At 37.5% G+C, this 72089-nt stretch overlaps 3 non-coding genes across 3 annotated transcripts; 1 reads left to right on the forward strand and 2 right to left on the reverse strand.

Moving 5' to 3' along the window:
- Positions 1-1580: 1580 nt before the first annotated feature.
- Positions 1581-1688, reverse strand: LOC130958595 (small nucleolar RNA R71). The gene has a single exon (XR_009077708.1). It is a non-coding gene; the product is annotated as a small nucleolar RNA R71 (small nucleolar RNA).
- A 23203-nt stretch (positions 1689-24891) lies between these two features.
- On the forward strand, positions 24892-24999 carry LOC130958330 (small nucleolar RNA R71). The gene has a single exon (XR_009077458.1). It is a non-coding gene; the product is annotated as a small nucleolar RNA R71 (small nucleolar RNA).
- A 20064-nt stretch (positions 25000-45063) lies between these two features.
- Positions 45064-45167, reverse strand: LOC130958898 (small nucleolar RNA R71). The gene has a single exon (XR_009078000.1). It is a non-coding gene; the product is annotated as a small nucleolar RNA R71 (small nucleolar RNA).
- Positions 45168-72089: the final 26922 nt, after the last annotated feature.

Raw genomic sequence — 72089 nt, forward strand, 5'->3', positions numbered from 1 at the left:
CTTGCTTGAGTCTAGTGTCTCATCTTAAGTTTGGTGTCTTGCATGCATTGTTATTTGATTTTTGTTGCATTTTGATTATTAAAAAATCCAAAAATATTTTTAATTTGTGTCTTTTCAAGTCAATAATACAAAGAATTGAAGATTCAGAACATACTGCAGAGGAATTATACAGAAAAAGCTGGGCGTACAAAACGCCCAGTGAAGAAGGACAGACTGGCGTTTAAACGCCAGCCAGGGTACCTGGTTGGGCGTTTAACGCCCAAAAAGGTAGCATTTTGGGCGTTAAACGCCAGAATGGATACCATTCTGGGCGTTTAACGCCAGGATGGCACAAGGGGGAAGATTTTGTTTTCAAATCAAATTTTTTTCAAGTTTTCAAAGTTTTTCAAAATCAAATCTTTTTCAAATCAAATCTTTTCAATCAAATGTTTTCAAAATCAATTTCTTTCCTTTTTCAAAGATACTTACTAACAATTAATGATTTGATTGAACATTTCAAGTATATTGCCTTTTCTGTTGAGAAAGGTTTAATGTTTGAATCATATCTTTTCTTGTTAGGCAAGTCATTAATTTTTAAAATCATATCTTTTAAAATTGTTTTCAAATCAAATCTTTTAAAAATGTTTTTCAAATCATATCTTCTCAATCACATTTTTTTTTAAAACCAATCATATCTTCTTAACCACATCTTTTTTCAAAATAAGTTTTCAATCAAATCTTTTTAATTTCTAATTTCAAAATCTTTTTCAAAAATCACTTGATTTCTTTTCCACTTTGAATTTTCGAAAATTATCAATCAATTTTTCAAAATGTTTTTGACATCTTTTTAATTAATTTTCGAAAATTCTCTTCCCTTCCTCCCACATCCTTCTATTTATGGAGTACTACTCCTTCTTAATGCACAATTCGAACTCTATCTAATCAAGTTCGAATTCTTCTACCTCCTTCTTCTATTTTTCTTTACCTCTGACACCTCAAGGAATCTCTATAACTGTGACATAGAGGATTCCACATTTTCTTGTTCTCTTCTCTTTCATATGAGCAGGAGCAGAGACAAAGGCATTCTTGTTGAAGCTGACCCTGAACCTGAAAGGACCTTGAAGCGAAAGCTAAGAGAAGCTAAGGCACAACTCTCTGTAGAGGACCTAACCGAATTCTTCAAAGAAGAAGAACCCATGGCAGCCGAAAACAACAACAATGCCAACAATGCAAGGAAGGTGCTGGGTGACTTTACTGCACCTACTCCCAATTTCTATGGGAGAAGCATCTCTATCCCTGCCATTGGAGCAAACAACTTTGAGCTTAAGCCTCAATTAGTTTCTCTAATGCAACAGAATTACAAGTTCCATGGACTTCCAATGGAAGATCCTCATCAGTTTTTAGCTGAGTTCTTGCAAATCTGTGACACAGTCAAGACTAATGGGGTTGACCCTGAGGTCTACAGACTGATGCTATTCCCTTTTGCTGTAAGAGACAGAGCTAGAATATGGTTGGACTCACAACCTAAAGATAGCCTGGACTCTTGGGAAAAGCTAGTCAATGCCTTCTTGGCAAAGTTCTTTCCACCTCAAAAATGGAGTAAGCTTAGAGTGGAAGTCCAAACCTTCAGACAGAAGGATGGTGAATCCCTCTATGAAGCTTGGGAAAGATACAAACAATTAATCAGAAAGTGTCCCTCAGACATGCTTTCTGAATGGAGCATCATAGGTATTTTCTATGATGGTCTCTCTGAACTATCCAAGATGTCTTTGGATAGCTCTGCTGGAGGATCTCTTCATCTGAAGAAGACGCCTACAGAAGCTCAAGAGCTCATTGAAATGGTTGCAAATAACCAATTCATGTACACTTATGAAAGAAATCCTGTGAACAATGGGACAAGTCAGAAGAAAGGAGTTCTTGAGATTGATACTCTGAATGCCATTTTGGCTCAGAACAAGATATTGACTCAACAAGTCAATTTGATTTCTCAAAGTCTATTTGGAATGCAAAATACACCTGGCAGTACTAAGGATGCTTCATCTGAGGAAGAAGCTTATGATCCTGAGAATCCTTCAATGGAAGAGGTGAATTACCTAGGAGAACCCTATGGAAACACCTATAATTCTTCATGGAGAAATCACCCAAATTTCTCATGGAAGAATCAAGAGAGACCTCAACAAGGTTTCAACAACAACAATGGTGGAAGAAACAGGTTTAGCAATAGCAAACCTTTTCCATAATCTTCTCAGCAACAGACAGAGAATTCTAAGCAGAACCCCTCTGACTTAGCAACCATGGTCTCTGATCTAATCAAAACCACTCAAAGTTTCATGACTGAAACAAGGTCTTCCATTAGGAATTTGGAAGCACAAGTGGGACAGCTGAGCAAGAAAGTTACTGAACTCCCTCCTAGTACTCTCCCAAGTAATACAGAAGAAAATCCAAAAGGAGAGTGCAAAGCCATAACCATGGCCGAATCTAGAGAGGGAAGAGAGGAAGTGGACGCCACTGAGGAAGGCCTCAATGGGCGTGCACTGACCTCCAATGAGTTCCCTAGTGAGGAACCATGGGAATCTGAGGCTCAAAATGAGACCATAGAGATTCCATTGGACTTACTTCTGCCTTTCATGAGCTCTGATGAGTATTCCTCCTCTGAAGAGGATGAGTATGTCACTGAAGAGCAAGTTGCTAAATACCTTGGAGCAATCATGAAGCTAAATGACAAGTTATTTGGAAATGAGACTTGGGAGGATGAACCCCCTTTGCTCACCAAAGAACTGGATAACTTGTCTAGGCAGAAATTACCTCAAAAGAGACAAGATCCTGGGAAGTTTTCAATACCTTGTACCATAGGCACCATGACCTTCAAGAAGGCCCTGTGTGACTTAGGGTCAAGTGTGAACCTCATGCCTCTCTCTGTAATGGAGAAGCTAGGGATCTTTGAGGTACAAGCTGCAAGAATCTCACTAGAGATGGCAGACAACTCAAGAAAACAAGCTTATGGACTTGTAGAGGATGTTTTGGTGAAAATTGAAAACCATTACATCTCTGCTGATTTCATAGTCCTAGAGACTGGGAAGTGCATGGATGAATCCATCATCCTTGGCAGACCCTTCCTAGCCACAGCAAAGGCTGTGATTGATGTTGATGGAGGTGAACTGATCATTCAAGTGAATGAAAAATCCTATGTGTTTAAGGCTCAAGGATATCCCTCTATCACCATGGAGAAGAAGCATGAAGAGCTTCTCTCAAATCAGAGACAAAAAGAGCCCCCACAGTCAAACTCTAAGTTTGGTGTTGGGAGGCCACAACCAAACTCTAAGTTTGGTGTTGAACCCCCACATTCAAACTCTAAGTTTGGTGTTGGGAGGTTCCAACATTGCTCTGAGTATCTGTGAGGCTCCATGAGAGCCCTCTGTCAAGCTACTGACATTAAAGAAGCGCTTGTTGGGAGGCAACCCAATGATTATATTTTATATATTTCTCTGTTATTTTATGTTTTTTGTAGGTTGATGATCATAAGAAGTCACAAAATCCATTAAAAAAGCAAAAACAGAATGAAAAACAGGAAGAAAAACAGCACACCCTGGAGGAAGAATTCACTGGCGTTTAAACGCCAGTGAGGCTAGCAGTTGGGCGTTTAACGCCCAGTCTGGCACCATTCTGGGTGTTTAACGCCAGAAAGAGGCACCAGACTGGCGTTAAACGCCAGAAAAGGGCAAGAACCTGGCGTTAAACGCCAGGAATGGGCACCAGCCCGGTGTTTAACGCCAGAAAAGGCTCAAAACGTGATTTTGAGCAACATTTGGTGCAGGGATGACTTTTCCTTGACACCACAGGATCTGTGGACCCCACAGGATCCCCACCTACCCCACCACCACTCTCTCTCTTCTTCCCCCATTCACCAATCACCTCATTACCTCTTCCCCAAAAACCCTCACCTATCAAATCCCATCTTTCTCTTCACCATTCACATCCATCCTTCATAAAACCCCACCAACCTCACCCTTCAAATTCAAACCACTTTCCCTCCCAAACCCACCCATAATGGCCGAACCCCATCTCCCCTCTCCTATATAAACCCTTCTTCACCCCTTCATTTTCACACAACCTAAACACCACTTCTCCCCCTCTTTGGCCGAACACATAAGCCATCTCCTTCTTCCTCATTTCTTCTTCTTCTACTCTCTTCTTTCTTCTTTTGCTCGAGGACGAGCAAACCTTTTAAGTTTGGTGTGGTAAAAGCGTTGCTTTTTCGTTTTCCATAACCATTTATGGCATCCAAGGCCGGAGAAACCTCTAGAAAGAGGAAAGGGAAGGCAAAAGCTTCCACCTCCGAGTCATGGGAGATGGAGAGATTCATCTCAAGGGTGCATCAAGACCACTTCCATGAAGTTGTGGCCATGAAGAAAGGTCAACTTTGATCAAAGGTTGGACCAAGTCCTCACAGATATTTGTGAAGAGGACACCCAATGGAAGAGAAATTCAAGAGGGAAGCTGGTTCAACTGAGAAGGCATGACCTCAAGCCTATCACCAAGAAAAGGATGGAGCAAACAAGAGACCCCTCTCATCATGAGATCCCTGAGATACCTCAAGGGATGCACTTTCCTCCACAAGACTATTGGGAGCAAGTAAATACCTCCCTAGGAGAATTGAGTTCCAACATGGGACAACTAAGGGTGGAGCACCAAGAACATTCCATCCTTCTCCATGAAATTAGAGAAGATCAAAGAATCATGAGAGAGGAGCAACAAAGACAAGGAAGAGACATTGAGGAGCTCAAGCACTCCATAAGACCTTCAAGAGGAAGAACAAGCCGCCATCACTAAGGTGGACCCGTTCTTTAATCTCCTTGTTCTTTAAATTTCTGTTTTTCGAATTCTATGCTTATGGTTATCTATGTTTGTGTCTTGTGATCATTAGTGTCTTAGTGTCTATGTCTTAAAGTTATGAATGTCCTATGAATCCATCACCTTTCTTAAGAATTGTTCTTAATTGAAAAAGATGAGAATTGCATGAATTTTGAATTTTATAACAGTTTAATTACTTTGATGTGGTGGCAACACTTTTGTCTTCTGAATGTATGCTTGAACAGTGCATATGTCTTTTGAATTTGTGGTTCATGAATGTTGGCTCTTGAAAGAATGATGAAAAAGGAGACATGTTACTGAGGATCTGAAAAATCATAAAAATGATTCTTGAAGCAAGAAAAAGCAGTGAATACAAAAAAAAAAAAGAGAAGAGGCGAAAAAAAAAATTTCGAAAAAAAGAAAGAAAAAAAGAAAGAAAAAGAAAGAAATAAAGTTGTGATCCAAGGCAATAAGAGTGTGCTTAAGAACCCTGGACACCTCTAATTGGGGACTTTAGCAAAGCTGAGTCACAATCTGAAAAGGTTCACCCAATTATGTGTCTGTGGCATGTATGTATCCGGTGGTAATACTGGAAGACAGAGTGTTTTGGGCCACAGCCAAGACTCAATAAGTAGCTGTGTTCAAGAATCATCATACTTAACTAGGAGAATCAATAACACTATCTGGATTCTGAGTTCCTAAAGAAGCCAATCATTCTGAATTCCAAAGGATAAAGTGAGATGCCAAAACTATTCAGAGGCAAAAAGCTAAAAGCCCCGCTCATCTAATTAATACTGATCTTCATAGATGTTTTTGGAGTTCATTGCATATTCTCTTCTTTTTATCCTATTTGATCTTCAGTTGCTTGGGGCCAAGCAACAATTTAAGTTTGGTGTTGTGATGAGCGGATAATTTGTACGCTTTTTGGCATTGTTTTTAGTATGTTTTTAGTATGATCTAGTTAGTTTTTAGTATATTTTTATTAGTTTTTAATTAAAATTCACTTTTCTGGACTTTACTATGAGTTTGTGTGTTTTTCTGTGATTTCAGGTATTTTCTGGCTGAAATTGAGGGATCTGAGCAAAAATCTGATCCAGAGACTCAAAAGGACTGCAGATGCTGTTGGATTCTGACCTCCCTGCACTCGAAGTGGATTTTCGGGAGCTACAGAAGCCCCATTGGCGCGCTCTCAACGGCGTTGGAAAGTAGACATCCTGGGCTTTCCGGCAATATATGATAGTCCATACTTTGCCCAAGATTTGATGGCCCAAACCGGCGTTCAAAGTCACCTCAAGAAATTCCAGCGTTAAACGCCGGAACTGGCACCAAAATGGGAGTTAAACGCCCAAACTGGCACCAAAGCTGGCGTTTAACTCCAAGAGGAGTCTCTACACGAAAATGCTTCATTGCTCAGCCCAAGCACACACCAAGTGGGCCCGGAAGTGGATTTTTATGTCATTTACCCATCTTTGTACACCTTAGGCTACTAGTTTTCTATAAGTAGGACCTTTTACTATTGTATTTGACATCTTGGTAGCTATCTTTGAGTTTTATGCTATCTTAGGTCACTGGGAGGCTGGCCTCACGGCCATGCCTAGACCTTGTTCTTATGTATTTTCAACGGTGGAGTTTCTACACACCATAGATTAAGGTGTGGAGCTCTGCTGTACCTCGAGTATTAATGCAATTACTATTGTTCTTCTATTCAATTCCGCTTGTTCTTTGTCCAAGATATCACTTGTTCTTCAACTTGATGAAGGTGATGATCCGTGACACTCATCATCATTCTCACTCATGAACAAAGTGACTGACAACCACTCTTGTTCTACAAGCAATCAAAGCTCTAGTGAATATCTCTTGGATTCCTGATAACACGATGCATGGTTGATCGCCTGACAACCGAGTGCTCGCCTGAAAAACGAGCCAGCCATTCCGTGAGATCAGAGTCTTCGTGGTATAGGCAAGAACTGATGGCGGCATTCAAGAGAATCCGGAAGGTCTAACCTTGTCTGTGGTATTCTGAGTAGGATTCAATGATTGAATGACTGTGACGTGCTTCAAACTCCTAGCAGGCGGGGCGTTAGTGACAGACACAAAAGGATCGATGGATTTTATTCCGGCCTGACCGAGAACCGACAGCTGATTAGCCATATGCTGTGACAGAGCATGGGAACATTTTCACTGAGAGGATGGGAGGTAGCCACTGACAACGGTGAAACCCTACACGAGCTTGCCATGGAAAGGAGTAAGAAGGATTGGATGAAGACTGTAGGAAAGCAGAGAGACGGAAGGGAAAGCATCTTCATACGCTTATCTGAAGCTCTCACCAATGATATACATAAGTATCTCTATCTTTATCTTTATGCTTTATTCGTTTATCACTATACCCATTTGAGTCTGCCTGACTGAGATTTACAAGGTGACCATAGCTTGCTTCATACCAACAATCTCCGTGGGATCGACCCTTACTCGCGTAAGGTTTATTACTTGGACGACCCAGTGCACTTGCTGGTTAGTTGTGCGAAGTTGTGTGTATGCCATGGTATTGAGCACCAAGTCTTTGGAGCCATTACCGGGGATTGTTTTGTGTATTAAAAAGTATTGATCACAATTTCGTGCACCAATGGGTCACTAGTCTAAGTGTTCATGAATATTATATACTACATAGAAGAAACCAAAACCATACCTTGGCTGATTTCCAATATGCCTTTAACTCAAAATGAGCACCACAAAGGTAACCAACAAGCTTTCCAACACAATCCAAACTTCCAACAATCACCAACAAGCTCCAAACTCACAATAATCAAACTATATACCTATAAACCATCACAAATCAACCTAGGGCTTAATCATAAATCAAAAATTCACAAGAGTTCAAAGCCTCTTACCTTGTCTAACAGTTTTGGTAGCCAAAATTCAGTGCTAAGCAAGGATTAGAGTGAACCTAAACATCCAAAATCACAAAACTCACTTAATCCAAAACCCTAAAAACCCAAAATTTAGAGGAGAGGAACTGGGAAGATTTTAATCTTTTCTTACCAGTTTCTTACATGGGTTTTGTAGAGCTCTTCACAAGGAACGCGTAGCCGCTGACGGCACGCAAATCGGAATACCGTTGCTCAAGATATTAGCTTGTGAAGATGATGATGAATAGTGCTCAATCTCTTCTCCTCTCCCTCTTTCATATTTCTGATGTGTGTGTGTTATAAGTGTATTATGGTGAAATGGGTTCATTAAATGAACCTTATATATGTTGGGCTTGGGCCCAATTTGGGCCCGGTCCAACCCATTAGCGTTTTTAGCCTATTTGGCTCAATTTCGGGCCAAACCTTTAAAATTAATGCCCGATTTTCTATTTCTAATGTTTTTCTAAGGTTTTTGACTGTTTCAATTTTTTCTCGTGCAGTACCGGGCAGATTTGAACTAGTTCAACCGGTTCAACTGTCGGTTTGTGGTTTTTTACAGTTTTTCGCAGAAAATACATTTTCTGACTCAGAAAGACCTACTGAGTTCAAAAATCATATTTAAATCCCCAAATTCTCATCCTAACTTTTTGGAATTTAATTTAGGCATTTAAATGATTTTATCCGTGAAAAATCCGGTTCTTACATAAGCCGTATGAATAATTCATTCAACATTCATCAATATCTAAGACATTCTCAATATCATCATCATTTGTGAATCCATATATCATTTCTAAATTCATTCAAAAATCATATTTCAAAGTTAATTCTCATCATCCTTTATTCCATTCCGTTCATCAACAATCCCAATTCAAAATATAATTCTTTCTTTTCTAAATAAATCAATCTTAAAACATATAATGTTTAAAACCAAGTCTTTCCAAATAATTACTTCAAATGAAACTTCCAATTTTATAAAATTTTGGCAGCATCTCCTCTAAAATTTGGATTCTGCCACCCTTTTTGGGTCCCGTCCAAACCTTTCTCAAACCCTTTTTCAACCATTTCCAAATCTCAATCATTTTCCAAAACTCAACCAGTTCTAACATCAAGTTATTTTCAAATCCAACCATTTTCAATAATAAATCTTTTTTTCAAAATTAAACCAGCTCAAATATTAAATCATTTATAAAATCAAACTAATTCAAAATTAAACCGCTTCCAAAATTAATTCATTTTCATATCTCAAATCATTTCCAAAGCCGATTCATTTACATTATCAAAATAACTTCAAAACCAAGAAAAACCACTTTTCATAATAACCAAGCAAATAACTTTTCAAACTAATTTCTTATTAACAACCGTACACCACTCAAGCAATCAAGCAACCAATAATTCAGTCTAGCAAACAACCAGATCCACAAGGCAAACATAATCACAGAAGTATATTTTTTGCATCAATACCTATTTAAAATAACTCTGTAATACAAAATAAATTTTAAGAAAATCCCTACCTCGACTAGCTGAATTCACATAGGTTAAACATGGTAACTCCCTTCCCTTCTTGTTTTATGGCAGCGGCGGTGATTCCAACGTGACTGAAATGGTGGTAGCAGCACCAATTTTAATTTTTCAAACATACCTTGGTAGAACTAAAATAGAGACACACGTTATCAAAATTAAAAGAATATCATAGCAAAAAATAAAATGGCAGCAGAGTAAGGATAAAGGAGTTACATATTTAGAAATAGTGAAATTGGGATTGAAACTGGAAAAGGGTAGTGCTGATTGAAAGACAAGAACAGAGGAGGTTATGGTGGTTGAATGGGACCAAAGTAGTGACTAAGGTGGTTCAGTAGCAGCGGCGTTCATAACACTTCTCCAGCGGCAATCACGGTGACTCCAACGGTAGTGATAGCTAGGGTTCGATAGCGGTGGATCCTTGTGGTGGCAGCTCGGATGGTGGACGCCACCCACAGCGACGCTCTCCTCTACAGACCTTGGCAGCAGCGGCGATGGAAAGGCAGCACCGCTTCCTCTTCTCCCTCGCAAACTCATCTCTTTCCCTGTCCTCTGTTCGCAGCAGCGGTGAGGGAACGGCGGTCTCCGATGGCGAGTTCCTCAGCGACCAGGCACGACAGTGTTAGCGGCATCCTTTTCATTTGCGACGGTGACACGGGCTCGGCTCCATGGAACAGTGGCGACGGTGCAGTGGCGTTGTGGCGGCAACAACAAGGCACAACTCCTCCCTCTCTCTTTTCTTCTTTCTCCATTCGCAGCTGTCTCTTCCCTTTCTTAACCCCTTTTTGTTTCCCCCCTTTTCTTTTCTTGTTGAGGTTTTTGTGAGTGAGGCGGTAAGGGTGAGTGAGTAGTGGTGAGGAGTGGGTGTGTAGGGGTTAGTAAAATTAGGATTAGAGTTAAATTTGGGAATATTTGGGTTAATTAGGGTTTGATAATTTTTAATAAATTTGGGGCATAGAGTATTAATTTGAAATATTATTTAATTTCTTAAAATTATATTAGAAAAAATATTACTTAAGTATCGATTGCTAATCAACTTTTGATCAAGTATTCTAATTTAAAATTTGATATAATATAATTTATTTTTTGTTTATAAAAATTAAAGTATCAAAATTCTAAAATCATAATTATTTAAATTAAATCATATAAAATTCTTATTTTTTTACAACTATTAAATTGTATAATTTAAATATAAAAAATTATTCAATAATTATGAGATTAAATAAAATTTTTAATTCAATTATCAAAACTTAATTTAATTACTTTTAATAAAATAATTTCTAAAAATAAAATCTTTAATGAATAAATAAATTAAAATTAATTCATAATAATATTTTTTTTTAATTCTTAGTCTTACATCCTACCCACCTTATAAAAATTTTCTTCCTCGAAAATTGATTCAAAATAAAAGAGATTTCATTTTACTTCACTCTTGAATGCATTTAAAGAAAAGCAAAAAAGTTCTCAATATAGATATACATATAGTTTCAAATACTAGGATTTTCATATGGCATAAAGGTATAAAGGGTATAAGTGTGATGTAAAACAGAAGTTACAAGATAGGCTTGATGTACAAGATGATATATTTCAAACATGTAATGGTAAAGCAAGGCGACAAAAGGTTATAAGACAGGTTAGGGTTAAAACAACGTGCTTAACGTTCGCACTCTGATCTCACACCAACTTCAGAGATTCAATTATTCAAACTTCAACATAACTTATTTCCACCATCCTCACTCGTACTTTATCGAACAACTCATTCGAGGGTTTTCAACCTTGTCACACACTTCGCAAATCTTAATGGTCACAAACCTAACATCAACAAAACTCTTTCACGTGAAACAAGGTTCCACAGCTCCCTACAATTTCGTATACTTACAAATTTCACCTTTTGCATTCACCAAACGTGTCCTAAAGGACTAATGTGTCATTTACCAAGTCTCACAGTCGCACAATATATCAAAACTAATCTCAAGTATACTCAGAAGGATAATAGACCATAGAAAAGAAAGAAAAGCGACAAGGACCTTGTTCGCGAGAATTTGAAAGAATTGTTGAAATCACAAGTAGACAAGGATGAACAAACAATAAAAAGTGCTGGAAAGAGAATCAACTGACAACTTTAAGGGTAACTCTTGAATCGAAGGAATTCGATAAGACTAATAAGATGAAAAACAATGCAGTATTTTGAAATGAATTCAAACTGAGTCAAGTAAATATGAGGTTTATAAAAGAAGAATATCCAAAACCAAAGACAAAATTCATAGAACTCAAGAGTATGATTTAAGGATACTCTCGAATACATTGTTCATAAAGAATGAAAAATTTAAGAAAAAATCATTTTAACCTCTGAAAGAGAAAATGAGTAACAAAACATCCTTCAAAAGATTAATAAAAGCATAAATGTGGAATTATTTCAATATAAATTCAAGTGGAAATAGATTACACAGTTTGTAAAAGGAAAGATTAATTTGGCTAAGAGCAAAATTGTATTTTCTCTTCTTTTTCAAACATCCATAAAAACTGCGATCTTGTTGAAAGAAAACCTGAGATAAAGTTTTGCTCGTAAAAGAAAAAAAAGATGCATTACAATTGAATAGGTTTAAATCACATACATATATTTTTAAAGTATAAGGTAAAGGAGTGTAGGCTGAATTGAAAGCGATTTTATTAAAACTTCAATAGACAGTTATATCGCACCAAAACAAGTTCAAATCACATCAAAGAGAGGCACTGCTCAAATAAGGAAATGCAAAGTCAATGATAACTTTGCATAATTGTAAATTAAAACTTGTTTAAAAAAGGTTTAAAACAAAACTTCAATTAGGATTCATAAAGCATGTCACTCATAGAAACAAAAAGCTTACGAAGGAACTCAACAACTTAAAAAAGTTGATTCAAAACTTAAATTTCTTCAAATGAATTCAAAACTTTTTTAAAAGGGTTCAAAACAAAATTCTCAAGGTATACTTGGAACAACCACCTCACAAAAATCATTTAAGAATATTACGATGCGCTTAAAAGGAAATCAGCCCATGGAAGAAAGGATCTTTAAATCAAGGGAATTAAAACAAGAACTCAATAAGCATGTATTACTAAACGAGTTTTTAATTGGTCCAAAGGAATACAAAACGTGCCAGGAAGACAACTCAATCAGTAGATAATTCTCAAGAAAGAACCTTTGACTAAAGAAAGACAAATAAAATGACAAATGGTGCATTAGATGGAAACGAATTCAAGTTAACTCGGATGAATATGAGATTCACGAGAAATGAAAAACTAAGACTAATGGTGCCGTTCAAAAAAAGTAAGATAGTAATTAAAAATAGAATCAAATATGACATCCATAAAAATGAAAAGCTTAAAAAAAGAATTGGTCTATTCATAAGAAGAAAGACATGAGTCCAATATTTTTTTTAAAAGAACAAACAATTGCATAAACAATGTAGTATACTAAACCAAATTCAAATTAAAAATAAATTAGGTGAAGTTTACTAAACAAAAACCAACTAGAAAGAGATAAAAACCTTTCTTTGAAGGATATCTAAATACATAATCAAATAAGAATATTCGTAAAAACTGCAATAAAGTCGTTAGAGAATCAAGCTGTAATCTTAAGAAGGAATTTGAATCTAAGAACTTCGGTAGGAACAATCAAGAAGAAGGACAGTACACTCTTTTGAATCGAATCTAAGCTGTGTAACACCCTAATTTTCAACACGTCATGATCATACCAAAAGTGAGGCGTTATTGACCTGTTTTCCGTATTTACTATTTAATACTGAGCCTTTAGTTCGATTTTACGTTTCAATTTTTAAGAAAAAGCCGAAAAGTTTTGTTTCTATTAATTAAAATCATATATCAAAGATCTCCAAACAATACTAGTCACATAGTTAGTAAGAATAATAAATATTATACAAAAGAATTTAAATGAAACTCAGATACAACTCATATCCCTCTGTATAAAATAAAATCTTAACTAACAAAGGCGAGAAAATTCTAGAAAAGCGACTCAACAGATAAACTTAACTCAAATAAGACTAATAATTACCCGCAGCTTCAAACTGAGTCTTTGAACCTATGTCACTGAAAGGGTGGAAGATTTTGGGGTGAGAACAAACCACGTGTTCTCAATAGGGAATGGGAATGCCGTAAGAGTAATGAAATAAAATGCAAATAATTAACTTTATTCAATAAAACTATATTTTTATCAAACCTTTTGAAAATACTTTTTACTATTATTTTATATAATTAATTACCTTCTTTAAATTTCTGAACTTAAGTCAAATCTCAATCACAATCTCAATTCCCAGTCACCTCAATACACAAACTAATAGCACAGGAAACAGATCAACACACAAGCAAATAGCAATAAGACGAACAACACAATCACAGAGAGATAAGATAAGCAAACACAATCAAATACAAATGAGCAAACAATGATGATGCATGTCTAGTCCTATCACAGGTAATGAGCTCATTTGTCGGTTTCGACCCGCACCCGAAGCAATTCGACTCGCAAGTCAGATAAGGCATTCCAGCAGCATAACCTCTATAAGTTTTTACTTCTTGCAGGCGCTGATTTTCCAGCTGAAGTATGCCAAACATGACCTCTGCAAGTACTTGCAGGCGCTAATTCTCCAGCTGAAGCATGTGCCATTTTCTCCTAGAAGCCATTCCATACACATGGACATTCCGCACAATCATTTACACATAAAGCCCACGGCTTAACATTCTCACATCAGCACCTCAACTATTTACTTTTTGTCACCCTCTCGTGACCTTTTAGTCATTTCTTAATCACACGTGCCGCGTTCTCTTATCCCTTTTCTTTCTTATTCTTAACAAACCGAATTCATTTTATAACTTAAAACAAAATCTCTCCTCAAAAGATTGGATTTAAAACATTATACTTTTCTTAATAAATCGAATTTGAAATAGAATAAATCTTTTTTTCAACCAAATAAGTCTCAAATAATTTAACTTTCCAAAACAAATATTTTAAAATAGCATTTCAAATAAAGTCCCAAATTTTATAAAAATTTTGGCAGCACTTCGCCTAAAACTTGAGCTTAGCCACCCTTACGAGTTCCCTCTTTCTCAATAAATCACTAGCCATTTTCTCAACAATTATCAAATCAACAGAATTCTTAATAATCAACATATTTTATAGCCATATACTTTTAATAATTTCAAAATTATTTATAAATCATCAAAATTATTGTTTTAGTTAAGAAATCAATTTTTAAGAAATCAGTTTAAAATTCAAGCTCAATCTATTTTTTTATTCATAAAATCTCAATCTCCACAATTCACTTATCTTTTTCTCAACAGCAATCAAAATAGTAAGGTATTCCAACCCATTCAGTTTAGTAACCAATAATTCTCTAACAAGCTTGCAACAATATCCACCATCATCAAATAAATCTCAATTCCTCAACTAAATAAAAAAATCAGCATAACCGAAAATTTGAGTAATTAATCACTTTCAAAAAATTAAATCATTATTCACAGCCATAATTCAACCAATTTCATCACCAAATTCAATCAATTTAACAAATAACACAAAATTAATCACAATTTCATCACATTTAATTATATTCACAATCATTAACAATCTCAATTTCATCAATTTTTATCAATTAATCAAACGAGATATTTATAAATTATTTGCAGTTATTCACTAAAGTTCAATGGCATTCGTAAATTAAAATAGATAATTTTAAAATAAATCCCCTACCTCCGTACAAAATCAAAGTCAATAAAAATTTTGGAAAAACTTTTTGACTGAACTGCTGAAGAAGAAAACGTCAGAAATCGTCTGTGCCTCCTAGAATTTCAATTAGCCGAACTTAAGAAAAAAAGAAGCTACGTCACCATCAACTTCTACCGGATCAAAATAATGCCAACATGTAAAAAAAAAAGATACGAATACTTTTATCGAATTAGATTTTTTACTAGGACTACGAATTACAAGAAATAAAGCTTGGAAGCTCTAAGAAAGTTCACGGTTTCTCCTTTCTCTTTCTCTTTCTCGGTTCTTTCTCTCATTCCTTACCGAAAAATAAAGCATGCAAGATTATAGGTATTGCTAAATCATTATTTTAGGAGAAAATGTTACATATGAAGAAGTCTAGGTGTCATTAGTTATTAAATGAAATGATTAGGTGTCATGCTTAGGTTATACATATACATATAAGCATGTTTCTTTCTTTTTCTTTTATCTCTTGGTTTCGGTGGAGGAAAGAAAAGGAAATGGGATTCATATAGTAATTAAAGTGCATGTGTTCCTATTTTATATATATATATATATATATATATATATATATATATATATATATATATATATATATATAATTCAGGTTTAACTTTCTTTTTTCTTTGGTTCCATTTAATCGCTTCGGCCATTCTTTCTAATTTTCTTTTTTTTTTCTTGTAAATAATAATAATAATAATAAGAATAATAATAAATTTAGACCGTAACTATCAATATAATTTCTAATAAATAATTCAAAATAATAGAATAAGTTATAATTAAATTAAATTTTATTTTTTAAATTTAAAGTATAAAATTTAATTTTAAAAATTCGAATTGTTATAAACTGGATTGAAAAGAATACTAAAAATTAATGGTAACGTTTACAAGAAATGGATAAACTAAAAAAAAATGAATTCATTTTTTCGAAAGAAATACTAAAGGTATTGCATCAAAACAACTCAAATTAAAATAAGATATGCAAAGTTTATAAAATAGAACTTAATTAAGCTATGAGCAAAATATTTTCTCCGGAGCCTTAAAACACACTCAGGTATGAGATCACATAAGAATACGTATAAAAATTGTGATAAAATTGAAAGTAAATCGAGTTGTAATAAAAAAAGAAATCTAAGGTAGAAATTGTTTTCACATATATCTATAAAAGAATAGGTGAAACATTATAGATAAACAGATCTAAGTATATAAAGATTTTTTTCTGAATTTATGTAGGGAAGTATATGCTAAATTAAAAGGGGTCTCATCAAAAGTTCGAAGGATGATTGTGAAACAGAATTAGACAGGAAAAAAGTCAATTCTAAACTTTTTCAATCCCAAAATAAGAATTTTAAAAATAGACTGTAAAGAATGATGTATCACACCAAAACAGGTTCAAGATCAGATCAATGAGCTCAAGATTCATGAAGAAGAGTATAATTAACAATAAAGACGAATATATATATATATATATATATATATATTATTTTTTTTAAAGATGCAAGCAAACTCTTAAGAATACAATCAAGCAAGGTTATGGATGAATAATAAAATATGGTCGAAAAATGGTTAAATCATAGTTTAAAGAAGGAATCCGAGTCAAGAAACTTCAATGAGGATAGTAAAGAAAGGAACGATATGTCAACTTAAGCAACGCAGCTAAGAATCCAAGTTGAACCAAATACGAAAAGCGAACTCTAGCATTCTTTAACCATATGACTCACATTACCTATTACTTATCAACTCCAATTCGTCTATAATAACCTGTTAACATTTTCGTACACACAAACCATCAACATTAAGTTGGGCAGACTTAATATCAACAGATATGCGACAGTAAGCTAACAGCGTTAATCAATAGACAGTCATGCGCATAAAGCTCTAATTCTTATTATCCAAACAAGACCTACTACATGACAAACACTCAGAATATGCAATGAAGCATAGTCAGTCCATTTTCAAGGCTCTAATCAGGATGAACTGCTCTAATACCATAATGCAACACCCTCACTACCAGAATGTCACGCTTCCAGCTGCGCTACTCTGATAGCAAGAAGTATTATGACTACTTTATATACTTAATATTAAAATATGAGCCTTTGACTCGACACCGTATCGCTGCTTCCTTTTAAAAATAGAAATAAATACTTTATCTTAAAAAAACATGCATAGATTTATATACAAGATTTCCTACATAATAGCTTATAATGTAGTATACATATAAAATATACAACTTCTATCCCTCTTACAAAATTGTAATAACCAAGATGAGGGAAGAAAAATTATCTAATTAATGCAATATCATATAAACCAAAACGTAGTAAACTCATCATAATGCTCCTTCATCCGATTCCTGAAAAGGTAAAGTTGTAGGGGGTGAGAACCTAACCACACGGTCTCACCATGGAGTTTCAGAATTATCATAAGAAGATATTTAATAAGAAAACTGTTTTCAAGCTCAGTGATTATCATTACCTTAGGAATCTTTTAAAAACCAATAGTTAATCATTCAAAACCTTTCAAAGAAACAATATTCAATCTTTCATAAATCCAAAACCTTTATTTTCTTATAAGAAATTCTTAATCAAAAACCAACCATGCAATCAATCAATACAATCATCAATTCAGCGCCAAAGCTCATTCTCAAAAGTAGCACACCAGGACAAACACAAGCAAAATAGACAAGGAAAGCACATGTTTAGGTAGCAGTTAAGAATAGTTTAACAATTAGGCAAACCAAAACAAATTCAAAACCCAAGCAAAGCATACAAATGCATATGATGCATGCCTGTCCTATGGCTAATGAGCTCATCTATCGGTTATACAGGCAACCCGACAAGTCTGGTTTGCTAAACCATTGGACTGTCCACCGACGCACATCCCCATGTGTCTATGCATATATTTTTCTCATGTATATATCAAATCGCTCAATGGGGGTACCATTCCTGGGAATTTATAAGTGCCCGGTCACCTTTACGTCATAGGATCAACAGAGTATCGAGTCTCAACCTGGAGCAAGTGGTGGCAAGCAACTGCGTCTATCCAGGAAAACTCGTGTCTCAGATAATTCAAATTCATAAGCCGTATGAATAATTTATTCAACATTCATCAATATCTAAGACATTCTCAATATCATCATCATTCATCAATCCATGTCTCATTTCCAAATTCATTCAAAAATCATATTTCAAAGTCAATTCTCATAATCCTTCTTTCCATTCCGTTCACCAACAATCCCAATTCAAAATATAATTCTTTCTTTTCTAAATAAATCAATCTTAAAACATATAATACTTAAGACCAAATCTTTCCAAATAATTACCTCAAACGAAACTTCCAATTTTATAAAATTTCGGTAGCATCTCCTCTAAGATTCGGACTTTGCCACTCTTTTCGGATCCCATCCAAACCTTTCTCAAACCCTTTCTCAACCATTTCCAAATCTCAATCATTTTCCAAAACTCAACCAGTTCTAACATCAAGTTATTTTCAAATCCAACAATTTCCAATAATAAATCTTTTTTCAAAATTAAACCAGCTCAAATATTAAATCATTTATAAAAGTAAACAAATTCAAAATTAAACCGCTTCCAAAATTAATTTATTTTCATATCTCAAATCATTTCCAAAGCTGATTCATTTACATGATCAAAATAACTTCAAAACCAAGAAAAACTACTTTTCATAATAACCAAGTAAATAACTTTTCAAACCAATTTCTTATCAACAACTGTACACTACTCAAGCAATCAAACAACCAATAATTCAGTCTAGCAAACAACCACATCCTCGACTAGCTGAATTCACAGAGGTTAAACATGGTAACTCCCTTTCCTTTTTGTTTCATGGCAGCAGCGGCGATGATAGAGGTGTTACATATTTAGAAATAGCAGAAAAATAAAAGGGCAGCAGAGCAAGGATAGAGGAGTTACATATTTAGAAATAGCAGAATTGGGATTGAAAATGGAAAAGGGCAGTGCTGATTCGAAGACAAGAACAGAGGAGGCTGTGGTGGTTGAATGGGACTGAAGTAGTGACTAAGGTGGTTCAGTAGCAGTGGTGTTCATAACACTTCTCCAGCGGCAACCACGGTGACTCCAACGGGAGTGATAGCTAGGGTTCGGCGGCGGTGGATCCTTCAGGTGACAGCTCGGACGGTGGACGCCACCCACAGCAACGCTGTCTTCCACATACCTTGGCAGAAGCAACGATGGAAAGGCAGTGCCTTTTCCTCTTCTCCCTTGCAAACTCATCTCTTTCCCTCTCTCCTATTCGTGGTTTACGGTAGCGGTAGAAGCTTCATCAACGGTGACGCAGCAGCGGTGAGGGAACGGTGGTCTCCGACGGTGAGCTCAGCAGCGACCAGGCGCGACAGAGCTCGCGGCATCCTTTTCATTTGCGACGGCAACGCGGGCTCGACTCCATAGAACGGAGGTGACGGCGCAGTGGAGTTGTGGCTGCAACAACAGGGCACGACTCCTCCTTCTCTCTTTTTGGTGCGCGAAATTGTGAACAATACTTTTTCACAACTCTCATAATCCCTGGTCATGAACTCCAAAAACTTGGTGGCTCAATACCATGGCATTACACAACTTCGCACAACTAACCAGCACCAAGTAATAAACCTTACGTGAGTAAGGGTCGATCCCACGGAGATTGTTAGTATTGAAGCAAGCTATGGTCATCTTGTAAATCTTAGTCAGGCAAACTCAAATGTATATGATGATGAACGAAAATAACATAGAAGATAAAGATAGTGATACTTATGTATATCATTGGTGTAAGAGCTTCAGACAAGCGTATGAAGATGCCTTCCCTTCCGTCTCTCTGCTTTCCTAATGTCTTCATCCAATCCTTTCTTACTCCTTTCCATGGCAAGCTCGTGTAGGGTTTCACTGTTGTCAGCAGCTACCTCCCATCCGCGCAGTGAAAGCTAATGCACACACTCTGTCACAGTGCTGCCAATCACCGGTTTGGTTCCCTCCCCTACCGGAATAGAATCACTCTTTTGCGTCTGTCACTAACGCCCAGTAGGTTACAGGTTTGAAGCACGTCACAGTCATTCAATCATTGAATCCTACTCAGAATACCACAGACAAGGTTAGACCTTCCGGATTCTCTTGAATGCCGCCATCAGGTCCTGCCTATACCACGAAGATTCCGAGTAAAGAATCCAAGAGACATTCACTAAGCCTCAAATGCTTGTAGAACAAGAATGGTTGTCAGTCACTTTGTTCATGGGTGAGAATGGTGATGGGCGTCAATCATCACCTTCATCAAGTTGAAGAACAAGTGATATCTTGGACAAAGAACAAGCGGAATTGAATGGAAGAACAATAGTAATTGCATTAATACTCGAGGTACAGCAGAGCTCCACACCTTAATCTATGGTGTGTAGAAACTCCACCGTTGAAAATACATAAGAACAAGGTCTAGGCATGGCCGAATGGCCAGCCTCCCAATGATCTAAGATAGCATAAAACTCAAAGATAGCTACCAAGATGTAGATGTCTCTATACAATAGTAAAAGGTCCTACTTATAGAAAACTAGTACATAGATGAGTAAATGACATAAAAATCCACTTCCGGGCCCACTTGGTGTGTGCTTGGGCTGAGCAATGAAGCTTTTTTCGTGTAGAGACTCTCCTTGGAGTTAAACGCCAGCTTTGGTGCCAGTTTGGGCGTTTAACTCCCATTTGGGTGCCAGTTCCAGCGTTTAACGCTGGGATTTCTTGAGGTGACTTTGAACGCCGGTTTGGGCCATCAAATCTTGGGCAAAGTATGGACTATCATATATTGCTGGAAAGCCCAGGATGTCTACTTTCCAACGCCGTTGAGAGCGCGCCAATTGGGCTTCTGTAGCTCCAGAAAATCCACTTCGAGTGCAGGGAGGTCAGAATCCAACAGCATCTGCAGTCCTTTTGAGTCTCTGGATCAGATTTTTGCTCAGGTCCCTCAATTTCAGCCAGAAAATACCTGAAATCACAGAAAAACACACAAACTCATAGTAAAGTCCAGAAAAGTGAAATTTAACTAAAGACTAATAAAAATATAATAAAAACTAACTAGATCATATCAAAAACATACTAAAAACAATGCCAAAAAGTATACAAATCATCCGCTCATCACAACACCAAACTTAAATTGTTGCTTGTCCCCAAGCAGCTGAAAATCAAATAAGATAAAAGGAAGAGAATATGCAATGAATTCCAAAAACATCTGTGAAGATTAGCATTAATTAGATGAGCGGGGCTTTTAACTTTTTGCCTCTGAACAGTTTTGGCATCTCAATCTATCCTTTGAAATTCAGAATGGTTGGCTTCTTTAGGAACTTAGAATCCAGATAGTGTTAATGATTCTCCTAGTAAAGTATGATGATTCTTGAACATAGCTATTTATTGAGTCTTGGCTGTGGCCCAAAGCACTCTGTCTTTCCAGTATTACCACCGGATACATACATGCCACAGACACATAATTGGGTGAACCTTTTTAGATTGTGACTCAGCTTTGCTAAAGTCCCCAATTAGAGGTGTCCAGGGTTCTTAAGCACACTCTTATTTGCCTTGGATCACAACTCTTTTTTTTTTTTCGTTTTCTTTTTCTTTTTTTTTTTTTTGAATAGCAATGCTTTTTCTTGCTTCAAGAATCATTTTATTGATTTTTCAGATCCTCAATAACATGTCTCCTTTTTCATCATTCTTTCAAGAGCCAACATTCATGAACCACAAATTCAAGATACATATGCACTGTTTAAGCATACATTCAGAGAACAAAAATATTGCCACCACATCAAAATAATTAAACTATTATAAAATTCAAAATTCATGCAATTCTTCCTTTTTCAATTAAGCACATTTTTATTCAAGAAGGGTGATGGATTCATAGGACATTCATAACTTTAAGGCATAGACACTAAGACACTAATGATCATAAGACACAAGCATGGATAACATAAAGCACTAAAATTCGAAAAACAAAGGAATAAAGAACAAGGAAATCAAGGAATGGGTCCACCTCAGTGATGGCGGCTCTTCCTTGCTTTTGAAGGTCCTATGGAGTGCTTGAGCTCCTCAATGTCTCTTCCTTGCCTTTGTTGCTCCTCTCTCATGATTCTTTGTTCTTCTCTAATTTCATGGAGGAGAATGGAGTGTTCTTGGTGCTCCACCCTTAGTTGTCCCATGTTAGAACTTAATTTTCCTAGGGAGGTGTTAATTTGCTCCCAGTAGTCTTGTGGAGGAAAGTGTATCCCTTGAGGTATCTCAGGGATTTCTTGATGAGAAGGGTCTCTTGTTTGCTCCATCTTCTTCTTAGTGATGGGCTTGAGGTCATGCCTTCTCAGTTGAACCGGCTTTGGATGCCATAAATGGTTATGGAAAAACAAAAAGCAATGCTTTTACCACACCAAACTTAAAAGGTTTGCTCGTCCTCGAGCAAAAGAAGAAAGAAGAGAGTAGAAGAAGAAGAAATGAGGAAGAGGGAGATGGTGGTGTATTCGGCCAAGGAGGGGGAGAAGTGGTGTTTAGGTAGTGGGAAAATGAAGGGGTAAAGAGGGGTTTATATAGGAAAGATGGGGATGAGGGTTCGGCCATTTGAGGGTGGGTTTGGGAGGGAAAGTGGTTTGAATTTGAAGGGTGAGGTTGGTGGGGTTTTATGAAGGATGGATGTGAGTGGTGAAGAGAAAGATGGGATTTGATAGGTGAGGGGTTTTTGGGGAAGAGGTGTTGAGGTGATTGGTGAATGGGGGAAGAAGAGAGAGAGTGATGGTAGGGTCCTGTGGGGTCCACAGATCCTGTAGTGTCAAGGAAAAGGCATCCTTGCACTAAATGGCATCAAAATCCACGTTTTGAGCCATTTCTGGCGTTAAACGCCGGGCTGGTGCCCATTCCTGGCGTTTAACGCCAGGTTTTTGCCCTTTACTGGCGTTTAACGCCAGTCTGGTGCCCCTTTCTGGCGTTAAACGCCCAGAAGGGTGCCAGACTGGGCGTTAAACGCCCAACTGCTAGGCTGACTGGCGTTTGAACGCCAGCAGCATCTTCCTCCAGGGTGTGCTATTTTTCTTCCTGTTTTTCATTTTGTTTTTGCTTTTTTCATTGTTTTTGTGACTTCTTATGATCATCAACCTACAAAAAAGATAAAATAACAAAAGAAAATAATTAATTATAAAACATTGGGTTGCCTCCCAACAAGCGCTTCTTTAATGTCATTAGCTTGACAGAGGACTCTCATGGAGCCTCAGAGATGCTCAGAACCGTGTTGGAACTTCCCAACACCAAACTTAGAGTTTGATTGTGGCCTCCCAACACCAAACTTAGAGTCTGACTGTGGGGGCTCTGTTTGGCTCTGTTTTGAGAGAAGCTCTTCATGCTTCTTTTCCATGATGACAGAGGGATATCCTTGGGCCTTAAACACCAAGGATTCTTCATTCACTTGAATGATCAACTCTCCTCTATCAACATCAATCACAGCCTTTGCTGTGGCTAGGAAGGGTCTGCCAAGGATGATTGATTCATCCATGCACTTCCCAGTCTCTAGGACTATGAAGTCAGTAGGGATGTAATGGTCCTCAACCTTAACCAGAACATCCTCTACAAGTCCATGAGCTTGTTTTCTTGAATTGTCTGCCATCTCTAATGAGATTTTTGCAGCTTGCACCTCAAAGATCCCTAATTTCTCCATTACAGAGAGGGGCATGAGGTTTACACTTGACCCCAAGTCACACAAGGCCTTCTTGAAGGTCATGGTGCCTATGGTACAAGGTATAGAAAACTTCCCAGGATCTTGCCTCTTTTGAGGCAATTGCTGCCTAGACAAGTTATCCAGTTCCTTGGTGAGCAAAGGGGGTTCATCCTCCCAAGTCTCATTTCCAAATAACCTGTCATTTAGTTTCATGATTGCTCCAAGGTATTTAGCAACTTGCTCTTCAGTGACATACTCATCCTCTTCAGAGGAAGAATACTCATCAGAGCTCATGAAAGGCAGTAGTAAGTCCAAGGGAATCTCTATGGTCTCAGTTTGAGCCTCAGATTCCCAAGGTTCCTCATTGGGGAACTCATTGGAGGCCAGTGGACGTCCAGTGAGGCCTTCCTCAGTGGCGTTCACTGCCTCTTCTTCCTCCCAGAATTTGGCCATATTTATGGCTTTGCACTCTCCTTTTGGATTTTCTTCAGTGTTACTTGGGAGAGTGCTTGGGGGAAGTTCAGTAATTTTCTTGCTCAGCTGACCCACTTGTCCTTCCAAATTCCTAATGGAGGATCTAGTTTCAGTCATGAAACTTTGAGTGGTTTTGATTAGATCAGAGACCATGGTTGCTGAGTCAGAGGTATTCTGCTTAGAGCTCTCTGTCTGTTGCTGAGAAGATGATGGAAAAGGTTTACCATTGTTAAACCTGTTTCTTCCACCATTATTATTGAAACCTTGTTGAGGTCTCTCTTGATTCTTCCATGAGAGATTTGGGTGATTTCTCCATGAAGAATTATAGGTGTTACCATAGGGTTCTCCCGGGTAATTTACCTCTTCCATTGAAGGGTTCTCAGGATCATAAGCTTCTTCCTCAGATGAAGCATCCTTAGTACTGTTTGGTGCATTTTGCATTCCAGACAGACTTTGAGAAATCAGATTGACTTGTTGAGTCAATATTTTATTCTGAGCCAAAATGGCATTCAGAGTGTCAATTTCAAGAACTCCTTTCTTCTGACTAGTCCCATTGTTCACAGGATTCCTTTCAGAAGTGTACATGAATTGGTTATTTGCAACCATTTCAATCAGTTCTTGAGCTTCAGTAGGCGTCTTCTTCAGATGAAGAGATCCTCCAGCAGAGCTATCCAAGGACATCTTGGATAGTTCAGAGAGACCATCATAGAAAATACCTATGATGCTCCATTCAGAAAGCATGTCAGAGGGACATTTTCTGATTAATTGTTTGTATCTTTCCCAAGCTTCATAGAGGGATTCTCCATCCTTCTGTCTGAAGGTTTGGACTTCCACTCTAAGCTTACTCCATCTTTGTGGTGGAAAGAACTTTGCCAAGAAGGCATTGACTAGCTTTTCCCAAGAGTCCAGGCTTTCTTTAGGTTGAGAATCCAACCATATTCTAGCTCTGTCTCTTACAGCAAAAGGGAATAGCATCAGTCTATAGACCTCAGGGTCAACCCCATTAGTCTTGACTGTGTCACAGATTTGCAAGAATTCAGCTAAGAACTGATGAGGATCTTCCATTGGAAGTCCATGGAACTTGCAATTCTGTTGCATTAGAGAAACTAATTGAGGCTTAAGCTCAAAGTTGTTTGCTCCAATGGCAGAGATAGAGATGCTTCTCCCATAGAAATCAGGAGTAGGTGCAGTAAAGTCACCCAGCACCTTCCTTGCATTGTTTGCATTATTGTTGTTTTCGGCTGCCATGTCTTCTTCTTCTTTGAAGAATTCGGTCAGGTCCTCCAAAGAGAGTTGTGCTTTGGCTTCTCTTAGTTTTCTCTTCAAGGTCCTTTCAGGTTCAGGGTCAGCTTCAACAAGAATGCCTTTGTCTCTGCTCCTGCTCATATGAAAGAGAAGAGAACAAGAAAATATGGAATCCTCTATGTCAAAGTATAGAGATTCCTTGAGGTGTCAGAGGAAAAGAGAAATAGAAAGAAGAAGGAGAAGGAGAATTCGAACTTTACTTAGATAAGGTTCGAATTGTGCATTAAGAAGGAGTGGTACTCCATAAATAAAAGGATGTGAGAAGGAGGGAAGTAATTTTTCAAAAATTAATTAAGAGATTTTGAAAACATTTTGAAAAACACTAATTGATTTTCGAAAATCAAAGTGGAAAAGAAATCAAGTGATTTTTGAAAAAGATTTTAAAATTAGAAATTAAGAGGATTTGATTGAAAACTATTTTGAAAAAAAAAAAGATGTGGTTAAAAAGATTTGATTGAAAAGTTATGGTCTTAAAAAGATGTGATTGAGAAGATATGATTTGAAAACAATTTTAAAAGATATGATTTGAAAACAATTTGAAAAAGATTTGATTTTAAAAATTAATAACTTGCCTAACAAGAAAAGATATGATTCAAACATAAAACCTTTCTCAACAGAAAAGGCAACAATTTTGAGATGTTCAATCAAATCATTAATTGTTAGTAAGTATCTTTTAAAAAGGAAAGAAATTGATTTTGAAAACATTTGATTGAAAAGATTTGATTTGAAAAAGATTTGATTTTGAAAAACTAAAAAAAAATTGATTTGAAAACAAAATCTTCCCCCTAGCACCATCCTGGCGTTAAACGCCCAGAATGGTATACATTCTGGCGTTTAACGCCCAAAATGCTACCTCTTTGGGCGTTAAACGCCCAACCAGGTGCCCTGGCTGGCGTTTAAACGCCAGTCTGCCTTCTTCACTGGGCATTTTTGAATGCTCAGCTTTTTCTGTGTAATTCCTCTGCAGTATGTTCTGAATCTTCAATTCTTTGTATCATTGACTTGAAAAGACACAAATTAAAAATATTTTTGGATTTTTTAATAATCAAAATGCAAAAGGAATCAATTAACAATGCATGCAAGACACCAAACTTCAAATCATTTCCAAAGCTGATTCATTTACATGATCAAAATAACTTCAAAACCAAGAAAAACTACTTTTCATAATAACCAAGTAAATAACTTTTCAAACCAATTTCTTATCAACAACTGTACACTACTCAAGCAATCAAACAACCAATAATTCAGTCTAGCAAACAACCACATCCTCGACTAGCTGAATTCACAGAGGTTAAACATGGTAACTCCCTTTCCTTTTTGTTTCATGGCAGCAGCGGCGATGATAGAGGTGTTACATATTTAGAAATAGCAGAAAAATAAAAGGGCAGCAGAGCAAGGATAGAGGAGTTACATATTTAGAAATAGCAGAATTGGGATTGAAAATGGAAAAGGGCAGTGCTGATTCGAAGACAAGAACAGAGGAGGCTGTGGTGGTTGAATGGGACTGAAGTAGTGACTAAGGTGGTTCAGTAGCAGTGGTGTTCATAACACTTCTCCAGCGGCAACCACGGTGACTCCAACGGGAGTGATAGCTAGGGTTCGGCGGCGGTGGATCCTTCAGGTGACAGCTCGGACGGTGGACGCCACCCACATCAACGCTGTCTTCCACATACCTTGGCAGAAGCAACGATGGAAAGGCAGTGCCTTTTCCTCTTCTCCCTTGCAAACTCATCTCTTTCCCTCTCTCCTATTCGTGGTTTACGGTAGCGGTAGAAGCTTCATCAACGGTGACGCAGCAGCGGTGAGGGAACGGTGGTCTCCGACGGTGAGCTCAGCAGCGACCAGGCGCGACAGAGCTCGCGGCATCCTTTTCATTTGCGACGGCAACGCGGGCTCGACTCCATAGAACGGAGGTGACGGCGCAGTGGAGTTGTGGCTGCAACAACAGGGCACGACTCCTCCTTCTCTCTTTTTGGTGCGCGAAATTGTGAACAATACTTTTTCACAACTCTCATAATCCCTGGTCATGAACTCCAAAAACTTGGTGGCTCAATACCATGGCATTACACAACTTCGCACAACTAACCAGCACCAAGTAATAAACCTTACGTGAGTAAGGGTCGATCCCACGGAGATTGTTAGTATTGAAGCAAGCTATGGTCATCTTGTAAATCTTAGTCAGGCAAACTCAAATGTATATGATGATGAACGAAAATAACATAGAAGATAAAGATAGTGATACTTATGTATATCATTGGTGTAAGAGCTTCAGACAAGCGTATGAAGATGCCTTCCCTTCCGTCTCTCTGCTTTCCTAATGTCTTCATCCAATCCTTTCTTACTCCTTTCCATGGCAAGCTCGTGTAGGGTTTCACTGTTGTCAGCAGCTACCTCCCATCCGCGCAGTGAAAGCTAATGCACACACTCTGTCACAGTGCTGCCAATCACGGTTTGGTTCCCTCCCCTACCGGAATAGAATCACTCTTTTGCGTCTGTCACTAACGCCCAGTAGGTTACAGGTTTGAAGCACGTCACAGTCATTCAATCATTGAATCCTACTCAGAATACCACAGACAAGGTTAGACCTTCCGGATTCTCTTGAATGCCGCCATCAGGTCCTGCCTATACCACGAAGATTCCGAGTAAAGAATCCAAGAGACATTCACTAAGCCTCAAATGCTTGTAGAACAAGAATGGTTGTCAGTCACTTTGTTCATGGGTGAGAATGGTGATGGGCGTCAATCATCACCTTCATCAAGTTGAAGAACAAGTGATATCTTGGACAAAGAACAAGCGGAATTGAATGGAAGAACAATAGTAATTGCATTAATACTCGAGGTACAGCAGAGCTCCACACCTTAATCTATGGTGTGTAGAAACTCCACCGTTGAAAATACATAAGAACAAGGTCTAGGCATGGCCGAATGGCCAGCCTCCCAATGATCTAAGATAGCATAAAACTCAAAGATAGCTACCAAGATGTAGATGTCTCTATACAATAGTAAAAGGTCCTACTTATAGAAAACTAGTACATAGATGAGTAAATGACATAAAAATCTACTTCCGGGCCCACTTGGTGTGTGCTTGGGCTGAGCAATGAAGCTTTTTTCGTGTAGAGACTCTCCTTGGAGTTAAACGCCAGCTTTGGTGCCAGTTTGGGCGTTTAACTCCCATTTGGGTGCCAGTTCCAGCGTTTAACGCTGGGATTTCTTGAGGTGACTTTGAACGCCGGTTTGGGCCATCAAATCTTGGGCAAAGTATGGACTATCATATATTGCTGGAAAGCCCAGGATGTCTACTTTCCAACGCCGTTGAGAGCGCACCAATTGGGCTTCTGTAGCTCCAGAAAATCCACTTCGAGTGCAGGGAGGTCAGAATCCAACAGCATCTGCAGTCCTTTTGAGTCTCTGGATCAGATTTTTGCTCAGGTCCCTCAATTTCAGCCAGAAAATACCTGAAATCACAGAAAAACACACAAACTCATAGTAAAGTCCAGAAAAGTGAAATTTAACTAAAGACTAATAAAAATATAATAAAAACTAACTAGATCATATCAAAAACATACTAAAAATAATGCCAAAAAGTATACAAATCATCCGCTCATCACTTTTCTTCTTCCTCCATTCGCAAATGTCTCTTCCCTCTCTTTTCCCTTTTTCGTTTCCCCCCTTTTCTTTTCTTGCTGAGGTTTTTGTGAGTGAGGAGTGAGGGTGAGTGAGTAGCGGTGAGGAGTGGGTGTGGGTAGGAGTTAGGTAAAATTAGGATTAGAGTTAAATTTGGGGATATTTGGGTTAATTAGGGTTTGATCATTTTTAATAAATTTGGGGCATAGAGTATTAATTTGAAATCTTATTTAATTTCTTAAAATTATGTTAGAAAAAATATTACTTAAGTATCGATTGCTAATAAGCTTTTGATCAAGTATTTTAATTTAAAATTTGAGATAATATAATTTATTTTCTGTCTATAAAAATTAAAGTATCAAAATTCTAAAATCATAATTATTTAAATTAAATCATATAAAATTCTTATTCTTTTACAACTATTAAATTGTATAATTTAAATATAGAAAATTATTCAATAATTATGATATTAAGTAAAATTTTTAATTCAATTATCAAAACTTAATTTAATTACTTTAAATAAAATAATTTCTAAAAGTAAAATCTTTAATGAATAAATAAATTGAAGTGAATTCATAATAATATTTTTTTGAAAATTCTGGGTCTTACACGCAAAACTCTTTCATGTGAAAACTAAGACTCCACAACTTCCTGGGATATTGCGCCTTTAAAAACTACACCTTTCCACATTCACGAATAGCATTCTAAGAAAACTTAACGTTTTGCTTGCTACGCCTAAGGGTCATACGTGACTCTAAGACAAAACTTGAGTTTATTCAGAAAGATACAAGACTAAAGATAAAGGACAAGTGATAAGGATGGCGTCCACAAGAGTTTAAGAGACAACCTTGAGGATTAGAAAACAATACAACGGTCTGAAATGAATTCAAGCTGAGTCAAGGAGTATGAGGTTTATAGAAAAGAAAATCCAAGGCCAAAGACAAACTTACAAGATTTGAATATGAATGAAACTCTTTCGAATGCATTGCCCATAAGAATTGAAACTTAAGAAAATCATGTTACATTTCAAAAGAGAAAGTATGTAACAACATATTTGTAAAAGAATAACGACAGCATAGATGTGACCTTACCTAAATACAAACTCAAGTTGAAGGAGATTATGTAAAGTGTGAAGAAAGTAAGAGTAAAAATATCGAGGTGCATCACTAACCAAACGCATGCATAAAATTTTTTATATAGTCGAAAGAAAAATTTAAATCGTACTACATCAAAACAATTTTCAAGTTTAAAAATAGAATAGGGGATTTTCGAAAAGTGGAAATCATCACCAACTCCAGTACTCAAAGCCTAGGCATTAGTTATAAAAACTGAATAGTGATTAGAAAATATTAGTAAGTTAAGGAACAAGTCTCAGCAAAACAGGGGCTCGTGTACGTGACTCCTTGCTTGCGTATGCGAGGAGCATAGCCCGAAACGTATGCTCGCGTCTCGTGCTAACTATCGCGTACACACACTGGCAAAACTGGACCTCTCACGTACGCGGCACTGGTTCGCGTACGCGAGCTCCTCAACCCAAATTGATCGCTCGCATCGCGTGCCATGTGGTCGCGTACGCAATCAACAAAAAAATGCATGCCCACATACGCTACACACACCTCGCGTACGCAAACGCCCTGGACAGTGTCCATTGGTCACGTTGCGTGTGTCCCTCGCGTATGCATACATAGCAGAAAGCCCAAAAAGCTTCTAAGTCCAGAATCTTCAGTTTTCATGCACCAAACTTTGATTGCACATAACTTTCTTGCTTTAAAATATTTTTTCCCGTTCTTCGAACGGCGTAAATGTCTTGGACCAAATTTTTATTTAAAATACTTTTACAAAATTTGGAGGTTGAAAGTCATGCTATATCTCATTAAAGTTGGTCAAAATTAGGTTTTCACTAACATTCACAAACTCTTTATCTTTCAAAACAAATGATGCCAGAGGGAATTTATCGAAATCCATATTCAATCATAACGGGCATAAAATTTGCAACAAAAACCAAACTTTATTCAAAAGAAAGTTTGAGGTAAAATTTTCTTATGGGTCAATAAAGTGATCTGTGACAAATAGACAAGTTCTTTGTTAAAAATATGGTTTTCAGAGCTTCATATAGAAGAGGACATGCTAAATTTTGAAAAAAACTTTATCAAGGCTAAAAAATGACTATGAATGCAATCAAATAAGAGAAGAATGGATTTGAAATTTTCTTTAAGAGAGCTCAAAACTTGTTCCAAAAGGTTTAAATCAAAACTCCGAGGGTAATATTAAAATTGTACCCTAATAAGGATATTCAAAATGCACTAGAAAGGAAAGTCAACTTGATTTCAAGAAAGGAACTTAATTCAAAGAAAATCAAATAGGATTCACAAAGTTGAAAATAATGAACAAGTTTTCAAGTGATTCGATGAATTACATATCTTACAAAGAAGGACAACTCAGTTGGCAATGATTCCTTTAAGGTTTTCAAGGATCTTTTTGATGCATCAAACAATTCAAAAATACACAAAGAACACATGTGTCAAGACAAGGAGTTTTAAACAAGTAAGGCAGTTATCTCAAGGAATTTCAAATAGACATATACAGTTAAGGTTAAATAAGAACGCATTGAACAAGACGGCAGGATTGAAAGATAATCAGACTACTCTCCAAGAAAAGAATCGCAAACAAGAACCTCAAAGCATACTAAGAAATAACAAGTCACATGACATTCGCAGAGTTCGAGACACATAACCGAAAAACCTCGAGAATTAACTCCTAATGTTCCCAAAATCCGTGATTCCCATTACCTATTACTCGTATATCATCTATGATAACCCATTAGTGCTTCCATATACATAATTCACTAGTGTTAAGCCGGCCAAACTTAATACCAGGGATTATGCATAAGGCTCTATTCCTCGTTATCTGCACGAGACCTATTTGATGAGTCCATATTTGATAATATATTTTAGCTTAAATTGGATGGATTTCATCATATAAAACATACACTTATTCACTAAAATAGCATACTTTTGTGTTTGATCCCTAAATTGAACCTAAATGTGAAAATATGCATTTTTGTGCTTAAATTGAGCAATTTAATTCCACTTTTATTCCATTCAATGCCGTGATATATTTGTTGAGTGATTTCAGGTCCTAGAGGCAAGAATAGTTTGCTAGGAGTGGAAGAAAGTAAGCAAAAGGGAGAAAACATGAAGAAAACAAAGGAGAAAAGTATCACAGCTTCTGTGCCCACGCACAGGGGTAAAAAACAGCACCTGTGCCCACGCACAGGCTGTGCCCATGCTCAGAATAGAATAGAAATCAGCACCTGTGCCCACACAGAGGTCTGTGCCCACGCACAGGCTGTGCCCATGCACAACCCTGTGCGTACGTATATATCATACCATAAACTACCATACTTGATACAACACATTTTTAGGAGTAGTTTTAGGGTAGTTTATGTTAGGTTTTCTCTCAACTCTCTTTTAGAGTTTTCATTAGGGTTTTGTAGAATTTTATACTTCAAGTCTTGCTTTTGATTTTGCAATTTACATTGTAAGTATTTCTTTAATTGTCTCTTTTTATTACATTGCTTTGTATACACTTTTTTATATTTTAGCTTCCTTTGTTAATATACATAGTGTTGCAATTTTGGATTTCTAGTTGGTTAATTTGATGTTTGATGCTTACTTTGTGTTTGTTTGAGTTGACTTTATTGATTTTGATCATTTATGGTTCATAGTTTTTATCATTTCCCCAATTTTTCTATGTTTTATGTTTATGCCCTCTATGTGTTTGATAAAATGCCAATCTTAGTTATGGGATAATTTTCACCCCTTGATTTGGGAAAAATGAGTTATATGAATTACTAGAGCCATAATGTCCAACATTTAGTGATAATTCTTGGGTTGTTAGTTGTTATTGTTTCCACTAACGCTAGCTTTTTACTGAGGTAATTAGTAAGTTAGCTAGGATTTGTGGATTAATAACAACTATGCTCACTTAACTTATCCTTCGATGTTAAGGGTTGACTTAGTGAGATTAATCCATCATAATTATCATAGTTGTGGTTATGGTAAGAAAGGGATTACATAACTCATCCCAAGTCAATGTTTCATTTATGTTTTAAACCACTTTTTACTCACTTTTAGCTTTACTTGTCTATATTACATACATAGTCTTTTGTTCTTTCATTAGTTTATTAATTGCGGTTTTGTCTCGTTCTTTAATTCCTTTATTTTGTTTGCTTTCAATCATTGAAACCCCCTTTGCTTTCTCACAATCAAAATTGTATGCACTTGTCGGCACTAGTTCCTAGGGAGAACAATCCGGGAGTCTAAATACTCTCGGTTTATATTTGCTTTGATTTGTGACTATCCTTTTGAATTAAATTTGATTGATGATCAATTGTTGGGTTTGGGCTATACTTGCAACGTCAATCCTATTTTTAGTTCGAAAATCCAAACCTATGCTTTTGGTCATTGTCAAATATTGGCGCCGTTGCCGGGGAGCTAGCGTCATGAGTGCTATATTTTGGTTGTTGTAAATATGTGAATAGTGTGAATACATACTTTTTGGTTGTTTGTTTGCTTTTGTTGATAATTAGCATTTTATTTCTTTTGTCACTTGAAGTTTTTTGTTTTTATTTTCCATTTTCTCTATGAGTTATCACCCTCTTAGTTTGGAGTTTGGTTGTGATCATTTTGTAGGGTTTGATAACTTCAATTGTGGATTGCATCATGGGTTCGGAGTATCAATTTTGGGAGGAGCAACCTCCTCCATATTACAATGAACCATACCCTTTCCAATATAAATACCCAAACCAAGGATATGGTGGATTTCACTATGACTATACAGCAGCACCACCATATACCTATGACTCCTACCCTCAACACAACCCTCAATCACTGTATTCTCAATCATCACACCCCCACCATCATACACCTTCTTACACACCATCTCAAGATACTCATCAACCTGAACTACCCCTAACATATCCAACCTTCCTTCTTACCTAATTGTGAAGATTTTCCATCCTTGACCCAAGACCATCAAGACCTTCAAGCCTTTTCTCCAAGAGTAAGAAGGATTCCGAAGGACACAAGGGCAATTCGTGGCAACCATAGCCGAAGCGGTGAACCGCTTAGTTCTCCTACACTCATCCGATCAAAGCATTCTTCTTAAAGAATGTGAAGGGTCAACTAATGCATGTAATGAAGAGGAGAGCATGGAGCCACAAGGGAAAGAAGAAGGGCTAGAGCTTGAAGTGCAACAAAAGGGAGAAAGTGAAGTATGTGAACCGGAGGAGAGAAAGGGGGAGTTGAGGGAGATTGATCAAAATGAGGATTCTATCATAAGTGATTTTTTATTCTCCTTGGTCAATCCCCTCAACGATCCTAATGAGCCTCTTCCCATTGAGTTTGAGAGAGACATGGAGGTAGATGATGAGCGGATAATTTATATGCTTTTTGGCATTGTTTTTAGGTAGTTTTTAGTAAGTTCAAGATACTTTTAGGGATGTTTTCATTAGTTTTTATGTTAAATTCACATTTCTGGACTTTACTATGAGTCTGTGTGTTTTTCTGTGATTTCAGGTAAATTCTGACTGAAATTGAGGGACTTGAGCAAAACTCTGAAAAAGGCTGACAAAAGGACTGCTGATGCTGTTGGAATCTGACCTCCCTGCACTCGAAATGGATTTTCTGGAGCTATAGAACTCCAAATGGCGCGCTCTCAACGGCGATGGAAAGTAGACATCCAGAGCTTTCCAGAAATATATAATAGTCCATACTTTATTCGGAACTTGACGACGTAACTTGGCGTTGAACGCCAAGAACATGCTGCTGTTTGGAGTTAAACGCCAGAAAAACGTCATGATACGGAGTTGAACGCCCAAAACACGTCGTAACTCGGAGTTCAACTCCAAGAGAAGCCTCAACTCGTGGATTGATCAAGCTCAGCCCAAGCATACACCAAGTGGGCCCTGGAAGTGGATTTATGCATCAATTACTTACTCATGTAAACCCTAGGAGCTAGTTTATTATAAATAGAACTTTTTACTATCATATTATCATCCTGGATTGTATTTTGAATCCTGTGATCACGTTTTGGGGGCTGGCCTCTCGGCCATGCCTGAACCTTTTACTTATGTATTTTCAACGGTGGAGTTTCTGCACACCATAGATTAAGGGTGTGGAGCTCTGCTGTACCTCAAGTATTAATGCAATTCTATTTTCTTTTATTCAATTCTATCTTATTCTTATTCCAAGATATTCATTCGCACCCAAGAACATGATGAATGTGATGATTATGTGACGCTCATTATCATTCTCACTTATGAACGCGCGTGATTGACAACCACCTCCGTTCTACATGCAACCGAGCTTGAATGTGTATCTCTTAGATTCCCCAACAGAATCTTCGTGGTATAAGCTAGATAGATGGTGGCATTTATGAGGATCCGGAAAGTCTCACCTTGTCTGTGGTATTCCGAGTAGGATCCTGGGAATCCGGAAAGTCTAACCTTGTCTGTGGTATTCCGAGTAGGATTCCGGTAATGAATGACTGTGACGTGCTTCAGACTCGCAAGTGCTGGGCGTTAGTGACAGACGCAAAAGAATCAAGGGATTCTATTCCAGTAGGAGCGGGAACCAACCAGTGATTAGCCGTGCTGTGACAGAGCGCGTGAGCATAGTTTTCACTGCGAGGATGGGATGTAGCCTTCGGCCAGTGTGATGCCTCCAGACGATTAGCCATGCGAGTGACAGCCGCAGAGGACCATTTTCCCGAGAGGATTCAAAGTAGCCATCGTCGAACGGTGAACCCCTATACACAGCTTGCCATGGAAAGGTGTAAGAAGGATTGAGTTGAAGCAGTAGGAAAGTAGGCGTTCTTGAGCCATACAGTATCTCCATATGCTTATCTGAAATTCCTACCAATGAATCTGCATAAGTATCCCTTTTATTATTTCTTTTTATTATTTGATTTTCTAAATTCTATAATTTTATCTGCCTAACTGAGATTTACAAGGTGACCATAGCTTGCTTCATACCAACAATCTCTGTGGGATCGACCCTTACGCACGTAAGGTTTATTACTTGGACGACCCAGTACACTTGCTGGTTAGTTGAACGGAGTTGTGTCCACTCGTGCCAATTTCAAATTCCATAAAAGTACAAGGAGTACAACTTAAAGAATATGGATCACAATTTCGTCCACCAAGTTTTTGGCGCCGTTGCCGGGGATTGTTCGAGTATGGACAACTGACGGTTCATCTTGTTGCTCAGATCAGGTAATTTTCTTTTCAAAAATATTTTTCAAAATTTTTCTTTTCTTTTTCGTTTTTCCTAACATTATTTCCGAAAAAAATTAATAAAAATCTAAAAAAATTAGAAAATCATAAAAACTAAAAATATTTTGTGTTTCTTGTTTGAGTCTTGAGTCAATTTTTAAGTTTGGTGTCAATTGCATGCTTTAAAAATTTTTCTTGCATTTTTCGAAAATCCCATGCATTCATAGTGTTCTTCATGATCTTCAAGTTGTTCTTGATAAGTCCTCTTGTTTGATCTTGATGATTTCTTGTTTTGTGTTGTTTGTTGTTTTTCATATGCATTTTTTGTTTGTTAGAGTCCATGCATTAAAGATTTCTAAGTTTGGTGTCTTGCATGTTTTCTTTGCATCAAAAACTTTTCAAAAATATGTTCTTGATGTTCATCATGATCTTCAAAGTGTTCTTGGTGTTCATCTTGACATTCATAGCATTCTTGCATGCATTCATTGTTTTGATCTAAAAATTTCATGCATTGAGTATTTTTGTTGTTTTTCTCTCTCATAATTAAAAATTCAAAAATAAAAAAATATCTTTTCCTTATTTCCCTCCAAATTTTCGAAATTTTGGGTTGACTTGGTCAAAAACTTTTAAAATTAGTTGTTTCTTACAAGTCAAGTCAAAATTTCAATTTTAAAAATCTTATCTTTTCAAAATCTTTTTCAAAAATCATATCTTTTTCATTTTTTTATTATTTTCGAAAATTTTAAAAATTATTTTTCAAAAATATTTTTCTTAGCTTTTATATCTGGTGGACGAAATTGTGATTTATTCTTTTCTAACTCGAAACAATCCCCGGTAATGGCTCCAAAAACTTGGTGCTCAATATCACGGTGTCTAAAATTCAATTCACAACTCCGCACAACTAACCAGCAAGTGCACTGGGTCGTCCAAGTAATACCTTACGTGAGTAAGGGTCGATCCCACGGAGATTGTTGGTATGAAGCATACTATGGTGACCTTGTATTTGTCAGATAGGCAGATTAAATAGTTATGGGTTTCGAAAATTAATAATAAAATAATTGAAAAGGGATAGGAATACTCATGTAATTCAATGGTGGGAATTTCAGATAGGCGTATGGAGATGCTGTGCTCCTCTTGAATCTCTGCTTTCCTGTTGCTTTCATCCAATTCTTCTTACTCCTTTCCATGGCAAGCTGTATGTAGGGCATCACCGTTGTCAATGGCTACATCCCATCCTCTCAGTGAAAATGGTCCTCTGCGGCTGTCACTCGCATGGCTAATCATCTGTCGGTTCTCAATCAGGTTGGAATAGAATCCATTGATTCTTTTGCGCTTGTCATCACGCCCAGCCTTCAGGAGTTTGAAGCTCGTCACAGTCATTCAATCCCAGAATCCTACTCGGAATACCATAGACAAGGTTTAGACTTTCCGGATTCTCATGAATGCCGCCATCTATCTAGCTTATACCACGAAGATTCTGTTGGGGAATCTAAGAGATATGCGCCCGGCCTAAGGTAGAACGGAAGTGGTTGTCAATCACGCGCGTTCATAGGTGAGAATGATGATGAGTGTCACGGATCATCACATTCATCAAGGTGAAGTGCAACGTATATCTTGGAATAAGAATAAAAGAGAATTGAATAGAAAGTAATAGTAATTGTATTGAAACTTGAGGTACAGCAGAGCTCCACACCCTTAATCTATGGTGTGTAGAAACTCCACCGTTGAAAATACATAAGTGAAAGGTTCAGGTATGGCCGAATGGCCAGCCCCCATGATCTGAGAACTATGCGTCCCAAGATCTGATCCTAAGATCTAAAGTGATCAAAAGATGTCAAATACATTAGTTAAATGTTCTATTTATAATAAACTAGCTCCTAGGGTTTACATGAGTAAGTAATTGATGCATAAATCCACTTCCGGGGCCCACATGGTGTATGTTTGGGCTGAGCTTGATCAATCCACGAGCTGAGGCTTCTCTTGGAGTTGAACTCCGAGTTATGACGTGTTTTGGGCGTTCAACTCCGGATCATGACGTTTTTCTGGCGTTTAACTCCAGACAGCAGCATGAACTTGGCGTTCAACGCCAAGTTACGTCGTCAATTCCCGAATAAAGTATGGACTATTATATATTGCTGGAAAGCCCTGAATGTCTACTTTCCAACGCCGTTGAGAGCGCGCCAATTGGAGTTCTGTAGCTCCGGAAAATCCATTTTGAGTGTAGGGAGGTCAGATTCCAACAGCATCAGCAGTCCTTTTGTCAGCCTTTTTCAGAGTTTTGCTCAAGTCCCTCAATTTCAGCCAGAAATTACCTGAAATCACAGAAAAACACACAAACTCATAGTGAAGTCCAGAAATGTGAATTTAACATAAAAACTAATGAAAACATCCCTAAAAGTAGCTTGAACCTACTAAAAACTACCTAAAAACAATGCCAAAAAGCGTATAAATTATCCGCTCATCACAACACCAAACTTAAATTGTTGCTTGTCCCCAAGCAACTGAAGATCAAATAGGATAAAAAGAAGAGAATATACTATAAATTCCAGAATATCAATGAATATTAATTATAATTAAATGAGCGGGACTTGTAGCTTTTTGCTTCTGAACAGTTTTGGCATCTCACTTTTTCCTTTGAAGTTTAGAATGATTGGCTTCTCTAGGAACTTAGAATTTCGGATAGTGTTATTGACTTTCCTAGTTAAGCATGTTGATTCTTGAACACAGCTACTTATGAGTCTTGGCCGTGGCCCTAAGCACTTTGTTTTCCAGTATTACCACCGGATACATAAATGCCACAAACACATAACTGGGTGAACCTTTTCAGATTGTGACTCAGCTTTGCTAAAGTCCCCAGTTAGTGGTGTCCAGAGCTCTTAAGCACACTCTTTTGCCTTGGATCACGACTTTAACCACTTAGTCTCAAACTTTTTGCTTGGACCTTCATGACACAAGCACATGGTTAGGGACAGCTTGATTTAGCCGCTTAGGCCTGGATTTTATTTCCTTGGGCCCTCCTATCCATTGATGCTCAAAGCCTTGGATCCTTTTTACCCTTGCCTTTTAGTTTTAAGGGCTACTGGCTTTTTCTACTGCTCCTTCTTTTTCTATATACTCTTTTTTTTTTTCGAATGCTTCTTCTTTTTCACTGCTTTTTCTTGCTTCAAGAATCAATTTCATGATTTTTCAGATCCTCAATAACATTTCTCTTTGTTCATCATTCTTTCAAGAGCCAACAATTTTAACATTCATAAACAACAAGATCAAAAGACATATGCACTGTTCAAGCATTCATTCAGAAAACAAAAAGTATTGTCACCACATCAATATAATTAAACTAAATTCAAGAGCTATTTTCGAAATTTATGTACTTCTTGTTCTTTTGAATTAAAATATTTTTCTTTTAAGAGAAGTGAAGGATTAATGGAATTATTCATAATCTTTAAGGCATAGTTACTACATACTAATGATCATGTAATAGATAAACATATAAAAAAAACGAAAAATAGGAAAAAAAATTTTAGAACAAGGAATGAATCCACCTGAGTGAGGGTGGCGCCTTCTTGAAGATCCAATGGTGCTTTTTGAGCTCCTTTATGTCTCTTCCTTGCTTCTGTTGAATGATTCCTAGTAATTTTGGTGTTCCTCCCCTTAGTTGTTTCCAATATTTGTGTGGAGGACAACTTATCCCCTGAGGTATCTCAGGGATCTCTTGATTTGTAGCCATATGTTCTACCACTGAGCTATGACGGCTTATATTTAGTCTTTCCATCTCCCATGACTTGGAGGTAGAAGCTTTTTTTGTCTTTCCTTTTTCTCTTTTTTTTCTTTTTTTTTTTGAGGTTTCTCTGAATTGTTGATTTTTAGTTTCTCTTGACTTCCTCTTCAGAGTCCTTTCAGGTTCATGATCTGCTTCAATAAGAATGTTCTTGTCCTTGCTCCTGCTCATATAGGGAAGAAGAGAACAAGAAAAGAAAGAGGAATCCTCTATGTCACAGTAAAGAGGTTCCTTATTGTTAGTAGAAGAAGAAAGGAATAAAAGTGGAGAATCCAATCACAATGGTGAGGATAGAGGCAGTGATTGGAGATGAAGAGAGGTGAAGAGAAGTGTTAGTAAATAAATAAAATAAATAGAAAGAGATGAGGGGGAGAGAAATTCGAAAATAATTTTAAAAAATGGGTTAGTAATTTTCGAAAATTAAAGATAAGATATAATTAAAATTAAAATTTAAAACAATTAATTAATTAAAAAGAATTTTTGAAAAAGAGGGAGGTATTTTCGAAAATTAGAGAGGGAAAAGTAGTTAGGTGGTTTTGAAAAAGATAAGAAACAAACAAAAAATTAATTAGTTAGTTGAAAAAGATATTAAAATCAAATTTGAAAAGATAAGAGGATAAGAAGTTAGAAAAGATATTTTAAAATCAAATTTTTGAAAAAGATAAAATTTTGAAAAAGATATGATATAAAAGATATGATAAAAAGATATGATTTTTGAAAAGATAAGATTGAAAAGATATTTTTGAAAAGATATTATTGAAGTTAGTTTTGAAAAAGATTTGAATTTTAAAATCACAATTAATGACTTGACTCACAAGAAATCACAAGATATGATTCTAGAACTTAAAATTTGAATCTTTCTTAACAAGAAAGTAGCAAACTTGAAATTTTTGAATCAAAACATTAATTTTTGATGCAATTTTCGAAAATATGATGTAAAGATAAGAAAAAGATTTTGAAAATATTTTGAAAAAGATTTTTGAAATTTTCGAAAATGATAAAAAAAAATGGAAAAGATATTATTTTTGAAAAAGATTTTAAAAAGATAAGATTTAAAAAGATAAGATATTTTTTTTGATTTTTGAATTTTTTTTTTTATGAGAGAGAAAAACACTTCAAAATACTCAATGCATGAAAATTTTGGATCAAAACACATGATGCATGCAAGAACACTATGAATTTCAAGATGAACACCAAGAACACTTTGAAGATCATGATGAACATCAAGAACATATTTTTGAAAAATTTTCAAGAAAAGAAAACATGCAAGACACCAAACTTAGAAATTTTTCATGTTTAGACTCTATGAATGCAAGAATGCATATGAAAAACACCATACAACACAAAACAAGAAAATATGAAGATCAAACAAGAAAGTTCATCAAGAATAACTTGAAGATCATGATGAATGCTATGAATGCATGAATTTTTCGAAAATTTTATGCAAGAAAAAGATGAACATGCAATTGACACCAAACTTATGACTTGACACAAGACTCAAACAAGAAACACAAAATATTTTTGATTTTTATGATTTTTCTAATTTTTTTTGTATTTTATTTGATTTTTTCGAAAAACATATAAGAAAAGGAAAATAAGAAATTCAAAATTCTTAATATGAATTCCAGGAATCATGCAATGTTAGTCTAAAGCTCCGGTCCAGGAATTAGACATGGCTTAATAGCCAGCCAAGCTTTCAATGAAAGCTCCAGTCCAAAACACTAGACATGGCCAATGGCCAGCCAAGCTTTAGAATACATAGTTCAAGCATGTGAAGAGGAAGCCTCAGTCCAAAAGAATTTAGACATGGCTTTACAGCCAGCCAGGCTTCAACATGCTTCATGAAGCTCCAGAATGCATAGTAAAAAAAATTTTTGAATAATTTTCGAAAATAGGGAGAAGATTTTGAAAAGTTTTTTTTTGAAATTTTTTTTTAATAAAATAAAAATTACCTAATCTGAGCAACAAGATGAACCGTCAGTTGTCCAAACTCGAACAATCCCCGGCAACGGCGCCAAAAACTTGGTGGACGAAATTGTGATTCATTCTTTTCTAACTCGAAACAATCCCCGGTAATGGCTCCAAAAACTTGGTGCTCAATATCACGGTGTCTAAAATTCAATTCACAACTCCGCACAACTAACCAGCAAGTGCACTGGGTCGTCCAAGTAATACCTTACGTGAGTAAGGGTCGATCCCACGGAGATTGTTGGTATGAAGCATACTATGGTGACCTTGTATTTGTCAGATAGGCAGATTAAATAGTTATGGGTTTCGAAAATTAATAATAAAATAATTGAAAAGGGATAGGAATACTCATGTAATTCAATGGTGGGAATTTCAGATAGGCGTATGGAGATGCTGTGCTCCTCTTGAATCTCTGCTTTCCTGTTGCTTTCATCCAATTCTTCTTACTCCTTTCCATGGCAAGCTGTATGTAGGGCATCACCGTTGTCAATGGCTACATCCCATCCTCTCAGTGAAAATGGTCCTCTGCGGCTGTCACTCGCATGGCTAATCATCTGTCGGTTCTCAATCAGGTTGGAATAGAATCCATTGATTCTTTTGCGCTTGTCATCACGCCCAGCCTTCAGGAGTTTGAAGCTCGTCACAGTCATTCAATCCCAGAATCCTACTCGGAATACCATAGACAAGGTTTAGACTTTCCGGATTCTCATGAATGCCGCCATCTATCTAGCTTATACCACGAAGATTCTGTTGGGGAATCTAAGAGATATGCGCCCGGCCTAAGGTAGAACGGAAGTGGTTGTCAATCACGCGCGTTCATAGGTGAGAATGATGATGAGTGTCACGGATCATCACATTCATCAAGGTGAAGTGCAACGTATATCTTGGAATAAGAATAAAAGAGAATTGAATAGAAAGTAATAGTAATTGTATTGAAACTTGAGGTACAGCAGAGCTCCACACCCTTAATCTATGGTGTGTAGAAACTCCACCGTTGAAAATACATAAGTGAAAGGTTCAGGCATGGCCGAATGGCCAGCCCCCATGATCTGAGAACTATGCGTCCCAAGATCTGATCCTAAGATCTAAAGTGATCAAAAGATGTCAAATACATTAGTTAAATGTTCTATTTATAATAAACTAGCTCCTAGGGTTTACATGAGTAAGTAATTGATGCATAAATCCACTTCCGGGGCCCACTTGGTGTATGTTTGGGCTGAGCTTGATCAATCCACGAGCTGAGGCTTCTCTTGGAGTTGAACTCCGAGTTATGACGTGTTTTGGGCGTTCAACTCCGGATCATGACGTTTTTCTGGCGTTTAACTCCAGACAGCAGCATGAACTTGGCGTTCAACGCCAAGTTACGTCGTCAATTCCCGAATAAAGTATGGACTATTATATATTGCTGGAAAGCCCTGGATGTCTACTTTCCAACGCCGTTGAGAGCGCGCCAATTGGAGTTCTGTAACTCCGGAAAATTTATTTTGAGTGTAGGGAGGTCAGATTCCAACAGCATCAGCAGTCCTTTTGTCAGCCTTTTTCAGAGTTTTGCTCAAGTCCCTCAATTTCAGCCAGAAATTACCTGAAATCACAGAAAAACACACAAACTCATAGTGAAGTCCAGAAATGTGAATTTAACATAAAAACTAATGAAAACATCCCTAAAAGTAGCTTGAACCTACTAAAAACTACCTAAAAACAATGCCAAAAAGCGTATAAATTATCCGCTCATCAATATCTAATTTTCGAAAATTAGCTAACAATTAATGTGATTGGTTCAAAAATTTGAAGTTTGTTACTTTCTTGTTAAGAAAGGTTCAATCTTTAAATTCTAGAATCTTATCTTGTAGTTTCTTGTTAGTTAAGTCATTTTAAAAACTAAATCTTTTTCAAAATATCTTTTTATTAAAATTTCTATCTTAACTTTTTATCTTATCCTCCTCAAAATTTTATCTTTTTCAAAATTTGATTTCAAAATATCTTATCTAACTCCTTTCCTTCTTATCTTCTTAAAATTTAATTTCAATATCTTTTTCAATCAACTAACTAACTTTTTTGTTTGTTTCTTATCTTTTTCAAAACCACCTAACTACTTCTCCCTCTTCTATTTTCGAAAAATATCTCTCTCTTTTCAAAAATTCTTTTTAATTAATTAATTGTTTCAAATTTTAATTACATTTTATCTCTAAATTTTCGAAAAATTACTAACCCCTTTTTCAAAATTATTTTCGAAATCTCCCTCCTCTTTTCTTCTTCTATTTAATTATTTGTTTACTAACACTTCTCTTCACCTCTCTTCATCCATAAATCCGAATCCATCCTTCTTCATTCTTCTACCCCCTTCTTCTTCTACTAACATAAAGGAATCTCTATACTGTGACATAGTGGATTCTTCTTTCTTTTCTTGTTTTCTTCTCTTTCATATGAGCAGGAACAGGGAAAAAGGCACTCTTGTTAAAATTGATCCAGAACCTGAAAGGACTCTGAAGAGAAAATTAAGAGAAGCTAAATTACATTATTCTAAAGGTAACCTTTCAGAAATTTTCGAACAAGAGAAGGAGATGGCAGCTGAAAATAATAATAATGCAAGGAGAATGCTTGGTGACTTCACAAAGCCAACATCCAAATTTGATGGAAGAAGCATCTCCATTCCTGCCATTGGAGCCAACAACTTTGAGCTGAAACCTCAGCTAGTTGCCTTAATGCAACAAAACTGCAAGTTTTATGGACTTTCATCTGAAGATCCTTATCAGTTTTTAACTGAGTTCTTGCAGATCTGTGAGACTGTAAAGACGAATGGAGTTGATCCTGAAGTCTACAGACTCATGCTTTTCCCTTTTGCTGTAAGAGACAGAGCTAGAATATGGTTGGATTCACAACCTAAGGATAGCCTAGACTCCTGGGATAAGCTGGTCACTGCCTTCTTGGATAAATTCTTTCCTCCTCAAAAGCTGAGCAAGCTGAGAGTGGATGTTCAAACTTTCAAACAAAAAGATGGTGAATCCCTCTATGAAGCTTGGGAAAGATACAAGCAGCTGACCAAAAGATGTCCATCTGACATGTTTTCAGAATGGACCATATTAGATATATTCTATTATGGTCTCTCTGAATTTTCGAAAATGTCATTGGACCATTCTGCAGGTGGATCTATTCACCTGAAGAAAACGCCTGAAGAGGCTCAAGAACTCATTGACATGGTTGCAAACAACCAATTCATGTACACTTCTGAGAGGAATTCCGTGAATAATGGGATACCTCAGAAGAAAGGAGTTCTTGAAATTGATACTCTGAATGCCATATTGGCTCAGAACAAAATGTTGACTCAACAGGTCAACATAATCTCTCAAAATCTGAATGGATGGCAACATGCATCCAACAGTACTAGAGAGGCAGCTTCTGAAGAAGCTTATGATCCTGAGAACCCTGCCATGGCAGAGGTTAATTACATGGGTGAACCTTATGGAAACACTTATAACCCATCATGGAGAAATCATCCAAATTTCTCATGGAAGGATCAACAAAAGCCTCAACAAGGCTTTAACAATGGTGGACGCAACAGGCTGAACAATAGCAAGCCATATCCATCATCTTCTCAGCAACAGACAGAGAATCCTGAACAAAACACTTCTAATTTAGCCAATGTAGTCTCTGATCTGTCAAAGGCCACTTTCAGTTTCATAAGTGAAACAAGATCCTCCATTAGAAATCTGGAGGTACAAGTGGGCCAGCTGAGTAAGAAAGTCATTTAAACTCCTCCCAGTATTCTCCCAAGCAATACAGAAGAGAATCCAAAAGGAGAGTGCAAAGCCATTGACATAGTCAATATGGCCGAATGCACAAAGGAGGAGGAGGACGAAAATCCTAGTGAGAAAGACCTCCTGGGACGTCCCTCAAGTAAGAAGGAGTTTCCTATTAAGGATCCAAAGGAATCTGAGGATCATATAGAGACCATAGAGATTCCATTAAATCTCCTTCTGCCATTCATGAGCTCTGAAGACTATTCTTCCTCTGAAGAGGATGAAGATGTAACTGGAGAGCAAGTTGCTCAATACTTAGGAGCTATCATGAAGCTGAATGCCAAGTTGTTTGGTAATGAGACTTGGGAAAGTGAACCTCCCCTGCTCATTAATGAACTGGATACTTGAATTTAGAAAATTCTACCTCAAAAGAAACAAGATCCTGGCAAATTCTTAATACCTTGTACCATAGGCACCATGACCTTTGAAAATGCTCTGTGTGATCTGGGGTCAGGGATAAATCTTATGCCACTATCTGTAATGGAGAAGCTAGGAATCATTGAGGTACAACCTGCCTTGTTCTCATTACAACTGGCAGACAAGTCATTGAGACAAGCTTATGGAATAGTAGAAGACGTGCTAGTAAAGGTTGAAGGCCTTTACATCCCTGCTGATTTCATAATCTTAGACACTAGGAAGGAAGAGGATGATTGCATCATCCTTGGAAGACCTTTCCTAGTCACAGCAGGAGCTGTGATAGATGTCAACAGAGGTGAATTAGTCCTTCAATTGAATGGGGACTACCTTGTGTTTAAGGCACATGGCCATCCCTCTGTGACAAAAGAGAGCAAGCATGAAGAGCTTCTCTCAGTTCAGAGTCAAGAAGAACCGACACAGTCAAACTCTAAGTTTGGTGTTGTGAGGCCACAACCAAACTCTAAGTTTGGTGTTAAGACCCCATATCCAAACTCTAAGTTTGGTGTTGGCAACTATACAACATTGACCTGATCACCTTGTGGCTCCATGAGAGCCACTGTCAAGCTATTAACATTAAAGAAGCGCTTGTTGGGAGGCAACCCAATTTTATTTATCTAATTTTATGTTATTCTATTTTATTGTTATTTTGTGTTTTATTAGGTACATGATCATGAGGAGGCACGAAAAAATCATAAAAATTAAAAACAGAATAAAAAACAGCAGAAGAAAAAAATTCACACCCTGGAGGACGCACAAGCTGGCGTTCAACGCCAGTAAGATGCATCTGGCTGGCGTTCAACGCCAGAACAGAGCATCATTCTGGCGCTGAACGCCAGAAACAAGCAACATTCTGGCGCTGAACGCCAGGAATGTGCCCAGAGAAGAAAAGCTGGCGCTGAACGCCAGTAACAAGCATGAAACTGGCGTTCAACGCCAGAAACATGCTTTACATGGGCGTTGAACGCCCAGAATGTGCACCAATGGGCGTCTAAATGCCAGAATGATGCATGAAGGCATTTTACATGCCTATTTGGTGCAGGGATGGAATTCCTTGACACCTCAGGATCTGTGGACCCCACAGGATCACCTCAGGATCTGTGGACCCCACAGGATCCCCACCTACCATATTCCCACCTTACCTTTTAATCCTAATCACACTCTCCTAATCCTATTTCACTCTTCCCCATATCACACTTCCCAACATTCTTCACCAATCACCTCAATTCCTCTTCCCAACTACCCCATTCACCACTCACATCCATCCACTCTTCCCCATAAACCCCACCTACCTTCAAAATTCAAAACCATTTTCCCACCCATTCCCACCCTAAATGGCCGAATACACACTACCCCCTCTCCCTATAAATACCCTTCCATTCTACTTCATTTTCACACAACACAACCCCTTCTTCTTCACCTAAGCCGAACCTACCTCCCTCCCTCTCTACCATATTTTCTTCTTCTTCTTCTTCTCTTCTTTCTTTTCTTGCTCGAGGGCGAGCAATATTTTAAGTTTGGTGTGGTAAAAGCATAAGCTTTTTTTTTGTTTTTCCATTACCAATGGCACCTAAGGCCGGAGTATCCTCTAGAAAAGGAAAAGGGAAGACAAAAGCTTCCACCTCCGAGTCATGGGAGATGGAAAGATTCATCTCCAAGAGCCATCAAGACCACTTCTATGATGTTGTGGCAAAGAAGAAGGTGATCCCTGAGGTCCCTTTCAAGCTCAAGAAAAATGAGTATCCGGAGATCCGACATGAAGTTCGAAGAAGAGGTTGGGAAGTCTTAACCAACCCCATGCAACAAGTCGGAATCTTAATGGTTCAAGAGTTCTATGCCAATGCATGGATCACTAGGAACCATGATCAAGGTATGAACCCGAGTCCAAAGAATTATCTCACAATGGTTCTGGGGAAATACTTAGATTTCAGTCCGGAAAATGTAAGGTTGGCATTCCACTTGCCCATGATGCAAGGTGATGAACGCCCCTACACTAGAAGGGTCAACTTTGATCAAAGGTTGGACCAAGTCCTTATGGACATTTGTGTGGAAGGAGCTCAATGGAAGAGAGACTCCAAAGGCAAGCTAGTCCAACTAAGAAGACTGGACCTCAAGCCTATAGCTAGAGGATGGTTGGAGTTCATTCAACGCTCCATCATTCCTACTAGCAACCGATCTGAAGTTACTGTGGATCGGGCCATCATGATTCATGGCATCATGATTGGAGAGGAAGTAGAAGTTCATGAGGTCATCTCCAATGAAATCTACAAAATAGCCGACAAGCCCTCACCTATGGCACGGCTAGCTTTTCCTCACCTTATTTGCCATCTATGTTACTCAGCTGGAGTTATCATAGAAGGAGATATCTCCATTGAAGAGGACAAGCCCATCACCAGGAAGAGGATGGAGCAAGCAAGAGAAGCCCCTCACGGTTCTCAAGAGGTGCATGAGGAAGCTCATCATCAAGAAATCCCTGAGATGCCTCAAGGGATGCACTTTCCTCCAAACAACTATTGGGAGCAACTCAACACTTCTTTAGAAGGTTTGAGCCACAATGTGGAACAATTAAGGGTGGAACATCATGAGCACTCCATCATTCTCCAAGAAATAAGAAAAGATCAAAGAGCAATGAGGGAGGAGCAACAAAGGCAAGGAAGGGACATAGAAGAGCTAAAGAACATCATTGGTCCTTCAAGAAGAAGACGCCACTAGAGGTGGATTCATTCCTTGTTCTTTATTTCTATCTGTTTTTCGGTTTTTAATATTGTGTTTATCTATGTTTTGTGTCTTTATTTCATGATCATTAGTATGTAACCATGCCTTAAAGCTATGAATAAATTCCATTAATCCTTCACCTCTCTTAAAAGAAAAATGTTTTAATTCAAAAGAACAAGAAGTACATGAATTTCGAATTTATCCTTGGATTTAATTTAATTATATTGATGTGGTGACAATACTTTTTGTTTTCTGAATGAATGCTTGAACAGTGCATATTTTTGATCTTGTTGTTTATGAATGTTAAAACTGTTGGCTCTTGAAAGAATGATGAACAAAGAGAAATGTTATTGATAATCTGAAAAATCATGAAATTGATTCTTGAAGCAAGAAAAAGCAGTGAACAAGAAGAAAATGGCGAAAAAAAAGAGAAGGAGCAGTAGAAAAAGCCAATAGCCCTTAAAACCAAAAGGCAAGGGTAAAAAGGATCCAAGGCTTTGAGCATCAATGGATAGGAGGGCCCAAGGAAATTAAATCCAGGCCTAAGCGGCTAATTCAAGCTGTCCCTAACCATGTGCTTGTGTCATGAAGGTCCAAGTGAAAAACTTGAGACTGAGTGGTTAAAGTCGTGATCCAAAGCAAAAAGAGTGTGCTTAAGAGCTCTGGACACCACTAACTGGGGACTCTAGCAAAGCTGAGTCACAATCTGAAAAGGTTCACCCAGTTATGTGTCTGTGGCATTTGTGTATCCGGTGGTAATACTGGAAAACAAAGTGCTTAGGGCCACGGCCAAGACTCATAAGTAGCTGTGTTCAAGAATCAACATGCTTAACTAGGAAAGTCAATAACACTATCCGAAATTCTAAGTTCCTAGAGAAGCCAATCATTCTGAACTTCAAAGGAAAAAGTGAGATGCCAAAACTGTTCAGAAGCAAAAAGCTACAAGTCCCGCTCATCTAATTATAATTAATATTCATTGATATTCTGGAATTTATAGTATATTCTCTTCTTTTTATCCTATTTGATTTTTAGTTGCTTGGGGACAAGCAACAATTTAAGTTTGGTGTTGTGATGAGCGGATAATTTATACGCTTTTTGGCATTGTTTTTAGGTAGTTTTTAGTAAGTTCAAGCTACTTTTAGGGATGTTTTCATTAGTTTTTATGTTAAATTCACATTTCTGGACTTTACTATGAGTCTGTGTATTTTTCTGTGATTTCAGGTAAATTCTGACTGAAATTGAGGGACTTGAGCAAAACTCTGAAAAAGGCTGACAAAAGGACTGCTGATGCTGTTGGAATCTGACCTCCCTGCACTCGAAATGGATTTTCTGGAGCTACAGAACTCCAAATGGCGCGCTCTTAACGGCGTTGGAAAGTAGACATCCAGAGCTTTCCAGCAATATATAATAGTCCATACTTTATTCAGAAATTGACGACGTAACTTGGCATTGAACGCCAAGTACATGCTGCTGTCTGGAGTTAAACGCCAGAAAAACGTCATGATCCGGAGTTGAACGCCCAAAACACGTCGTAACTCGGAGTTCAACTCCAAGAGAAGCCTCAACTCGTGGATTGATCAAGCTCAGCCCAAGCATACACCAAGTGGGCCCCGGAAGTGGATTTATGCATCAATTACTTACTCATGTAAACCCTAGGAGCTAGTTTATTATAAATAGAACTTTTTACTATCATATTATCATCCTGGATTGTATTTTGAATCCTGTGATCACGTTTTGGGGGCTGGCCTCTCGGCCATGCCTGAACCTTTTACTTATGTATTTTCAACGGTGGAGTTTCTGCACACCATAGATTAAGGGTGTGGAGCTCTGCTGTACCTCAAGTATTAATGCAATTCTATTTTCTTTTATTCAATTCTATCTTATTCTTATTCCAAGATATTCATTTGCACCCAAGAACATGATGAATGTGATGATTATGTGACGCTCATTATCATTCTCACTTATGAACGCGCGTGATTGACAACCACCTCCGTTCTACATGCAACCGAGCTTGAATGTGTATCTCTTAGATTCCCCAACAGAATCTTCGTGGTATAAGCTAGATAGATGGTGGCATTTATGAGGATCCGGAAAGTCTCACCTTGTCTGTGGTCTTCCGAGTAGGATCCTGGGAATCCGGAAAGTCTAACCTTGTCTGTGGTATTCCGAGTAGGATTCCGGTAATGAATGACTGTGACGTGCTTCAGACTCGCAAGTGCTGGGCGTTAGTGACAGACGCAAAAAAATCAAGGGATTCTATTCCAGTAGGAGCGGAAACCAACCAGTGATTAGCCGTGCTGTGACAGAGCGCGTGAGCGTAGTTTTCACTGCGAGGATGGGATGTAGCCTTCGGCCAGTGTGATGCCTCCAGACGATTAGCCATGCGAGTGACAGCCGCAGAGGACCATTTTCCCGAGAGGATTCAAAGTAGCCATTGTCGAACGGTGAACCCCTATACACAGCTTGCCATGGAAAGGAGTAAGAAGGATTGAGTTGAAGCAGTAGGAAAGTAGGCGTTCTTGAGCCATACAGTATCTCCATATGCTTATCTGAAATTCCTACCAATGAATCTGCATAAGTATCCCTTTTATTATTTCTTTTTATTATTTGATTTTCTAAATTCCATAATTTTATCTGCCTAACTGAGATTTACAAGGTGACCATAGCTTGCTTCATACCAACAATCTCTGTGGGATCGACCCTTACTCACGTAAGGTTTATTACTTGGACGACCCAGTACACTTGCTAGTTAGTTGAACGGAGTTGTGTCCACTCGTGTCAATTTCAAATTCCATAAAAGTACAAGGAGTACAACTTAAAGAATATGGATCACAATTTCGTCCACCAGTAGACTTCTTACAACCTCCTTGTTATGACTTGAGTGATAGGGAAGAGAAAGTTGGTGAGAAAGCAATTCCGTTCCAAGAACATATTGAGTGGGTGATAATTTCACCTATGAGCTTCATTGGCCCCCACCAATATGCTATCTTGGAAACCGATTACTAACTCAAGGTCCTTCTTGGGTTGGTACATCGTGGAGGAAGGAGTGTGGGTTGCAAAAGGAGTCCAAGGTTCTTCAAGAAAACCAATTCAAGAAGTTGGATTCAAGCATGGTGTAGAGCTCGATTGGGTGACTTTCAGAGGATGTTCGGGTACTACAAGGGTCAATTGAGAGCTAGTCCATCCGGCTTGGAGCATAAAGATCATCAAGAAGGAGAGCGGATACCTAGGATATGGGATCCGGAGGACCTATGAAGTGCAAGCTTGGATGGAGATTCAACGAGGAGTGGAAACACAAGCCACCCTAGCTAGAGTCTCCTCAACAAGTCCAACTTAAGGACTATAAACCAAAGTACTAGGTGGGAGACACTCCACTATAGTAACATCTTTCTTACCCTTTCTTTTTGTTTATAGTCTTATTTTATTGCATTTTAGCTTATCTTGGCTTAGCTTAGGATAGTTTAATTTTGAGTTGGTAGGTTAATTATCATATGGATCATGCATTTATGGATTTTTGGATGTCTTGGGGTTGAATTTTAGATGAGCTAAGGCTTGGCACCTTAGATTTTAAAGAAAAATTTTTGGAAAATAGGACATCTGTGCGTGCGCACCCACTTGTGCGTACGCACGCAACTTCTATTTTCTGCGTCCTGTGCGTGCGCACCGACCCGTGCGTACGCACACTCGTATATATGCCTTCTGTTTGGAGCGCTCGCACCCATTTTGTGCGCGCATCCCTATGTTCTTACACTTTGTGCGTGCACACGCGGTTGTGCGTACGCACGCAACCTTCTTTTCGCGCTCTTTGTGCGGCCGCATAGGCCTGTGCGTCCGTACGCTAACTAGCATACCTTCTGGCAAGAGCGCTGGCACAACCTGTGCACGTGAACCTCAACCCTTTTCGTTCCTGTGTGCGCGCATGTACCTATGTGCGCAAGCACACATGATCCTTGTTTAAAAAAAAGTGTTCTTTGTGTGCGCACGAGCTTGTGCGCACGCACACGTCTTGACTCCCTTTCTGTCCGGAGCACTTGCACGCTTGGTGCGAGCACACAGCCACCATGTTCCGCCTAATGTGCGTACGCACACATACTTGTGCGTACGCACAAGTGCTATTTTGGATAAAATTTTTAATGCACTCTCAATTAAGCCCTAAGCACTTCTGCCACCTCCATCCCTCTCTTTTCTTGCCTTTTCCATGTTCTTCTACTTGCTTTACTTAGTTTTCTTTGCATTTTATTTTCATTTTAGTTATTATATTAGTTTTACTTTAGTTGTTTCTAATTAAATCAATTGCAAGTGTTTGCTTGATGTTGATAGGGTTGCTTGAATTTCATCAATGCACTTATACGTTGCCTTAAATTACTAGCACCTAATTGGATTTGCACATGTACATTTTGTTGCATATTAGGTGAAACTTTTATGAGTGCACATGGAATTTAGTTAATTGAATTGAATTGAATTGCTTGTTCATCATGATTTTTAAGTCAATATAATCACATCACAAGGTCCTTGTTTCTTGTTAATGCTTTGCATTTGTTTGAGTTGGCTTAACTTGATTCTATCAAGTTTGTCACTTTTTGTAACAAAAACCTTAACCGTGTGATTATTTGATTTTTTCTAAGGATGAATAAGTAATTTTCTTTTCATCATTGCATTGGTTATTGTTTGTTGTGCTATTTTATATTTCAATTTTACTCTTACACTTGCACACCATCAATATCCAATAATTCTTAAAATTCAATTCACTCTTGTTGTAGTTGCCTAAGTTTGCATGTGCTTAAATGTTGCTCATCCATTACTTGCATCTTAGTCCATTTAATTGAGAAATTTGTGCTTACTTTTTGATTGTGTGGATGCCATTTCAATCGGTCGTTGTGTATTATAACCACGCGCATAATTGGAATACACACATGGCTCATCATTTTCATGATACCACACCACTATACAAAATTCTTCAATTAGATGCTTATTTACATAACCCTTTACCTTTTTGTGCTACTTGCCCTATGCTTCCTAATTATACTTTATTCATTCTTTTTGAGGATGAGACGTGAGACAAGGAGCCAGGAAAGGAGGAGGAAACCGAGGAGGGAGATGCCAAGAATGCATTGGACTTGGCAATTTTAGTACAACCCGAGCCCCCGCATTTGCCAACTGAAGGTGAAGCTCTTGCGAGACATTCTCCCTGGATTTTGCTCATGTACGGAGGACCGTGCAACGCTTAAGTGTGGGGGAGGATTCGTCATTTTGGGGCGTAAATTTCTTTTTCGAAGACTTTGCACTTCATTTTCTTGTTTTCTTTTATTATGTTCCCTGTAGATATTTGGAATATTTTTTATTGTTGCATTGCATTTTCTCCATAGTTTATATCTATTTCATTTTACATCTTTTGCATGGTATATATTTTATATAGATAGAAGTTGTAATTGGATGTTGTGAATAGCATAGTGCCTAGTTCAATTTTGTCCTAATTGTTCATGTTAGTTTTTGGTTGTTGAAAATTAGGAATAGAACTAGGAAAATTTTGAAAATTGCATCCATCACATTATACATACATATAGGAAATAACTTTGGTGAAAAAAACAACACAAATTTTCCAAGAATTTTGTTTCAAGGGCACTCTATTGAATTGATTTGGAAAACTATTTTTATACTTGCTTGAATAAATTTTTATGGAACATAGAAGAGAGATAGAACAAAGCAACCTTGTGAGTTGTTGAGCCTTAATGAGTGGTTACACATTATAACCACAAATTTTGTTCATTGTGTGCTATGCTCCTTCTATGATTGTAATCTTGGTTTTGCTTGATTCTTTATTTCAACATTTGATGTTTTGAATGTATTTAGCATGATTGAGGCCATTTTTGTATTAAACTCACTCACCCATATGGATCTACCCTTGCATCTAGTTTTGTTAACCCCTTTTGAGCCTCTTAATCCCCTTTGTTCTAATTGTTAGCACATCACAACCCTAAGCAGAAAATCATGAATTACCTTGAATTGCATCTTTGATTAGGTTAGGTTGAAGAGTGTGTTTCATTTAAGTGTGGGGGAAATTTCGGAAAACATTGGTAGTGAATGAAAAAGTTTATATTGGGTATGCATTGAAAAAGAAAAATTTTTGAAAATGGGTGCACATTCATGTATCAATTTGCTTTAACCATATGCATTTATCATAGGAAAAGAAAAAAAGAAATAGAAAAAAATATATAAAAAAATAATAAGAAGGGACAAAGGTTGCCCCAAGGAAAAAGAAAAAATGATGAATAAGAAGTGCATATGTGGATTTAGATGAAAAAGATGCATGAATATGTATAAAAAAGTGTGATTATGGGAAGTTAGGTTGCATATTTTGTTATAGGTTGACTGGAGCACTTGAGCTAATCAAAGATCCAATTCCTTAGTCCACTTAGCCATATTTATCCTACCTTAACCCTAACCCCATTACAACCCTCTAAAGACCTCATGATACTTGCACTCATGCATCACATATTTGTTGATTGTTAGATGAAAAGTAAAACCTTGAAAGAATGATTAAGAAGAAACTTGAGTGATTAGACCCTAAAACACTGAGCGTTGAGAGTGTATACACACCTAGTGAGGGTTCAATCACTCAACTCTATGTTTCCATACTTCTTATCATGTATTCTTGCAAGTTGCTTCATTTTGATGAGTAAATCAATTCTTTAGATTTTTAGTGCATTGGATTATTTCTTAGCTTAACCCTATATGTCCATATACTTGCTTGGAAATTTGATTATTTGTTTTCACCAATTCAATAGGATACTATAGTATATATATATATATATATATATATATATATATATATATATACATACTTGCATGCATATATATAGTTGCATTCAATAAGTTGTTTCCCTTTGATCATTCTCCTTGCTTAGTTTAGCATGAGGACATGCTATTGTTTAAGTGTGGGAGAATTGATGAGTCCATATTTGACGATATATTTTAGCCTGAGTTGGATGGATTTCATCATATGAACTCACACTTATTCACTAAAATAGCATACTTTTGTGTTTGATCCCTAAATTGAACCTAAATGTGAAAACATGCATTTTTGTGCTTAAATTGAGCAATTTAATTCCACTTTTATTCCATTCGATGCCGTGATATATTTGTTGAGTGATTTCAGGTCCTAGAGGTAAGAATGGTTTGGTAGAAGTGGAAGAAAGCAAGGAAAAAGGGAGAAAACATGAAGAAAACAAAGGAGAAAAGCATCATAGCTTCTGTGCCCACGCACAGGGGTCAAAAACAGCACATGTGTCCATGCATAGGCTGTGCCCATGCTCAGAACCGAATAGAAATCAGCACATGTGTCCACGCACAAGTCTGTGCCCACGCACAGGCTGTGCCCATACACAGACCTGTGCGTACGCACAGGTACCAGCGCGTGCCTCCATTAAAATTGCACGTGGACTCGCGTTTTGGGGGATTTTTGGCCCATTTTTGAAGGCTTTGGAGCATATTTGAAGGGGGAAGCAACTATATATCATACCATACACTACCATACTTGATACAACACATTTTTAGGAGTAGTTTTAGGGTAGTTTAGGTTAGATTTTCTCTCAACTCTCTCTTAGGATTTTCATTAGGGTTTTGTAGAATTTTATACTTCAAGTCTTGCTTTTGGATTTTGCAATTTACATTGTAAGTATTTATTTAATTATCTCTTTTTATTACATTGCTTTTTCTACACTTTCTTATATTTTAGCTTCCTTTGTTAATATACATAGTGTTGCAATTTTGGATTTCTAGTTGGTTAATTTGCTGTTTGATGCTTACTTTGTGTTTGTTTGAGTTGCATTTATTGATTTTGATCATTTATGGTTCATAGTTTTTTATCATTTTTCTAATTTTGCCATGTTTTATGTTTATGCCCTCTATGTGTTTGATAAAATACCAATCTTAGTTTTTGGGTAATTGGTGCACGAAATTGTGATCATCAATGGCGCCATCAACATGGTACGCTCAATTGAAATCTCAACTCTTTATCACAACTTCGCACAACTAACCAGCAAGTGCACTGGGTCGTCCAAGTAATAAACCTTACGCGAGTAAGGGTCGATCCCACGGAGATTGTTGGTATGAAGCAAGCTATGGTCATCTTGTAAATCTCAGTCAGGCGGATTCAAATGGTTATGGAGGATTAATGATTAAAAGATAAATAAAACATAAAATAAAGATAGAGATACTTATGTAATTCATTGGTGAGAATTTCAGATAAGCATATGGAGATGCTTTGTCCCTTCCATCTCTCTGCTTTCCTACTGTCTTCATCCAATCCTTCTTACTCCTTTCCATGGGAAGCTGTATGTTGGGCTTCACCGTTGTCAGTGGCTACAATCCCGTCCTCTCAGTGAAAATGTTCAACGCACCCTGTCACGGCACGGCTAATCATCTGTCGATTCTCAATCAGGTTGGAATAGAATTCATTGATTCTTTTGCGTCTGTCACTAACGTCCAGCCTTCAGGAGTTTGAAGCTCGTCACAATTATTCAATCATTGAATCCTACTCAGAATACCACAAACAAGGTTTAGACCTTCCGGATTCTCTTTAATGCCGCCATCAATTCTAGCTTATACCACGAAGATTCCGATTAAGGGATCCAAGAGATATCCACTCAATCTAAGGTAGAACGGAGGTGGTTGTCAGGCACACGTTCATAGGTGAGAATGATGAAGAGTGTCACGGGTCATCACATTCATCAAGTTGAAGAACAAGTGATATCTTAGAACAAGAATAAGCTGAATTGAATAGAAGAACAATAGTAATTGCATTAATACTCGAGGTACAGCAGAGCTCCACACCTTAATCTATGGTGTGTAGAAACTCCACCGTTGAAAATACATAAGAACAAGGTCTAGGCGTGGCCGAATGGCCAGCCTCCCACTGATCTAAGATAGCATAAAACTACTCAAAGATAGCTACCCCTATGATCTAAGAACTAGACGTCCAAAGATGAAAATACAATAGCAAAAGGTGCTATTTGTAGAGAACTAGTAGCCTAGGGTTTACAGAAATGAGTAAATGACATAAAAATCCACTTCCGGGCCCACTTGGTGTGTGCTTGGGCTGAGCATTGAAGCTTTCATGTGTAGAGACTTTTCTTGGAGTTAAACGCCAGCTTCTATGCCAGTTTGGGCGTTTAACTCCCATTCTTGTGCCAGTTCCGGCGTTTAACGCCGGGCAGTTTTAAGCTGATTTGGAACGCCAATTTGGGCCATCAAATCTCGAGAAAAGTATAGACTATTATACATTTCTGGAAAGCCCAAGATGTCTACTTTCCGACGCCGTTGAGAGCACGCCAATTGGGCTTCTGTAGCTCTAGAAAATTCACTTCGAGTGCAGGGAGATCAGAATCCAACAGCATCTACAGTCCTTTTCAGCCTCTGAATCAGATTTTTACTCAGGTTCCTCAATTTCAGCCAGAAAATAGCTGAAATCACAGAAAAACACACAAACTCATAGTAAAGTCCAGAAAAGTGAATTTTAAATAAAAACTAATAAAAATATAATAAAAACTAACTAAAACATACTAAAAACATACTAAAAACAATGCCAAAAAGCGTATAAATTATCCACTCATCACAACACCAAACTTAAATTGTTGCTTGTCCCCAAGCAACTGAAAATCAAATAAGATAAAAAGAAGAGAATATGCAATGAATCCCAAAAATATCTATGAAGATCAGTATTAATTAGATGAGCGGGGCTTTTAGCTTTTTGCCTCTGAATAGTTTTAGCATCTCACTCTATCCTTTGAAATTCAGAATGATTGGCTTCTATAGGAACTCAGAATCCAGATAGTGTTATTGATTCTCCTAGTTAAGTATGATGATTCTTGAACACAGCTACTTTATGAGTCTTGGCCGTGGCCCAAAGCACTCTGTCTTCCAGTATTACCACCGGATACATACATGCCACAGACACATAATTGGGTGAACCTTTTCAGATTGTGACTCAGCTTTGCTAGAGTCCCCAATTAGAGGTGTCCAGGGTTCGTAAGCACACTCTTTTTGCCTTGGATCACAACTTTATTATTTTTTTCTCTCTTTTTTTTCGTTTTTCTCTTTTTTTTTGTATTCACTGCTTTTTCTTGCTTCAAGAATCATTTTTTTGATTTTTCAGATCCTCAGTAACATGTCTCCTATTTCATCATTCTTTCAAGAGCCAACATTCATGAACAACAAATTCAAAAGACATATGCACTGTTCAAGCATACATTCAGAAATCAAAGGCATTGCCACCACATCAAAATAATTAATCTGTTATAAAATTTAAATTTCATGCAATTCTTCTCTTTTTCAATTAAGAACATTTTTCATTTAAGAAAGGTGATGGATTCATAGGACATTCATAACTTTAAGGCATGGACACTAAGACACTAATGATCATATGACACAAACATAGATAAACATAAGCATGAAAATTCGAAAAACAAGAAAATAAAGAACAAGGAAATTAAAGAACGGGTCCACCTTAGTGATGGCGGCTTGTTCTTCCTCTTGATGATCTTATAGAGTGCTTGAGCTCCTCAATGTCTCTTCCTTACCTTTGTTGCTCCTCTCTCATGATTCTTTGATCTTCTCTAATTTCATGGAGGAGAATGGAATGTTCTTGGTGCTCCACCCTTAGTTGTCCCATGTTGGAACTCAATTCTCCTAGGGAGGTGTTGATTTGCTCCCAATAGTTTTGTGGAGGAAAGTGCATCCCTTGAGGCATCTCAGGGATTTCATGATGAGTGGGATCTCTTGTTTGCTCCATCCTTTTCTTAGTGATGGGCTTGTCCTCATCAATGGGGATGTCTCCCTCTATGTCAATTCCAACTGAATAACAGAGGTGACAAATGAGATGAGGAAAGGCTAACCTTGCCAAGGTAGAGGACTTGTCCGCCACCTTATAAAGTTCTTGGGCTATAACCTCATGAACTTCTACTTCCTCTCCAATCATGATGCTATGAATCATGATGGCCCAGTCTATAGTAACTTCAGACCGATTGCTAGTGGGAATGATTGAGCGTTGGATAAACTCCAACCATCCCCTAGCCACGGGCTTGAGGTCATGCCTTCTTAGTTGAACCGGCTTCCCTCTTGAATCTCTCTTCCATTGAGCGCCCTCTTCACAAATGTCTATGAGGACTTGGTCCAACCTTTGATCAAAGTTGACCCTTCTAGTGTAAGGGTGTTCATCTCCTTGCATCATGGGCAAGTTGAATGCCAACCTTACATTTTCCGGACTAAAATCTAAGTATTTCCCCCGAACCATTGTAAGCCAATTCTTTGGGTCCGGGTTCACACTTTGATCATGGTTCTTGGTGATCCATGCATTGGCATAGAACTCTTGAACCATTAAGATTCCGACTTGTTAAATAGGGTTGGTAAGAACTTCCCAACCTCTTCTTCGGATCTCGTGTCGGATCTCCGGATATTCACTCTTTTTGAGTTTGAAAGGGACCTCGGGGATCACCTTCTTCATGGCCACAACTTCATAGAAGTGGTCTTGATGCACCCTTGAGATGAATCTCTCCATCTCCCATGACTCAGAGGTGGAAGCTTTTGCCTTCCCTTTCCTCTTTCTAGAGGTTTCTCCGGCCTTAAGTGCCATAAATGGTTATGGAAAAACAAAAAGCAATGATTTTACCACACCAAACTTAAAAGGTTTGCTCGTCCTCGAGCAAAAGAAGAAAAAAGAGAGTAGAAGAAGAAGAAATAGAGGAGATGGATATGGCTTTGTGGTTCGGCCAAAGGGGGAGAAGTAATGTTTAGGTTGTGTGAAAATGAAGGAGTGAAGATGGGTTTATATAGGGGTGGAGAGAGGGGTAGGTTTCGGTTATGAATGGGTGGGTTTGGGAGAAAAAGTGGTTTGAATTTGAATGGTGAAGTAGGTGGGGTTTTATGTAGGATGGATGTGAGTGGTGGGGTAGGTGGGGATCCTGTGGGGTCCACAGATCCTGAGGAAAATTCATCCCTGCACCAAGTGGTGAGCAAAAAATGCTCTCTGTGCCAATTTTGGCGTTAAACACCAGGCAGGTGCCCCTTTCTGGCGTTTAACGCCAGCTTCTTGCCCTTTCCTGGAGTTTAACGCCAGTCTGGTGCCTCTTTCTGGCGTTAAACGCCCAGAATGGTGCCAGACTGGGCGTTTAACGCCCATTTGCTGCCCTTGCTGGCGTTTAAACGCCAGCAAGGTCTTCCTCCAAGGTGTGCTATTTTTCTTTCTGTTTTTCATTCTGTTTTTGCTTTTTCAATTGATTTTGTGACTTCCCATGATCATCAACCTACAGAAAACATGAAATAACAAAGGAAAATGGATTAAATATAACATTGGGTTGCCTCCCAACAAGCGCTTCTTTTATGTCAGTAGCTTGACAGAGGGCTCTCATGGAGCCTCACAGATACTCAGAGCAATGTTGGAACCTCCCAACACCAAACTTAGAGTTTGAATGTGGGGGTTCAACACCAAACTTAGAATTTGGTTGTGGCCTCCCAACACCAAACTTAGAGTTTGACTGTGGGGGTTCTGTTTTGAGAGAAGCTCTTCATGCTTCCTCTCTATGGTGATAGAGGGATATCCTTGAGCCTTAAACACAAAGGATTCTTCATTCACTTGAATGATCAATTCTCCTCTGTCCACATCAATCACAGCCTTTGCTGTGGCTAGGAAGGGTCTGCCAAGGATGATGGATTCATCCATGCGCTTCCCAGTCTCTAGGACTATGAAATCAGCAGGGATGTAATGGTCTTCAATCTTTACCAGAACATCCTCTACAAGTCCATAAGCTTGTTTTCTTGAATTGTCTGCCATCTCTAGTGAGATTCTTGCAGCTTGCACCTCAAAGATCCCTAGCTTCTCCATTACAAAGAGAGGCATGAGGTTTATACTTGACCCTAGGTCACACAGAGCCTTCTTAAAGGTCATGGTGCCTATGGTACAAGGTATTGAAAACTTCCCAGGGTCCTGTCTCTTTTGAGGTAATTTCTGCCTAGACAAGTCATCCAATTCTTTAGTGAGCAAAGGAGGTTCGTTCTCCCAAGTCTCATTACCAAATAACTTGTCATTTAGCTTCATGATTGCTCCAAGGTATTTAGCAACTTGCTCTTCAGTGACATACTCATCCTCTTCAGAGGAAGAATACTCATAGAGCTCATGAATGGCAGAAGTAAATCCAATGGAATCTCTATGGTCTCAGTGTGAGCCTCAGATTCCCATGGTTCCTCATTAGGGAACTCATTGGAGGCCAGTGGACGTCCATTGAGGTATTCCTCAGTGGCATTCACTGCCTCTTCCTCCTCTCCTAGTTCGGCCATGTTGATGACCTTGCACTCTCCTTTTGGATTCTCTTCTGTATTGCTTGGAAGAGTACTAGGAGGAAGTTCAGTAACTTTCTTACTCAGCTGTCCCACTTGTGCCTCCAAATTCCTAATGGATGACCTTGTTTCAGTCATGAAACTTTGAGTGGTTTTGATTAGATCAGAGACCATGGTTGCTAAGTCAGAGTGGTTCTGCTTAGAATTCTCTGTCTGTTGCTGAGAAGATGATGGAAAAGGCTTGCCATTGCTAAACCTGTTTCTTCCACCATTATTGTTGTTGAAACCTTGTTGAGGTCTCTGTTGATCCTTCCATGAGAGATTTGGATGATTTCTCCATGAAGAATTATAGGTGTTTCCATAGGGTTCTCCCATGTAATTCACCTCTTCCATTGAAGGGTTCTCAGGATCATAAGCTTCTTCTTCAGATGAAGCGTCCTTAGTACTGCCTGGTGCAGCTTGCATTCCAGACAGACTTTGAGAAATCAAATTGACTTGCTAAGTCAATATTTTGTTCTGAGCCAATATGGCATTCAGAGTATCAATCTCAAGAACTCCTTTCTTCTGATTTGTCCCATTGTTCACAGGATTCCTTTTAGAAGTGTATATGAATTGGTTATTTGCAACCATTTCAATGAGTTTTTGAGCTTCTGCAGGCGTCTTCTTCAGATGAAAAGATCCTCCAGCAGAGCTGTCCAGTGGCATTTTGGACAGTTCAGACAGACCATCATAGAAGATACCTATGATGCTCCATTCAGAAAGCATGTCAGAGGGACACTTTCTGATCAATTGTTTGTATCTTTTCCAAGCTTCATAGAGGGATTCACCTTCCTTTTGTCTGAAGGTTTGGACTTCCACTCTAAGCTTACTCAATTTTTGAGGTGGAAAGAACTTTGCCAAGAAGGCATTGACTAGCTTTTCCCAAGAGTTCAGGCTTTCTTTAGGTTATGAGTCCAACCATATCCTAGCTCTGTCTCTTATAGCAAAAGGGAATAGCATAAGTCTGTAGACCTCAGGGTCAACCCCATTAGTCTTGACAGTGTCACAGATTTGTAAGAACTCAGCTAAAAACTGATGAGGATCTTCCAATGGAAGTCCATGGAACTTGCAATTCTGTTGCATTAGAGAAACTAATTGAGGCTTAAGCTCAAAGTTGTTTGCTCCAATGGCAGCGATAGAGATGCTTCTCCCATAGAAGTCGGGAGTAGGTGTAGTAAAGTCACCCAGCACCTTCCTTGCATTGTTGGCATTGTTGTTGTTTTTGGCTGCCATGGGTTCTTCTTCTTTGAAGATTTCTGTTAGGTCCTCTTCAGAGAGTTGTGCCTTAGCTTCTCTTAGCTTTCGCTTCAAGGTCCTTTCAGGTTCAGGATCAGCCTCAACAAGAATGCTTTTGTCTTTGCTCCTACTCATATGAAAGAGAAGAAAACAAGAAAATATGGAATCCTCTATGTCACAGTATAGAGATTCCTTGAGGTGTCAGAGGAAAAGAAAAATAGAAGGAATGGGTAGAAAATTCGAACTTATCAAGGAAAGATGGAGTTCGAACTATGCATTGAGGAGTGGTGTTAGTCCATAAATAGAAGGATGTGAGAAGAGGGGAAGAAATTTTTGAAAATAAATTAAAAACATTTTGAAAAATTGATTGATAATTTTCGAAAACTAAAAGTGGGAAAGAAATCAAGTGATTTTTGAAAAAGATTTTGAAATTAGAAATCAAAAAGATATGATTGAAAACTATTTTGAAAAAGATGTGATTAAAAAGATATGATTGAAAAGTTATGGTTTAAAAAGATGTGATTGAGAAGATATGATTTGAAAAACAATTTAAAAAGATTTGATTTTTTAAAAATTAATGACTTGGCTAACAAGAAAAGATATGATTCAGACATTAAACCTTTCTCAACAGAAAAGGCAACATACTTGAAATGTTGAATCAAATCATTAATTGTTAGCAAGTATCTTTGAAAGTGGAAATAAATTGATTTTGAAAAAGATTTGATTGAAAAGATTTGATTTGAAAAAGATTTGATTTTGAAAAAATTTTGAAAACTTGAAAAATTTTGAGTTAAAAACAAAATCTTCCCTCTTGTGCCATCCTGGCGTTAAACGCCCAGAATGGTGCACATTCTGGCGTTTAACGCCCAAAGCACTACCCTTTTGGGCGTTAAACGCCCAGCCAGGCACCCTGGCTGGCGTTTAAATGCCAGTTTGCCTTCCTCACTGGGCGTTTTGAACGCCCAGCTTTTTCTGTGTAATTCCTCTGCTGTATGTTCTGAATCTTCAATTCTCTGTATTATTGACTTGAAAAGACACAAATTAAAAAATGTTTTTGGATTTTTAATAATGAGAAATAATCAAAATGCAACTAAAATCAAATAACAATGCATGCAAGACACCAAACTTAGCAGTTTGTATACTACTGACACTAACAAAATGAGAATGCATATAACAAAACACTCAAGTCAAGAGAATTCAAAGATCAAAGCAAGAAAATCATCAAGAACATCTTGAAGATCACTTAAGACACATGAATGAATGCAAGAAGAACAGAAACATGCAATTGACACCAAACTTAACATGAGACACTAGACTCAACAAGAAACATAAAATATTTTTGGTTTTTATGATTTTGTAAAATTTTTTTTTGTGCTTTTTCGAAAATTAAGTGGAAAAGAAAATAAAGGTATCAAAATTCTTAATGAGAATTCCAGCAATCATGCAATGTTAGTCTAAAGCTTTAGTCTAAAGAAATTAGACATGGCTAGCCAAGCTTCAGTAGGACATTGCATTCAAGAGCTAAATTGATGAGAATCAATCAGCTTTGGTGATGATAAGAACATCACCTTGAAACACTAAAATTCATTCTTAAGAACTCTGAAGAAAAAAAAACACCTAAACTAAGCAACAAGATGAACCCTCAGTTGTCCAAACTCAAAACAATCCCCGGCAACGGCGCCAAAAACTTGGTGCACGAAATTGTGATCATCAATGGCGCCATCAACATGGTACGCTCAATTGAAATCTCAACTTTTTATCACAACTTCGCACAACTAACCAGCAAGTGCACTGGGTCGTCCAAGTAATAAACCTTACGCGAGTAAGGGTCGATCCCACGGAGATTGTTGGTATGAAGCAAGCTATGGTCATCTTGTAAATCTCAGTCAGGCGGATTCAAATGGTTATGGAGGATTAATGATTAAAAGATAAATAAAACATAAAATAAAGATAGAGATACTTATGTAATTCATTGGTGAGAATTTCAGATAAGCGTATGCAGATGCTTTGTCCCTTCCATCTCTCTGCTTTCCTACTGTCTTCATCCAATCCTTCTTACTCCTTTCTATGGCAAGCTGTATGTTGGGCTTCACCGTTGTCAGTGGCTACAATCCCGTCCTCTCAGTGAAAATTTTCAACGCACCCTGTCACGGCACGGCTAATCATCTGTCGGTTCTCAATCAGGTTGGAATAGAATCCATTGATTCTTTTGCGTCTGTCACTAACGCCCAGCCTTCAGGAGTTTGAAGCTCGTCACAGTTATTCAATCATTGAATCCTACTCAGAATACCACAGACAAGGTTTAGACCTTCCAGATTCTCTTGAATGCCGCCATTAATTCTAGCTTATACCACGAAGATTCCGATTAAGGGATCCAAGAGATATCCACTCAATCTAAGGTAGAACGGAGGTGGTTGTCAGGCACACGTTCATAGGTGAGAATGATGATGAGTGTCACGGATCATCACATTCTTCAAGTTGAAGAACAAGTGATATCTTAGAACAAGAATAAGCTGAATTGAATAGAAGAACAATAGTAATTGCATTAATACTCGAGGTACAGCAGAGCTCCACACCTTAATCTATGGTGTGTAGAAACTCCACCGTTGAAAATACATAAGAACAAAGTCTAGGCATGGCCGAATGGCCAGCCTCCCACTGATCTAAGATAGCATAAAACTACTCAAAGATAGCTACCCCTATGATCTAAGAACTAGACGTCCAAAGATGAAAATACAATAGCAAAAGGTCCTATTTGTAGAGAACTAGTAGCCTAGGATTTACAGAAATGAGTAAATGACATAAAAATCCACTTCTGGGCCCACTTGGTGTGTGCTTGGGCTGAGCATTGAAGATTTCATGAGTAGAGACTTTTCTTGGAGTTAAACGCTAGCTTCTATGCCAGTTTGGGCGTTTAACTCCCATTCTTGTGCCAGTTCCGGCGTTTAACGCCGGGCAGTTTTGAGCTGATTTGGAACGCCGGTTTGGGCCATCAAATCTCGGGCAAAGTATGGACTATTATACATTGCTGGAAATCCCAGGATGTCTACTTTCCAAAGCCGTTGAGAGCGCGCCAATTGGGTTTCTGTAGCTCCAGAAAATTCACTTCGAGTGCAGGGAGGTCAGAATCCAACAGCATCTACAGTCCTTTTCAGCCTCTGAATCAGATTTTTGCTCAGGTCCCTCAATTTCAGCCAGAAAATACCTGAAATCATAGAAAAACACACAAACTCATAGTAAAGTCCAGAAAAGTGAATTTTAACTAAAAACTAATAAAAATATAATAAAAACTAACTAAAACATACTAAAAACATACTAAACACAATGCCAAAAAGCGTATAAATTATCCGCTCATCAGTATTTTCCACCCCTTGGCTTGGGAAAAATGAGTATATGGATTACTAGAGTCATAATGTCCAACATTTAGTGATAATTCTTGGGTTGTTAGTTGTTATTATTTCCACTAACGCTAGCTTTTTACTAAGGTAATTAGTAAGTTAGCTAGGATTTGTGGATTAATAACAAATATGCTCACTTAACTTATCCTTCGATGTTAAGGGTTGACTTAGTGAGATTAATCCATCATAATTATCATAGTTGTGGTTATGGTAAGGAAGGGATTCCATAACTTATCCCAAGTCAAGGTTTTATTTATGTTTTAAACCACTTTTCACTCACTTTATAGCTTTACTTGTCTATATTACATACATAGTTCTTTTGTTCTTTCATTAGTTTATTAATTGCGGTTTTGTCTCATTCTTTAATTCCTTTATTTTGTTTGCTTTCAATCATTGAAACCCCCATTGCTTTCTCACAACCAAAATTGTATGCACTTGTCGGCACTAGTTCCTAGGGAGAACAACCCGGGAGACTAAATACTCTCGGTTTATATTTGCTTTGATTTGTGACTATCCTTTTGAATTAAATTTGATTGATGATCAATTGTTGGGTTTGGGCTATACTTGCAATGTCAATCCTATTTTTAGTGCGAAAATCCAAACCTATGCTTTTGGTCATTGTTATTATTACATGACAGACGCTCAGAGTATGCAATTGAACCATAGTCGGTCCATTCCTCAGGCTCTACAGGAAGGATCACTCTGATACCATAATGTAACACCCTAGCTATCAAAATGTCACGCTTCCGGCCACGCCACTCTGTTAGTTCGGGTATTACGACGACTCTTAAAATACTTAATACTAAATATGAGCCTGTTTAAAACTTAAAAGCGTACAACCCGCAAACCAAAACATTTTAATTAGAGACATACATACATACAAACCAAACACAGTACTTATAAAGAATACGACAACAACAACTAGGTAAAACTCTTCATGACTTCTGCATCCATATCCTTAAAAGGGAAAAATCTGTAGGGGGTAAGAACATCATTCTTGAAAGGGTTCTCAGTAAAGGATTTTGAGAATTGTTACAAGAAGATATTTTTACCGAAAACTGTTTTAAAGCTCAGTAATTATTGTTGTCTTATGAATCTATTCAAACATCGACATCTAATTAAATCCGAAATTCCAACACTCAACTCTTAATTTCGTAAAGGTTCCAGTATTTATAAATAGACATAATATTCAATATAAATACCAAGGGATCAATCATCCCAAACTCACCAATCACGGCCTACGGCTCAATATACAATCAAGGCTCGGCCTCCGGTCCAACAGAACTCATCACCACTATCATCAACCCACTACCAATACTTAAAACAGAAATCAGTCACAAGCACAAACAAATACAAGGCAAACACACTAAAAGAGCAGTTACAGCAAATATCAGAGTTACCAGTTAAGAAAAACTTATCCGGTAGGCAAACCAAAACAATTTAAGCACACCCAAATAATGGCAAACAAATGCAGTATGATGCATGCCTGTCCTACTGGCCGTGAGCTCACATGTCGGTTACTTTACCAGAACCCAACACATCCGGTAGCTAACCCGGATATCGTCCTCTTGAAAACCAGTGGACGGTACACCACCACCACGAACCCCACCTGGTGGGCGGTAAACCACCACAAACCCCACCATTTCGAGCGGTACACCACCACGAACCTCGCAAGATCTTCAATTGGAAAATAACACACACATGTGGGTAGTAAACCACCACGAACCTTGCTAGGTCAAAGCTCAACACAATTTCATTTTTATTTGAAAACCAACATCCCTCCTTATAATCTTTTCCAAAACCCCCAAAACCATTTTAGATTTAAACCTCTTTCAAAATACCAAAGGAATTGTCCATTATTTAAACCTCACGGTAGGGTCTCGAGACTTTAGGGAGGATGACAACCAATCTCGTTCTTTAAAATTATTAAACTCCTTGAATCATAATTCCTTAAAATGTAGTTCTTTAATCAAACATAAACCAAGGCATAACCCTTTTTATTAATAGTTCGATCTCAAAACATAAATCTTTTCTCAATAAAGCTCAAAACATAATTCTTTCATTAATACATCAAACTTAAAGCATAGTTCATTCTAAAATAAATTGAAATAAAATAGTATGATTCTTAAATCAAATTTTCTCTTTAAGTTGTGCCTTAAACAAAGTCTCAGTGTTTTCATAAAATTTTGGCAGCACCTCCCCTAAAACTCGAATTTTCGCCACCCTTCAAGGGTTCCAACCAAACTAAACCAAATGCCTGTCAATCAATCAAATCACTTTTAAATTCTCAGAATCTTTTTTAATAGATCAACAAAACCCATTCCCAATATCTTGAATCATTTTAAACGCCAATTCATTTTCAACATCAAATTAAACCCCAAACCAAAGAAAAAAAAATCATTTTTCATAGTATTTAATCAAACCAACTTCCTAACTTAATAATCAGAAATAGCCACAGCCCAATCATTATCATAATAACCTTAATCCAAATATAAATCCCAACTAAACATTTTTAATTAATCAATAAACCATTCAAACTCGCATTTGCATTCATTCAAGGCAACTCAGTTCAATTCATAAGACTTATGAAATCATAAAAACATATTTTTCATATTAATATCAACTTAAAACAATTCTCGATAGTAAATTAAGTTTAGAAAATTGTCCCTACCTCGACTCGTCGAAACCATAACCTAAACGTATCAACCGAACTCTTTTCTCTCGACCCGAAACCAACGGCAACCACAAACCTCAGCTCTGGTTACTTTCTCAGAAGCAGAAATAGCCTAAAACCCCACATGCAAACTTGGTTTCTAACTCCTAAAACCATTAACATCGCGAATACTTTATTACACAAAACAGAACACTAACGCATGGGCTCTCAAAACAGAAATATTTACTGAACTAACAAAACGAAGCAGCCGTAAACTCTGAGCACGACATGCAAGCATCGATACACAACCCTAAGACAGACAACATCGCAACACCTCATCATAAATTATTAGAACAGTGACAACAGGCTTCTCGAACCAAAAATGCTTACTAAGACAGAGAAAGAATGGCTGAACTGAAACAACGGCAGTCTCCGAACCGGTTCGGCGGCAGTCATGGCAGCCACCTCAAGCGGCAGCAGCGACCTGAACAAGATGCAGCGACAATGAAGTTCCCGGAAACTCAACGGAAATTGATGAACAACAATTATTCCGCATTACTACCGACAAATGCATTAGGTCGTATTAACTAATAAAACTAACTATGAGTGAGGTCGATCCCATGAGTATTAACGGATTAAGCAGGTAATAGTTGATTGATTATTCTAGTTAGACAGTTCAATTTTGAGTGATAAGCAAACAAGGAATGTAAATGACTTGAAATTAAATGAAAGCAATAAAGAACAAGAAAGTAAACGACAAGAATGTTTATATTTGTGAACTCTGATGTATTTATTAGTCATCGTGTTTTGCACATTTTAGCTTTTCTTATACACCTACCTAACATATGTTCTTTACAGGAAAAAAAGGACGACCATATAAAAATTTACACTATAAGCATGAAGTATGTGTCTTTTTAAAAATCAACAAAAATGAACACCTTTTAGAATTATCATGTGAAAATATCACAGCTGGGGTATAAAATTCACAAGAAAGACACAAAAAAATATCTTTTTTTAAAGACGTGTATACGTGTCATAATATGATTGGACATCTTTATTAAATCGGTTAATAAGTTATTTTTTAATAAACTAGAATAAAATTGGTTCATTATAACAAAAATAATAAACCTAATTGTCCGTATTATAATTATTAGATCTGATTTGTTCCAATCAATTTACACAATATAAACCGAATTATATTTAATTTTTTTTATAAAAAGACAAATATTTTCTTGATTTTTTATTTTTTGAATATTTAAATCCCTAATAATTTAAAAATACGATTAAGTCACTATAAAAAAAATTCTAACCCTAACGCCTTATTCTGCCCAAGCCCAAATCCAAGCCTGACGGTGAAATAATTTGCAGCCTTCTGGGATTCTCCCAAGCTCACTCGATCATGCTCAAACCTGAAAAGAAGGGATGTCCTTGGTAATACAATTCATCAATTCCCAGATTCAAAGTCGCAATCTTTCAAGAATTTACAGGAACTTACGGTAGGTAAAGTGGCTGCTAATCTTGAAAGCCCTAGGTCTGTGATGACTCACAGCAATGCTGATAGAGTTATGTTGAGAAGGCATTCCTTAAGCCAAGTTCTTCCATCTGGAAGTAAGAGACTCTGGTGGAAGATGTTCCTCTGAGCCATAGGAACATACATAGACCTATTTCAAGCAAATCAACATGGTGTGGCTGCAACGCACAATCCATACGGGTACTCTTCCGACACCCTTAAACTGAAGCACAAGCAATCACCAAGAAATGTGGAATCACCCTCACCAAGGTCATCCAATTCAAGCCTAACGGTGAAATAATTTGCAGCCTTCTAGATCGTGGTTTAGGGTTTGGCTCTGTGATTTGCCTGATCTACCAAAGCATGAAAGGTTTTGCAATGGAAACATTGCCTTAAAATTTTCATTACTAGTCAAATTCTCACTAATCGATTGCCAAAAGATGGAGAGCTTTTGTGCAGGTGTTGTCAGTGTCAACAGGTGGACAAAAGTTGAATTTGAGGAGGATAAAAATCCAGTTTTATTGGAAGTTAATCTCAACTCTGCTGTACGGAAAGCATTTGAAGGAATGGTAAGTATTGTATTCCTTTCTCTTTAGTTGAAGTTCTAATTGACCTAAAGTTTCCTTTCTCTTTTGTGCATTGTGCATAATCATTAAATTGGTTAAAACAATTTAGAGTACAGTTTTTGTTTGTACATTCATGCTAACTAAGAGACTAAGTTGATATGTCATGCATTTTGTTATTCATATTGGTCATAGCCAATTCAGAGATGTAAGCATACAGAAAAGAGAGTTGCCACTAAGTCAAGAATATTTTGTGTCAGTTTGGTCAACAAAAAAAATTAATTAAGGTGGCATATACATAGTTTGATTAGTAAAATACTATGATTTTT

The sequence above is a fragment of the Arachis stenosperma genome, chromosome 10, assembly GCF_014773155.1.
Source record: "Arachis stenosperma cultivar V10309 chromosome 10, arast.V10309.gnm1.PFL2, whole genome shotgun sequence".
In the NCBI taxonomy this organism is placed as follows: Eukaryota; Viridiplantae; Streptophyta; class Magnoliopsida; order Fabales; family Fabaceae; genus Arachis; species Arachis stenosperma.